The 69,269-nt window shown below is 46.5% G+C and overlaps 6 protein-coding genes and 1 long non-coding RNA gene across 13 annotated transcripts in view; 5 read left to right on the forward strand and 2 right to left on the reverse strand.

Moving 5' to 3' along the window:
* Positions 1-14,214, forward strand: part of dachc (dachshund c) — an 18,963-nt gene extending 4,749 nt beyond the window's left edge. The window contains exons 2-12 of one of the 4 annotated variants that reach the window (XM_067260277.1): positions 2,608-2,723; positions 4,489-4,614; positions 7,004-7,188; positions 7,453-7,579; positions 8,255-8,398; positions 10,770-10,921; positions 11,110-11,260; positions 11,563-11,706; positions 12,157-12,225; positions 13,496-13,572; positions 13,930-14,214. In XM_067260277.1, coding sequence (XP_067116378.1) covers positions 2,608-2,723; positions 4,489-4,614; positions 7,004-7,188; positions 7,453-7,579; positions 8,255-8,398; positions 10,770-10,921; positions 11,110-11,260; positions 11,563-11,706; positions 12,157-12,225; positions 13,496-13,533 — 1,252 coding nt within the window. In that variant the 3' untranslated portion in view covers positions 13,534-13,572; positions 13,930-14,214. Of the gene's footprint in view, positions 1-2,607; positions 2,724-4,488; positions 4,615-7,003; positions 7,189-7,452; positions 7,580-8,254; positions 8,399-10,769; positions 10,922-11,109; positions 11,261-11,562; positions 11,707-12,156; positions 12,226-13,495 lie in introns of all 4 variants that reach the window. The other 3 variants (XM_067260276.1, XM_067260278.1, XM_067260279.1) reach the window with 3 other exon arrangements.
* Positions 14,215-28,205: 13,991 nt separating this feature from the next.
* aamp (angio-associated, migratory cell protein) lies at positions 28,206-33,970 on the forward strand. 2 transcript variants are annotated; one of them, XM_067260497.1, is made up of 11 exons: positions 28,206-28,549; positions 29,631-29,768; positions 29,974-30,093; positions 30,464-30,603; positions 30,829-30,973; positions 31,186-31,269; positions 31,381-31,496; positions 31,720-31,820; positions 32,103-32,193; positions 33,467-33,621; positions 33,737-33,970. In XM_067260497.1, exons 1-11 carry the CDS (start codon positions 28,462-28,464, stop codon positions 33,810-33,812), a joined length of 1,254 nt encoding a protein of 417 aa, XP_067116598.1. In that variant the 5' UTR covers positions 28,206-28,461; the 3' UTR covers positions 33,813-33,970. The 2 variants fall into 2 exon arrangements, with proteins under 2 accessions (XP_067116598.1, XP_067116599.1); XM_067260498.1 differs by having other exon boundaries at positions 28,447-28,549; positions 29,558-29,768.
* A 7,854-nt stretch (positions 33,971-41,824) lies between these two features.
* On the forward strand, positions 41,825-42,914 carry LOC136966374 (G-protein coupled bile acid receptor 1-like). Its single transcript, XM_067260874.1, has one exon. The coding sequence runs from the start codon at positions 41,825-41,827 to the stop codon at positions 42,899-42,901; it is 1,077 nt and encodes a 358-aa protein (XP_067116975.1). The 3' UTR covers positions 42,902-42,914.
* A 2,931-nt stretch (positions 42,915-45,845) lies between these two features.
* Positions 45,846-50,514, reverse strand: LOC136966054 (intermediate filament protein ON3-like). Of its 2 annotated transcripts, none has more exons than XM_067260412.1 (9): positions 50,194-50,514; positions 49,192-49,400; positions 48,195-48,255; positions 47,995-48,090; positions 47,381-47,545; positions 46,929-47,054; positions 46,618-46,838; positions 46,420-46,445; positions 45,846-46,215 (listed from the first exon to the last, which is right to left on the reverse strand). In XM_067260412.1, the coding sequence occupies exons 1-9, from the start codon at positions 50,404-50,406 to the stop codon at positions 45,959-45,961; spliced, it is 1,374 nt and encodes a 457-aa protein (XP_067116513.1). In that variant the 5' UTR covers positions 50,407-50,514; the 3' UTR covers positions 45,846-45,958. The 2 variants fall into 2 exon arrangements, with proteins under 2 accessions (XP_067116513.1, XP_067116514.1); XM_067260413.1 differs by having other exon boundaries at positions 46,116-46,259; positions 50,194-50,504.
* A 214-nt stretch (positions 50,515-50,728) lies between these two features.
* On the forward strand, positions 50,729-54,529 carry zgc:92380 (uncharacterized protein LOC445086 homolog). 2 transcript variants are annotated; one of them, XM_067260414.1, is made up of 8 exons: positions 50,729-51,179; positions 51,403-51,485; positions 51,692-51,848; positions 51,961-52,122; positions 52,254-52,379; positions 53,104-53,336; positions 53,447-53,481; positions 54,168-54,529. In XM_067260414.1, exons 1-8 carry the CDS (start codon positions 50,817-50,819, stop codon positions 54,332-54,334), a joined length of 1,326 nt encoding a protein of 441 aa, XP_067116515.1. In that variant the 5' UTR covers positions 50,729-50,816; the 3' UTR covers positions 54,335-54,529. The 2 variants fall into 2 exon arrangements, with proteins under 2 accessions (XP_067116515.1, XP_067116516.1); XM_067260415.1 differs by lacking the exon at positions 53,447-53,481 and having other exon boundaries at positions 54,168-54,333.
* An 8,882-nt stretch (positions 54,530-63,411) lies between these two features.
* LOC136966545 (uncharacterized) lies at positions 63,412-64,474 on the forward strand. The gene is made up of 3 exons (XR_010879380.1): positions 63,412-63,441; positions 63,552-63,586; positions 64,273-64,474. It is a non-coding gene; the product is annotated as an uncharacterized lncRNA (long non-coding RNA).
* Positions 64,475-65,861: 1,387 nt separating this feature from the next.
* Positions 65,862-69,269, reverse strand: part of arpc2 (actin related protein 2/3 complex, subunit 2) — a 7,342-nt gene continuing 3,934 nt past the window's right edge. The window contains exons 6-10 of the mRNA XM_067260718.1: positions 69,013-69,106; positions 68,730-68,856; positions 68,134-68,234; positions 67,049-67,149; positions 65,862-66,026 (exon numbers count right to left, since the gene is read on the reverse strand). Coding sequence (XP_067116819.1) covers positions 66,005-66,026; positions 67,049-67,149; positions 68,134-68,234; positions 68,730-68,856; positions 69,013-69,106 — 445 coding nt within the window. The 3' untranslated portion in view covers positions 65,862-66,004. The remainder of the gene's footprint in view (positions 66,027-67,048; positions 67,150-68,133; positions 68,235-68,729; positions 68,857-69,012; positions 69,107-69,269) is intronic.

The following is a 69,269-nucleotide window of genomic DNA, read 5'->3' on the forward strand; positions in this document are numbered from 1 at the left end:
CACACAGGACATTAAGATAGTGTGTGTGCGTGTGTGTTTTCTGAGAGATGGAGTGTATATATAGCCGATTAGAAGAGAGCAGGGTTGTAATGGAAAGGATACAGTAACACACAGACAGACACGCACGTGCGCACCTACACACACAAAGACAATTTGGAAAATTTTTGCTTCTTTCCTTTTAAGCCCCCTGAACTAACTCTGGGAAAAAAGGAAGCGCACAAACACACACACACACACACACACACGCATACACACATTCACTTATACACAGTCTCACAGAGGAAGGCAATCAATTAGTGTGAGTCAATAAACAATGTGGTTGTGGAAAGGGAAGGGAAACTAACTACTGTGTTTCATCTTGAATGTGTGTGTGTGTGTGTTCCAACCCTGGTGGGTCATTTGGAACTCCGTTTCATCATCACCAGGCAGAAGTGCGGGAGGGTTTTGTAAACACTAATTAATTAAGGGGGCTGACTCCACAAGAGCCCAGCCTTTGTACTCAGTTAGAGAGGCCCAGAGAGGAGTGTATTTGTGTATGTGTGTGTGTGTACATGTGTTTGTGTGTGTGTTTATGTGTGTTACACTGTCACTGTGGTGACTACAATCCACAATCTCAGAATAGGAGAGTTGAGAACTCTTACCTCGTTGTGATAACTGATCCTGCACTCAAGTGTGTTCACACTTGGCAGGTTTGGTTAGATTAAAACAAACTAGTGCGATTGCTCTGCTAGTGCGGTTCATTTGAAAAAGTGTGAACGCTGCCATCCAAGCCTTGGTGCACACCAAACAAGTGGACCGAGACCGCCTGAGTGGGTCTCAGTCCGCTTCCAAACAAACCATAAACACTGTCCAATCAGGTTGCGATCTAATCCTTATACCTTTTGTTTAGCTTCGGTGTTAAAAATGCCAGTGTGAAAGCTAAGCAAACCAGGATTAAATGTTTCTTTTTCTTTTTTTGTCCGGACCAAGAGGACTAAGAGAACCAAGAGAACCGAACTACAAGTGTGAACATGACCTTAGAAAGCTAGCATGCTAACTCCGGTAGAACCCTTCATTGCTATACGAGAACCTTCCGTTCCAGAGAGAAGCTTTTGAGGCAACGTTCTTAGCAGAACTTATTTGGAGTCAGGTAAAGGATGCTGGACATCTACAATGGCTCTGTTTCATCTGAAAAGAGGTTCTGTGGAGAGCCAGTTTTACAGATGGTTCTTCTACAGGGGTGTAGAGCAGCATTCCTCTGCAGAGTTCTACATAGAACTCTCTGTTTGTGACAGGTCTACAACGCCTGTGCACAAGAACCTGGACGCTTGGACCCCCCATGGTAACCATGGTTACACTGAATCCAGGACACTAAAGGAGGACAGGCAGACTACAGTGTGGGGTGTTAACTGAGGTGTGTGTGTGAGGTGTGTGTGTGTCTGTCATGCGTGATGAATGTGCTGAAGGACGCTGCTATTTTTACTGCTGTGGTGTTGGCATTTGATGGACGCATTATATCAAAAGGCATCGCATGTGCACTCCTTCTCCATACTTCTTTCCCTTCCCCCTCTTCCCCCTCTTCCTCATCTCTCTATCCCCCTCACCCAGCCGTCTCCTTCCTCCTTCCACCCCTCTTTTCTCTCCCCCCCCTTTCTTTCCCTCTCCCTCACTACTTCTGTCTCTTCCTGTTTCTGCCCATCTATTTTGTTCATGTCCATCTCTGTCTAGACTATTCCTGGTAAGTTCTGGAATGTTGAGCCATTGTTGACCTTTGACCCACACACACTCAAGTAAACACACACAGACGCAAACACAGAGCAGAGAGAGTGAGGGATGTTGGACAGGATCATTAACAGTGTTAGTCAGCTATTGCTTCCTGTGAATATGTGCAACCTGATGACTGGGGCACCTTCCCCTGACCCCTCCTGGCCAGCCAGTCAGCAAGATTACACATTACCTGCTGCTCTGCTTTGCACAACATTCATGGTCTCTCTCTTTCTTTCTTTCTTCCTTTCTTTCTTTCTTTTTCCTCTCTCTTTGTCTCTCTGTCTTCCCTCTTCCCACAAGACACATGTTGTCCTCACCACCACCACTCAACCCCCCCCCCCCCCCAGATGTCCTACCAGGCATGTGATCCACTCATTGCTCACTAATTGGTACTTTTTATGCAATATGCAAATGAGAATCCATAAATCTTGTGAATGACAGCTTAATTTATGTGAGCCTTAATGACAGCAGGATTAGTTTTTAATTAAATGTCCTGAAAGGCACCCTGATGAGGAAGTGGGCTCCTGTTCTCTCTCTCTCTTTCCTGTCTCTCCTTTTCTCTCTCTGTCTATCGCTGTCTCCCGTGCCCCTGTGTCTATCTCTCTCATTCTCACTTTGTCTGAAAGATTGAGTTTTAAATTACGTTTGCTTTAACAATTTCACCAGCCAGCCAATCAGGTGACACACTGTTCTCACTCAGGTCTTAACTGAAACTTCCTGTAAGTCTGTTTCAGGACAGGAAGAGGAACAGTTTAGTCTCCACACACTTTAGGGATGAAAATTGGAATGACTGAGTGAGTGAGTGAGTGTGAGTGAATTAGTGAGTTAACACTGACGCCCTCTCCTTCTTTGACGTTTCAGCTCTCGACCAGGTCGTCCTCCCAAAAGGGCCCAGAGTGTAACATCATCAGACAGCGCCCACCTCCTGTCCCACTCTGTCAGTGGCCTCATGTCAGCAGGAATCATGCCCCCTACAGGTAGGTACAGGTACCTACCTTATACAGATCCTTATAGGCAGTTGTGAGACAATAAAATATCTCTATCTACTTTCTTATCATCCCCTCTGGTCTACTCGCCTCTCCACTATTTTGTAAAGTGGATGTTTACAGCCGTGGCCAAAAGTATTGAGAGCGACATACATTTTGTGTTTGTAAAGGTTGCTGGGCCTTGGCATAAAATGACTGCTAACATAATTTCAGTAAGTCATATGGGCTTACCACAGGGGAAAGTGTGAACTAGTTCTAGCCAGGTGAAATCACTCTATCATTCTGATTGGATTTTGAGAGCAGATTGACTGCTGTAAAAGAGGGTACTATTTGCATATATAGAAAATGTTCGCCCTGAAAAAGCTTAAAAAAATATGAAATGTGCCTTATTGTATTCCAGTATTCTATACAAAACATGTAAAAACATTTTCCTCAAATACTGAACCAGCAAACTTTGCAAAACACATCATTTGTCATTGCCGAAACTTATGGCCACCACGACTGTATACTTCATGGTTCAAAGCTGTCCTTCTCTCTCTGTTTCTTAGCTTAGTCTCCGCTAAGAAGCCATTTCTGAAAGCCCCTTCTCTGTGTTTCAAAACTGCTGTGGAGAGAGGTGTGTGTGTGTGTGTCAGGTGGGGGAGTCAGGTGGCTGAGCGGTTAGGGAATTGGGCTAGTAATCCGAAGGTTGCTGGTTCGATTCCCGGCTGTGCAAAATGACGTGTCCTTGGGCAAGGCACTTCACCCTACTTGCCTCTGGGGGAATGTCCCTGTACTTACTGTAAGTGGCTCTGGATAAGAGCGTCTGCTAAATGACTAAATGTAAATGTGTCAGACAGGGAATTGGCTCAGTTACTGAGATCTGTAGACCAGTGGAGAGGTCAAGACACCAATGTGACTTGTCTAAACAACACAAGAAGGCAGAGTGATGGAAGGGAGGGGGCGTGATGGAGAGGGGGTTGAGAAGGAGAGAGAGGTGAATGAACTCCTTTTACCCAGGAGTAAAAGGAGGCGAAAGCCTTTGGTGTGTTTCCTCGTCGTCCACCTCTCCTGTACTGTGAAACTGACCTTTAGTCAGAATAGAAGGAGGTGAGGAGGAGAATGGAGGAGAATTGAGAGAGAAAAGGGGGAGGGAATGTTGAGAGATGGACAGGCGACAGGGATGAGTGGGCGAGTTTCTAATCAGATAAACATACAGAGGTACTGCTGTATGTGTGAGTGAGTGAGTGTATGTCCGTGTGTGAGTGTATGCATGTCTGTGCGTGTGTATGTGAGTGTGTGCGCGCTTGCGTGTGTGAGCATGAGTGAATTTGTGTGTGTGTAAGTGTATGTGTGCATGTCCATGTATAAGTGAATGTTCATCTGTGTGTGTGTGTGAGTGAGTGTATGCGAGCGTGTCGGTGTGTGTGTGTGTAAGGTTTGTGTGTGTGTGTATCCATGTGTGGAGACGAGGACAGCCCTAGAAAACAATGATAGATGGCTGATGGATGTTGTTCTTATGACGACCGGCTATTACCTGTAATCTCTGGAAGGAATCGATCGGGCTCTCATTGATCCATCTGTGTCTTTCTGTTCTTCCTCGCTGTCTCCCTTCCTCCTCTCTCCGCCTTCCCTCGTCCGCCCTTCCTCATCCTCTCTCTCTACTCCCAACCCTAACTGTAACCCCCCCACCCCAACCCTAACTATACCCCCCCTTAACCCTAACTATAACCCCCCTTCATAACCCTAACTGTAACCTCCCCTCCTCTCCCCCCAGGTCTAACAGCAGCAGCATTGGCTGAGGCCATGAAGGCGAAGAAGATCAAGCTGGAGGTGATGGCAGGTTACCATGGCAACCATCAGCCTGGCCCCGACGCTGAGAACGGAGATCACACCCACCTTGGTGAGTCACACACTAACACACGGACAGTCACACACACAAGCACACACGATACAGCTGTTGACTATGGTTGGCAGCAGTCCCTCTCGAGGCCCTGATTAGCAGGAAGTGACAACATTACTGGTGTATTTAGATTTCCTCTACACGCCAAAGTAACCTTAAAGTAACCTCTAAATAATAAATCTGATGGATTTCTTTTGGTATGTATTTAGGTTTTATAGGTTTTTTGTTTCTTGAAACACAATTATACAGTTACCTACTAAACCTTACGAAATATTTACCACTACAGCGATGAAAATATGGTCTGTTGGTGTGTGGAGGAGAGAGACTTGAGAGAGAGAGAGAGAGAGAGAGAGAGAGAGAGATGTTCACCTGGCTGTCAGAGAGCAAGGTGGAGAGACATAGAGAGATAGATGGGGACATGGAGAGAGACAGGAAGGGAGAGCAAGAGAAAGAGAGGGAGATGAGAAGGTAGCATCAGATCAATAGTCCTCTCTGTAATTTACTATCTGGGATGCAAATGAGGGTGTTTGTGATCGACCCCGGGCCCCCCCACCCCCCACCTCCTCCCTCCTGTGTATCGACAGGTTAAAACCACATCAGTGTGTGTAGACAGATAAGTGGGTTTATGAAGACCTGTCTGGAATACACAACCAGCACACAGCAGAACACACACACATACACACACACACACATGATTATGTATGATTTAAACATTTATACAGTATGTGGACAGTGATACGTGCAACAGCAGAACAGCCTGTGCTATCTGCATTCAATATGATGTACAGTTAGCGGTGTATGTGCGTGTGTGTTGTGACAGTATGTGTTTGTGACTGTGTGTGTGTGTGTGTGCCCCACTGTCAGGTTTAATTGGTATAAACGATAGCGTGACCTTTCAAGAGAGAGGATCAGACATGATGTGTGGGACAGCATTACAATGGCAGTGAAGAAATGTTATCTATGATTAATGTGTGGGGTGTGGTGAATGTTTGTGTGTGTGTGTGTGGTGAATGTATGCATGTGCGTAAGTGGTCTTTTTTATTGTCTCCTGTAATCAGCAGAGGAAAAGTCATTTGTCTTGCAGCAGTGTCTCTTCCCACCTCTGCCTTCATTCTCACCCACATCTCTTAAATGGGTGTGTGTGTGTGTGTGTTCTCCTCATGTCCGTAAACCCTCACATATGTGGCCCCTCCCACCCCAGGGCGCCACCCACCATCTGTGTGCTGTTTGTTGGTGTCATTACCGTGAGGGATAAAACCGTTAAACGTTAATCACCCCTGTTAATGACAGGGTTGTAGGGTAAACACATACAGCCTTGTCTGGCTGCTTCCACACTGTCTAAATTGCTACAGTGTGTCTGACCACTACAAAGACATGCTGAGACTAAACACGCTACGCACACATGCGCACAAACACACGTGCACAACCCCCTACACACACACACACACACACACACACTTGTTCGCTCACAAAATACTTTGGCACAGCAGTTGCTACTGAGTATTTTACACCTGTGGGAGAGAACGAGAGAGAGAGAGAGAGAGAGAGTGTGAGAAGGGGAGAAAGAGAGTGGCAGAAAGAGAGAGAGGTGAAAAGCGTAAGGAGAGAGAGAAAGTTGTGTGAGGAAAATGGGGGGAGAGGGAGATAACTTCATTACTGGACTCTGTAATACATTACTCTGGGCAGCATCTGTTCATTGAGGAGGAAACCTTCTGTTTTGTCTTCTGCTCTGGCTGGTGGCCAATCAAAGGGGCTCTGGCAGAGAAAGTAAGCCAATCAGAGAGGCTCTTGGTGAAAGAATGAAGCCAATCGTAGACATTTGTCAAACTGAACAAAACACAGCCCATATGTCTCATCTAGCTAATTCAGTTACAGCTTTCTTCTTTTCACTTAATCAATTATTCTTTTATTTTCCATTCTTCCTTCTATTGTTGATCCCTCTTTTCTTTAGGGACTAGTTTGGTTTTCCAAACGTTTTATTATTTGTGACAACAGTGGAGATTTGTATTTTATTTATTTATTTTCCTTTGAGATTGCTGTTACCCAGCATGCATTTCTGGCCCCGGACCAGAATCATCATTAGTTCTGCTTTCGTCTTCCTTCCTGCTTCTTCTTCTGGTATTGTTTGGTTTTATTGAATGTTAAATATGTGTATCCTCTCCAGAGTAGAGCAGCAAAGCTGTTTAAAGCCTGCTGTGTGCTTCTGACCACGTCTTAGATCCACAACACTAACAAGCCCTGTTTATGTTTTCAGCATGTTCTGATTTGACTCTGTAACAACATACCAATCACTATGTATGGCCCTCCCTCCCACTCTCCAGTCTCTCGGAGGATGTTTAAGAATGTTTTCATGGGCTTAACTTACATTATTTCCTGTCTCCTCCTACAGGATTGGACCACCTGCCCTTCATGATGATGTCACATCCTCTGATACCAGCCAGCCTTGCCCCCGCTTCTGTCTCCATGGCCATGAGCCAGATGAACCACTTGAGCACGCTGGCGAGCATGGCGAGTTCCACCCACAACCGCACCCTTAACCATGCCGCCTCAAGGCTGGCCACCTCCGTCATCAAGGTATGCCACCCGTCATACAGGTTCTTACATCATATCCTGCCACTACCAGTTTTAGAGACTAGACTGGAGAGATTGAGAGCGGGATGGTAGAACTGAAGAGATGGAAGGATGGAGGGATTGAGAGAGATGAAGGGCTTGTCTTCATCTGGGTCTGGGGACTTTATCTGGGCTTCTGTTCAGACATGTAGCAACTGTAAGATGTTAAAATATGATAAACGGAGGGAATTTACAGTGGTGTTGTTGTTATTTGTTGATGTTTGTCAGGAGAGGGTGCGTGACAGCCCCTCCCCCTCAGCATCCCTGGATGAAGGTCGGAGGTCAGGTAGTCATATGTCCTCCAGTAGTGTGTCCAGCTCCCCCGCACACACAGAACATCCTGCAGACAGAACACGTATGTACTGTCCTCCTCCCCTCCCCTCCTCTCCTGTCTTCCTCCCTTCCCCTCCTCTCCTCTCCTGTCCTCCTCCACTCCCTTCCCCTCCTCTCCTGTCCCCCTCCCTTCCCCTCCTCTCCTCTCCTCTCCTGTCCTCCTCCACTCCCTTCCCTTCCTCTCCTGTCCCCCTCCCTTCCCCTCCTCTCCTCTCCTGTCCTCCTCCCTTCCCTTCCCCTCCTCTCCTCTCCTGTCTTCCTCCCTTCCCCTCCTCTCCTGTCCTCCTCCCCTCCCTTCCCCTCCTCTCCTCTCCTGTCTTCCTCCCTTCCCCTCCTCTCCTCTCCTGTCTTCCTCCCCTCCTCTCCTGTCCTCCTCCCCTCCCTTCCCCTCCTCTCCTCTCCTGTCTTCCTCCCCTCCTCTCCTCTCCTGTCTTCCTCCCCTCCCCTCCTCTCCTGTCTTCCTCCCCTCCCTTCCCCCTCTCCTGTCTTCCTCCCCTCCCTTCCCCTCCTCTCCTGTCTTCCTCCCCTCCCCTCTTCTCCTGTCTTCCTCCCCTCCCTTCCCCTCCTCTCCTGTCTTCCTCCCCTCCCCTCCTCTCCTGTCTTCCTCCCCTCCCCTCCTCTCCTCTCCTGTCTTCCTCCCCTCCTGTCTTCCTCCTCTTCTCTCCTCTCCTCCATTCATCTGTCCTCCTCCTTCCAGATGTGCACCAGAACGGCATGCTGTCAAGCCACGCCCTGTTAGGCCACTCCCCCAGTGCATTGCCAGGGCCGAAGGAGGCTGACGTAGCGACGATCACCACACCAACCGTAGACTCCAATGGCAAGCGGAGCCTAGGAGACAGAGGTATCAGAAATGGAGAGGGTTAGGGAAAAACTGAGAGAGAGAAAGAGATGGAAAGAAAAGGAAGAGACCGAGAGGAAAGGTGGAGAAAGAGAGAGATGAAGTGAGAGAAGGAGGTTCTAATGAGTTGATCAGAATGCAGACCCTCCCTCCTCCTTTCCTCCCTCGGCTGGAGGTCTGTGTTCGAGCGGGAACCACAGAAGAAGACAAATACTTCCCTGAACAAGTCATTAGGGTGCGGAGGCGGGAGGCAGGGTTAAATTAGTTAGTGATTTGCTGAGCATGACTTAATGAACTGGAGCTCTCTCGCCTCTCGCTCTCTCACAGCCAGGTACTCTCCATAATGACCACCTCCCAGGCTGTGTGTGTGTACTTGCGTGTGCTTGTGTGTGTGTGCGCGCTCTCTGCGTCAGTTGTTTGGTTTCCCTGTTATGAAGCTTTGCATTAGCTTAATGAGGACTCTTCAAGGACAAGCAGTCAGCATCATTTACACACCGGGATGAAGGGAGGAAGGTAGGGAGAGAGGGAGGGGGTAGGAGAGGATGGAGCGACAGAGAAAGAGAGGAGGGGGAGGGAGTGAGTGAGAAAAAAGAGAGAGGATGCAGGAGAGATCCATTGTTCCGTATTTCTAGTTCCTATTTGAATGAAAAGCACCTGTCAAGTCTGGGCTTAGCCAGACGTCAGACATTCCGCCACCGGTCTGTCATTGGACCAATCACTCAGTTGGTGTGTGTGTATGTGTACAGTATGTGTGTGTGTGTGTGTGGGTGGATGTATGTGTGTGTATCTGTGGTTTTATGTACGTGTGTGTGTATGTGGATGTTTGAATGTGTGTATGTGTTGCTGAATGTCTGTGTGTGTGAGTGTGTCTGTGGATGTCTCTGTGTGTGTGTGTGTGTGTGTGTGTTTGTTTGTGTGTGTGTGGATGTGCTTGAGTGTGGATGTGTGTGTGTGTGTGTGTGTGTGTGTATGGAAGAGAGGGAGAGCCTCAGCCGAGGATTGTAGGCTGAAAGATCAGAAGCCATCTCTGAGACTTCTATCACATTCATCCAGAGTAAGCACTATACTGTCCTTCCTTCTATCAGTCCCTTGCCCTCCCTCCCTCCCTCCCTCCCTCCCTCCCTCCCTCCCTCCCTCCCTCCCTCCCTCCCTCCCTCCCTCCCTCCCTCCCTCCCTCCCTCCCTCCCTCCCTCCCTCCCTCCCTCCCTCCCTCCCTCCCTCCCTCCACTGACTGTCAGAGGCTTCTCACAGTGAAGTTCATTAGCCTGAAGGGGCCAACAACAAGAGAAAAGAAGGGAAGAGGGTGAAAAGGATGGAATGAAAGAGAGAAACAGACGGTGACCTTGGTTGAGGGAGATGTGTAAAGGATGAAAGGAGCTGCAGACAGGCCAATCAGAGAGAGAGAAGACGTGTGTGTGTGTGTGTGATCTCACAGAGAGACGAGTAACTCAATAAAGGATCAGTCACATTCAGGGTGCAGCGAGCGCTGACTCTGCAGTTAGTGTGTGTGTGTGTGTGTGTCTATGGGCCACAGGGGGGCAGTTGGCTACCCAGCACTGACACTGCCAGCTTACTAATTACCCTCTCCTCTACGGAGATATGTGTCCAGGATGGAGAGATGAAAGAGAAGAGGAAGGAGTAAAGGATAGTAAAGAGATAGAGAGAGAGGGGGCAGTGGACAGGGAGGTGCATGTGGAGAGACAAAGAGGGGGAGAGAGAGAAACGGAGGAGAGGTTGAGGTGTGCTTTTCATCTCTGAAACACCTTGAATGTGACAGTCCTTTCACTGTCAGGCAGGGGATTGGGGTGGGTGTGAGGGGTGTGTGGGGGGGGCTTGGTGAGGGTTGCAGGCTGGAGAGAAAGTGCGCCAGTCAGCGAAGTGAAGTAAAAAAAACAAAACAGATTTGTGCGTGTGAGTGGGTGGGTGGTTGGTGTGTGATTAGTGTGCGAGTGCCACATCCTAATGGAACACTGGTTCAATCCACCCCTGTACACCTCGGCATGTTCTACATTGGATTTACCTGTAAAGCGACCCTTAAAAGTATTCATAGACACCATGAGTATTTATATATGTCCGTCTAGGGAGTCAGGTGGCTGAGCGGTTAGGGAATCAGGCTAGTAATCAGAGGGTTGCTGGTTCGATCCCTGGCTCTGCCAAATGACGTTGTGTCCTTGGGCAAGGCACTGCACCCTACTTGCCTCGTGGGAATGTCCCTGTACTTACTGTAAGTCGCTCTGGATAAGAGCGTCTGCTAAATGACTAAATGTAAATCTAATGCGAGTCTAATGAACAAACCGTGAGTTAAATTAACATTTCTTTCTGTACATATATCAGCCTTTTATCTAATGCCTCCACCTTCTTCTTCCCCATCCAGGTGAGGTGCCTCTGGTTCCCCCTGGCTCCAGGGACAGAGGGGGTTGTGACCGTGTGTCTCTCCCTGGACATAAGCTTGATTCTGGGTACCGAGGCACCTTCCTCTACCCCGAGGGTCTGTCCTCCATAGAAACCCTCCTCACCAACATACAGGTGGGGCTCAACTCCTGTTTCTACTGTGTATTCTGTTTGTCAGTTGTCCTGCGCGTGTATGAGTGGAAGGTGCCGGAATCTTTCTGTCAGTTGTCCCTGAAGGTTGTCTGTAGGCCTGGATGTTTGTCTCTCTGAGCGACCCCCGTCAGTCTGACCTCGAGGTTGGGGCGTGCTTGTGTGCCTCCAAGCAGGGCCTGCTGAAAGTTGCCATCGACAACGCACGGGCGCAGGAGAAGCAGGTGCAGCTGGAGCGCTCCGAGCTGAAGATGGAGCTGTACAGGGAGAGAGAGCTCCGAGAGACCCTGGAGAGACAGCTGGACATGGAGCAGAGGAGCAGAGGTAGGACTACATTAGCCAGTAACCATCATGGGTAGAACTACATTACCCATAATTTATCAGGGGAAAGAGTAGATGGGTATAAGCTTGATGTTGTTCTACCATTTAGTTCTTAATGCTGACATGACGTTGATGATGTTGTCATGTGTTTTCCTGTTTTCTCCTGTGGTCTTCCTATATCCTCCTGTGTTCTCCTGTGTTCCCCTGTTCTCCTGTGTTCTCATGTGGTCCTCACATGTTCTTCTATGTTCTCCTGTGGTCCTCACATGTTCTTCTATGTTCTCCTGTGGTCCTCCCTGGGTCAGTCTTGATCCAGAAGCGTCTGAAGAAGGAGAAGAAGACCAAGAGGAGGCTGCAGGAGGCCCTGGAGGTGGAGACCAAGCTGAGGGACCAGGCTGAGCAGACCCTACAGCACACTGGAGGCATAGACGGCCTCACACAGCAACATGGTACCATCCACCAGTCCACACTAACACACACACACACACACAACAACATGGTACACACATGCTGCAGTACACACATACACACAAACAACAGCTCAGTACACACACATCAGCACAGTACACACATAAACTCAACAACAACATGGTACACATAGATAAAAGTTAGTTACACACAAAAACACAAACGACAACTTGGTACACACATACACACAAACTCCAGCTGAGTGCACACATATCAGCACACACAAACACACACACACACACACACATATACTGTTCCCCAGGTTGTCTCTTTGGAGTGCTAACACCAGCATGCTTAGAGGTATGACAGCCAATCCTCTGGAAGCTTGGCTGATAATGCAGCTCGTTAAGCACCAATTAAGATTCTTAATTAATGAGTAATTAATCAGCAGACTTCCGCTCGTCCGTCATCATTATCTTCTCTACCCATAGACATGATGGGACAGGAAGACAACAGTAACCACGACAACCTCAGGACAGACACCAAGCCCACGATGCAAGGTACAGGACATCACTTTGATTGACCACTTCCTGTTTCCTGTTTGCTGACATCATGGTCTGGGAGTTCCCTCCAAACTGTGACCAGTTCTTGTCATAGGCTTGGAGACAGACAGCTATGAAGCCTGACTGTTGGTCTCCCAAATGCAGAGTGACGTTCTGACATAACATTATGTGTCCACCGTTCGTCTATGTGTGGGCTCTGAGTGAAGCTGATCTCCATCACAGCTAAGTGAGAATGGCAGCAGCCCTCACCAGCGCTGGCTGTCCATGCGGTCCTATGGGACAGTGACTGGGGCTTCCCCTGTTGACGGATCAAACGAACCCTTTAGAAGGCAGCTTTAATTGAATGTCAGTGAAGCATAGAGAGACCGTCGCCATTGTAATTAACGAGCGCCTTAATTGTCTCTGTGATGTATTTGCATGGACGTCATTTACATAATTTACATGCAGTGATCAATCTCTGCAAAGTGCTAGTGTTGAGGACAGACTCCTGGACAGTGAACCTGCAGAGGCAGGGTGACACTGTCAGAACAATAATCTGCACTGCTATATGAGACCTGCCTCCTGATATGAAGCTAACTAATGCTGTTTACACAAGAGGCAAACCTGCATATTATCTTTGTGTTCTGTTGTGGTTGTGCTGTGGGAACTGTGGAAGAAATTGGGATTTCCTGTGTGCTTACATTATTCACTAATCAATAGAACTAGTCATTGGATACTAGTTAGTACGTTCTCATGTAAGCTTGCTATTAATAAGAGTATATTGTGTCTATGTGTCAGGGTTAATAGATGTTCGGGGTCAGGAGAAAGTACTGGCTAAACGTTCCCTTGTCATGACTACAAGGAGAGCTCCAACTATGAACTCTCTAGTCTGAGAGTTGTCATGTGTTGGGAGCTGTGAATCTCTTTCTCTGAGACTGTTGAAACGTCATTACTGCCTGACTGTCACAATCTATGTTTACATTCTTGTGCCCTATAAAAGATGGTCCTCCGGCTTTCGGAGCTGAGAGAGACCTGGTTGAGACCTAAGCTTGGTGTTGTGTTGTCATTTATGGTCAGAAGACTGGTTTTCTCTCCCAATCTGCAGATTGATAAATACTTATTAAAATCCAGAACTCAACTGAACTTAGTCACTCCGTTTATGAAGAGACGGACAAAACACTTTCTTCATCAGAACACTATTAGTTGAAGGCCGGACTGTATCTCCTTAGCTAATGGTGTATTTATGTGTCTGTGTATTATGTGTGTGTGTGTTCTACCTGTTCCACAGATGGTCGTCTCTTCCTGAAGACCACGGTCATGTACTGACACATCTCCATGGAGACTGGTGTGGAGACGGTCTTGCAGGTGATCCCAGACTCCGGCTGCTGATTGGACGTCTGACCCCGAACTGTCACACAGGGAGATGGCCACCAAACCAGTGTCAAATACAATTTGCAAATATGGAATCAAATACTTGATTTGTGTAATCCCACTGTAATGATAGCCCACCCTCCCCTCCAGTCACTCTTAAATGAATTATGAACGTATTTGAAATCATTTGAAAATACTATTTTAACCATGTCTGTGATTGGTTTGAGCCCCGGGGGTAGCACAGTGACAGGTCTGGTGGCTCTCTAGATTCGGGCACCAGACTGCTATCTCACCGGGAGACAGACACACCAAAGCAACGATTCACACTCCCTCTCTGTCCCCATATGTCAGTGTCAAACAGTACAAGACAGGAAGTCACATGGACCAAATATTGGTGACACCAACCCTGCAAGTCCAGAATTGTTTTCTCCAACTTCAGTTTCTCCAACTGTGTGATGATGATGATTATTACTGTTATTACTACAATTGTTATTATTCCTATTAAATATTATTGTTGTGTTCCTTTGAAGGGTAACTATGTAAATCCAGGGCAGAGGAATGTGGTGGCCAGGGTTACAGTGTGTGTACATAACGTCTTGTGTATTATTGGATGGAGTAGATCTGCTAGATCAAACAATACAAACGTTTTCTATCTCCTCACGCCTCCCAAGTCGTTCTGTTCGCTCTTTCCCGGATAAAAGATGTCACGACGCTGATGATGCATGTGTTGCAAGAACAGGCTGTGTCTTTCTCTGTGTTAATGTCACAAGGGTCATCTCATCTCTCATCTTCTGGCTTTAGAACGTCTCGGAACGTTCCGTGGATGGTTTTAGCTGTGAGGATCTAGAAGATTTGTATGAATCCAGCCGACTGGATAGATTAGACAGGGGTGGACAGTGTTTTGCATTCTCATCAGCGAGAGAGTCAGGGCTTTGTGCTTGCTGCGTGAGCAAGCGGAGTGAAGGGATTGGTGCAAGGATCAGACCATTGATTGGTTCCTGGTTTCTCAAACACAGCACGTATGGAGATATTGATGAGGAGGCAGGAGTGGCAGCGACCACTAAGCTGTCCTCTGTAGAATATGTTGACAAGGCAGAAGCTCGCTTGTTTTCTCTCATCTTCTTTCAGAAGCTTTAGCGTTCTGTTTGAGACCTTCTCCCCTGTCCTCTCCTCACTTCTCTTCCACTCTCTTTTCGCCCGCCTCTTCTCCTCCTCTGACAAGTGATTCGGTGGTGTGTTTCAAACTACCATTGTTGGAAACTCTGGACAAATACGCTCACAAACACACACCCACACACTCCCTCTTTCCATCACACACAGACTTATCCATCTCAGCATTGTGCCAAGGAAAGGATAATGGAAGGATAAAGTAGGAGTGACAAGCAAAGATAAAGTGTGTGTGTGTGCTCGTGTGTGTAAAGAAAAGCAGACCAGCAGCCATCTGCTCATCTTGTCTTAATGAACAAAGCAAACAGCAGGAGTCAGGGCTGACTCCCTTTTATTAGAAACACACAGACACCATTTTTCTTTTTGAAATTCTGTGTTCCTCTCACCCACATACACACATACACACATACACACACACACACACAAAGACACTCATCTGGTAAACTTTGAATGACAGTAGGACCTCTTTATCAGATTTCCTCAATTTTCCTCAGTCTGGTCTGGTCTAGTGTTGGTGCCCCCTAGTGGAGAGAGTGGAGTCCCACTGTTTCAGTTACAGTACCCAATATTATTGGTGTTCAACATCCCCTCCTTGGTGGCTACTTGTGATGATGGCATGTATGAACCACTCAATCAGCCTGCGGTGACAGCAGGAAACATCTCCTTGATTTTAATGGCGACTGACTTTGGCACACACAAACACACACTCATAGGCCGCAACAGTGACTGTTTGTGGAAAGAAACTTGTAGCCAACTATACAGAATTTTGACTTGTGGGCCATTCAGAATTCATTTTGAACATGAAATCAGGGGTTTTCGTGGTGGGATGGTCTTGGCGGAGAAAAGGTCCACTAATATGGAGTTAAATTTGGATAGAAGCCTACATAGTGGCAATGGTAAGTACAGCAGATTAGTTGTTCGGAGGAGAAAAGGACAACAGGCCAAAAACCATGACAACTTCCTGGACTTCACCAGGATGGTCTCTATCTCAGCTGTGGGCAGGATGTTATCTGTACTCATAGTAGCACTCTGACACATATAAAGTCCTTATGGTGTATTCAAATATCAACAAATTCCATACAAACCCCTTAGAGGCCAATAAAATAACCAAACAACATCCAGCTGCAGTCATATGCTGCCCTCTGGTGGACATGTTGTCGCTGGGGAGGCAGAACAACAGCTAGAAAGTGACAAGAACTTGTGTTTGACTCATCTAGTTTATCTATGACTATTATTGCATTCTTAATTTAAGATAGAGGTTTGCTACCTGTTATTTTATCAAATATGTGTCTTTATAGATCACCCTCTCTCTCTTTTTATGTATTTTGTTTATTTCCTAGAGGACTCTCTAGCTGAACAAGTCTTAAGTTTCATTTCCTCAACATTTTCCATAGTGGTCCCACCCTCTGTGGTATAAAAAGATCAAACTTGGATGGATGATTCATAGCTGGACAATTCTCATTCTACATCTCATATATTCACAAAGACCAACAAGAGAAGGCAGGATTGGTTGTGTAGTATTGTACCGATCACCAGAAGAGAATAATTATATCCAAAACGACAACATCAAGGTATGGAAATTTGAGTCACTGAATTATGTACTGTAGCACTAGTATGATTACTGTACATCTTATTTTGTGTTAATTGTTTGTGTTCTTTCAATGGAGAACCTGCAGTGGGAGCTGGCCCTATACACCAGCCTGTCATAAAAACTGCTGGTACAATGTTTAGTGGGCCATACCCCAAATCTTCTTTTGATTAGTTTGAATGTCAATGCCTTTGATACCAATCACTTATCGAGTTACACACAAGACAAATTATAAATGCAAATAGTTTCATTTAATATAGGCTACTGTATATCGTCTATTAGTTTTTATAGGGTAAAATGTGTTGATTACAGTTTGTTATCAAGAGCAATGATCAAATACATGTTGCTATCCACTACTAGGTCAAAGTCAATGGTAAGGTAAACTCTATTGTCTTGCAAGAAAAGTTGTCTTGGGTTCCAAGCCACTGCATGACAACATATCCCTGTGCACACAAATACATAGATCATACATAATCTGCTCTTTGTCTCTCTCTCTCTTTAGGAGGAACAATGATTCAAACTCTAAACAACATGCCAGAGCTGAAGCAGTCTGGGTTTGGCCGTCCCTCACCCCGTCATGGGCTGCACCTGCTCTACTGGTTTGCTAAAGAATACATCAAGTTTAACAGCAATGAGATTGTAGTCAAGGACCATCCCAAGAATGGATTCTTTGGCTTCCATTACTTCCTGAACAGGCAGGAGTGTGATAACAAAATCTGCATCAAGCTGCTACCTGAAGAGAATTACAAATACTTTGAGGTGGGCAACCTGCAGCTTCCAGAATCCCACACTCTGCCTCGCTACGTCAGGAAGAACTACGGTCATTACCAGGATGGCAACAACAAGGATCGCATAATCATAAGCATGCAACCAGGCCTGCAGGTGCATAAAATCTATGTGACGGAGCATGAAGACCAAAAGAGGTTTGATCCTGACCACACCTATTGCATCAACAGAGATCTGCTCATGGCTATTCGTAACTTATCACTAGATGACTTCCTGAAACAAGCTGGTTATATTACTGAAAACAGTACATTTGTTTACAACCTTCAGAGCAGTAATCCCAATCCCCCTCAAAGTCAAGGGTTTTGGGACTACTGTACTATACTGTAGGCCAAGGAGCATGTAAGCATCTACAAGATGAAGATACTGACATGCTATTGGTTGAGGCTGGGCAGGCATATCTAAAGGCATAACTCAAAGAGTGATTTTACATTTTCTTAACACTTTAGTTCTTTTCTTAAGATGTCCTATATTGTTGTATCAGCTTTAAATTAATCTCTTATAATGTTATTTTTGAATTATTATTTAATATTGTCCTTTGGTGTTATAATTATCTTATAAGATATATATATATATACCCTGAACAATCACAAGCTGTTTCAATTTAGCTCACACAATTACATTATTCGTTTGCCCTTAAAAGACATACTAGAATCTCATAGCTGTGTTAGTCAGTTTATGTTACATAAATTCAGTTTTATTCCCACAAATTCATTTCACATAAAAATTCAATTGTTGGAAATGTCTAGATTTGTTGGGAAAGGAAATGTACGAATGTAAAAAACCTTTATGTTGATATGGCTGGTTATAGAAATGTGAAAGTGTGTTCTCCAATTAATGCTCTGCAATAAAAAAATTAAACGTACACATTTTTAACTCTGATATTTAAAAATTGCTATTTGTCATTGCATAAACAAATTGGATTTACGTTTTTTGATGTTTTACTGTGCATTTCCTCACTGTATGTATCCCTATTGAGAAATTGAGGTGTTTAAGCAGGCAAGATTAAAATACAGTAAAAAAAAAAAAAATATTGAACACAGGGTTGTACCGGATGTTCAAGTTCAAGTCCAAGTTCAAGTCTTTTATTGTCAGATGCACAGAACAACACAGGGTCAGACTGGGCACTGAAATTCTTAGGACAAGACAACGCAAAGCAACCTGGCATAACATAACATATAAGTACATGGGGTATGTGGGGTAATACACAGGTTAATTCAAGGAGTAATACACAGGGAATGTGCAAGACAATAGCAACACAGGTGACACACCAGGGGGGTACTCCAGAAAGCAGGTTATGCGACATAGCCGGGTAAGTTAACTCCTCATCTGACAGCCAGCGTTGTAGCAACATTGCCAGTAGGTTGCTGCAACATTGTGTGTCAGCTGGAGAGTTAACTTACCCGCTTACCCATACATCCTCCTGTAACTGGTGTTCCAGTACATCTTTTTCAAGATTAGCCTTTATTCTTCTACCCTAAGTAGGCTTACACCATCTCTTGGTCAGTTTTTGGCACTTTCTTCATGAGGTGCAGTTTGTACAACTCATTTACTTGTAACTGGGAATACATGAGATTTTTGCGTTACATTTCACAGTTCCACATGCAGAATTCACCTGCCATTAAATGAACATCTCACTGTATACTGCATCCATGCTCTGTTCAACAGGATCAGAATGTGCAAATCGTTTTTTATATTAATTATTCTCATAATGTCAGTGTAACTGACAATTCCACACAAGCCTGTAAATAAAAGTACATGGGGAGAGAATTACCAGGAGCTACCATACATAATTCTCTGCATCCATTTCTGCGGCAGCAGTCAATGTCTCTTCATCATCTTAATCATCATCATCATCCTTTGATGAAAAGCATACTGTTGGGGGAAACTGCTACAACAAGTTGAAATAGGCACCAATTGATATTGACTTTGTATCACGTCGAATATGATTAAAACCAAGGTGACGTCGAGGCTACAATTACAAGCGTATAGCCTAAGCAAAATATGTCTTACCTATTCGTAGTATGTTTTTATATTTAATATAACATTGAACATGCTATTTTATTAAGTCCACCACTTTTTCTCCTGTAATATTAACGGACAGTGGGGTTAAATGTTCAATGTATGGACTGGCTATTACATTCAAATGTATGCATTGACTTGGCAGTTTGTCTCCCACGCCAATTGTATTGCTACAGCCGTGTTGCTTTTTTCCGGAATATGTGCTCAGATTGACCATAAACACTAAATAAAACATATCTTTAGTGTGGTGAAGTAGGACAACATTTTTTGTCGCAGGGTGCCATGGTGCATCCTAGTATCGGAGCTCCATTGATGTTGGGTTTTAATAGCCTAGTTCTCATGCCCGCGCTTAACTCAGAGTTGACGTACTCCGAGTTGAGTTAACAAATTTAAATCAGCTTTTCTGGAACCGAGTTTTCGGAGTTTCCCATTTTAGAGTAACTCAACTCAGAGTTCAGGGTTAGGCTCAGAGTTTGTTAAACCCGCTACCTGGAATACCCCCCTGTTGTCTTTTGTCTCTATCATCTCCTGATGGTAAATGTGGGTATGCACATTTGTCTTTTGAGTGACCTGTTGGCTATAGCAGTGTGCTTAACCACAATACAACACACAGATAAGTATATCAGAATCACCTTTTGTTATCTAAGACAATGTGCAATTCACTGTGTTGGCTAAACTATGAATGGTTACCAACACAAAAAACATCAAGCAAAACTTCATGTGAATTAATGTTTCACATGTAGTCAATTATTAATTGGGGACCTCTACCCTTCAACTGCAATTCAATTGTTTATTCAGAACAATTAGCAGACACAGTAGAGTGAGGTCATAGATAGCCTTTATACTTCTGGACGATAGTGAATCTCTGCTGATCTTCTCATGATAACTAGTCCAGCGAGTTCCAGCCAGGCGAGAAAGTCCTAGTCCTTAATCCTACTGCTGAAAGTAAATTTCTGGCTCCTTGGCAAGAGTCCTTACATGGTGTTTGAGAAAGTGGGCCCGGCGAACTACAGGGTAGAACAACTGGGACGCAGGAAAACAAACATACCACATAAGCCTCCCAAAGAAGTCCTGACGGCCAAACCCAGCAAACCTAAGGAACCTGCCTGAGATGTGGTGAAGATTGGCCCAGACCTGAGGCCAAGGAATGTTCAACAGGTGAGAGAGCTCATAGATACATTTTTAGATATGTTCTTCTCATCAATTCCTGGCAGGACAACCGTAGTTCAGCATGATATTCGGACTCTGCAGAGAGCCGTGGTGAACGTTGGGCCTTACCATGTACCTGAGAAAAGATGAGCTGCCGTTGAGGTGGAAAGACAGTAGAATTGGGGGTTAATTGAAGAATCTCCAGTCCAATTGCAATGTCCCATTTTATTTTCACATTGGACTTAACAAAAATGACTAAAAATGACTAAATGTAACAAAAGGCTACTGGCAAGTCCTTTTAACCCCCTCTGTCAAGAAAAAGACTGTCGTTTTCGACCCCTTATTCATATGTTGAACGCTTCCCTTCAGCCTCAGAGCAACAACCACCGTCCAAAGGCTTATAGACAAAGACCAGATCTGGACAGTCCTGGGCTGCCTTACTGAAGCGGGCCTGATAGCCAATTCTAGGAAATGCTGTGTGGTCAAAGTGAGGTTCAATACCTGGCCTGCTCAGCAGGGAGGAAGAACTGGCCTTGCCCCACAACAAAGTCTAAAGGTCAAAGTTTCTCAGGTTTGGCCAGTTATTACAGGGTTCATCGAAACAAGCTAGCTACAAAGTCTAGCTACACAGGCTTCATCAAAGGTTTATCCCTTTGTTTTCTTCTGTAGCGGCTCTGTTGATGAACCTCACCAAACAGGGAGGCTGGAGAAAGTGGTGTGGTCAGAGCTTCCAGTCTTGAGGCAACCTTGTGCTCAGACACACCAGACCTCCAATGCTGGTTTTAGCCCAGAAAGATGCCTCTGAGACTGGATTCAGAGAGGTCTTGTCCCAGTGGATTGGCCCCAAGGAGCACTTATCATCTGCTTGAGCTGGAAACTCAAACCAAGGGAAGGAAAGTATGCAGCAGTGGAAATTGAAGCTACGGCTGATCTCACTCTACTTTGAAAATATTAGATGGCTATCCTACTGTCCTGGGCTGCGTTTCCCGATAACGATGGATCGTAGCAACGATCGAGCAAAAAACGAAACCATCGATATTTCTTACGTGCGTTTCCCAAACATGCTCATAAGGAGTAGGTTAATCTATGCGTTTTCAAGAGACACTTTAACTACGATGTCTTTGGGAACGGCCTGTAAAACTAAGATTCGTCCTATGATGTATTCTACGATCAACTTAGGCTTACGACGCTTTCGGGAAACGCAGCCTTGGCGGTTCCAGACCACTTGAATGTCTTAACGATGGACTTTGTGGTATCATGAGAGGCTAGACCACGGTGCGGGGTGTAGGGCAGTGCGTCACAACCGAACAGAGCAGGCAAAAGCCTGTTCAAACAAAGAAACCAGTTTATTCACCAACAAAAAACGTAGTTCTGGAAGCAAAACATAAATTACTTTGAAGCAAAACAAAGGCTTCATAAAGTTGATCCTCGCATTGGATCCTACCAATGGTATCCTCAAATCAAAGTACCTCTGGCATCAATCTCTCTTTGTGCCAGGTACGATCTTCTTCGCTTGGTGTGTGTCCACCTTTTTGTCCCCTTTCCTTCCCCCACCTGAGCTCCCACCTCAATCATACCCCTTTTCCACCAACGCATTTTGGGTGCCGGTTTGGATCCTGTGCTTAACCGCGAACCAGTTATTTCTCTTTCGACAGACTGAGAACCGGAAAAGTGGTTCTTATGTGGTTCGTACGTGGTTCGCAAATAGCACCACTTCGGAGCTGGACTTGATTGTGAAAGTAAGTAAGAACCGCTTGGGGCGGGGTTACCGTGGGGTTACCGTGACCAACCGTGGGGTTACCATGACCAACAAGACCAACAGAATCCTTTGACCGCCATTGCTCTTAGTTTTTACAATTCATATTTCAGCTAAACAGTACTTGTAAATCAGCATTTGAATTAAAATGTAACGAGAAGTGGGCAGTGTAGTTGCTGAAAATGTGCTTATTTTATTGATGAAACTGCTAATTTGTAAATTTGCTCCGACTTTTCGATAACCTAGCTAGCATCGCAGTGCAGTGCAGACACTTGCTGCATTTTATCATAATCCTATCAGATGAGTGAAATGGCAAACCTTAATGTTATGAGCTATTGAGCCTAAATTTAACACAAATGTAATACACAAGCACTATACAGCAAAAGTTTATAAAATGTTAATAATATAATAATAATGATAATGCCAGTGTTGTCATACTGCTGCGAGTCCAGAGTATTGTGCAATAGCCAAGAAAACACGCATCTCAACCTTGCGTTCTTTGGATTGATAAACAGCCTTTAGACGGGCTCTGCTTTGTGTTTGGACTGAGGCATTTGCACCTTTCGGTGTGGTGCATTCTGGGAGGCGTAGTTCTCCCGTCAGCCATCTTGTGGCATGGTAGCCACTCCAAGAGAGAAACATACCGCCCCTCTACCACACATCCTCTCGTGATGCCACAACTTGCGGAGTGCACGGAACATCCTTACATGGAGAGGACGTCTACAGGGCTCCTGGTTGGTCTCGGTTTTCAGACACTTCCTGGTTGGCTGGTGAACTACACTCAACCCCTGTGACAAGAGAACACTTTAGAGATAAGTGAATTGGAAGTTAGAAATTAGTAGGACAAAACTAGCCAAATCTGAAGGATCACTTTGTAATTCATTAAGGATGACAACCAGTGGTCATCGCTCACCAGGTGGGATGTGAGAGCTGGTGGGCAGCTCCTCCTGGGCTGAGGGCTTCTTGGGCTCTGTCTTTCTCTTCAGAAACTGCAGGAGAAAACACAAAACATGCTGGAATCTATGGTAAGTATATGACGCCTTTCAATCCACCAAAGCATCAGGATAAAGAACAAAACTGTCTTTTCACTCAGGGCCTCATGTAATAACGCTTTTGCGCCCACTTCAGGCGTACTTGTTTCGCAACGTGCGCGTAAAAGCATGGCGAGGTACGTACGATCATGCCGCACTGAGGTAAAAGCGCAGACTGCTTGTCGCGGGAATTGAAAATGGCAAATTGCGAATTTCGGTGTCATGCATATGCATTCACGGGAGGGTCAGGGGGAAACTGGGAGTTTCCCATAAAGAGATGGGAGGGGATGTGTAAAGTTCACCTAATTATGTATTCCGCGGTATGTACAAAACCGCCCGTGAAAGCGCACCTCTATTTTGAGGTGAAAATTCAGGTGAAATGGCAGCAGTAATCCGGGCAACACGAATACATAGGCCAAGGACACGAGCTGAAAGCATTTTTGCCACAAGGATCATATTTTTTCAGTTGAGTGAACACGAAATAATTAGGCGTTACAGATTAAGCAGCCATGCAATATTACAGTTTTTGTGTCGGTGTGGAATTCTGGCCTTGTATATTTTTTTTATTCGCTGTTACCTCATGAACAAGCACATCAACTTCATTATCACTAAATCTTTGTTTTCGCTGTTTTTAATTTTGTGGCTGATCCATGATAGAAACAGAGAAGGAGGCCCATTCAATTGCACGTTTAAATGCTCGCAATGTACGGTATAGTGGGCGGAGAAAAGCGCTGATTACCCGATGAACTGCAGGGTTGGTAAATACGACGTAAACTGAAGTATCACAGCGTGCGCTGTCTGCGGGTTCGCCATGGCGCAGATAACGCTACGTTTGCAAATATACATACATGGCCTCAGTCTCAACTCACTTCCCCTCCTTCATTCTGTTCTTGATAAGAGCTCTATTACATAAATAACCAACCTTGGTCAATCAGTCTGTACTTATATGATATGATATCCTATACTATAAGGAAAATTACAAAAATGTTGCATGTGTAGCATGCAGACAGACACAGAGACAGACACACAGACAGACATACACACACAAAAACACACAGACACACACACAGACAGACCGACACATATACACACAAACAAACAACATGGCAGAGCTGAAGCAGTATGGGTTTGGCCGTCCCTCACCCCATCATGGGCTGCAGCTGCTCTACTGGTTTGCTACACACTACATTAGGTTTAAAAACAACGAGATTGGGGTCAAGGTTCATCCCAAGGATGGAGACTTTGGCTTCCATTACTTCCTGAACAGGCAGGAGTGTGATGACAACAAATGTATCAAATCTGTGTCTTTATAGATCACCTGTTATTTTATCAAATCTGTGTCTTTATAGATCACCCTCTCTCTCTCTTTTTATGTATTTTGTTTATTTCCTAGAGGACTCTCTAGCTGAACAAGTCTTAAGTTTCATTTCCTCAACATTTTCCATAGTGGTCCCACCCTCTGTGGTATAAAAAGATAAAACTTGGATGGATGATTCATAGCTGGACAATTCTCATTCTACATCTCATATATTCACAAAGACCAACAAGAGAAGGCAGGATTGGTTGTGTAGTATTGTACCGATCACCAGAAGAGAATAATTGTATCCAAAACGACAACATTAAGGTATGGAAATTTGAGACACTGAATTGTGTACTGTAGCACTAGTATGATTACTGTACATCTTATTTTGTGTTAATTGTTTGTGTTCTTTCAATGGAGAACCTGCAGTGGGAGCTGGCCCTATACACCAGCCTGTCATAAAAACTGCTGGTACAATGTTTAGTGGGTCATACCCCAAATCTTCTTTTGATTAGTTGAATGTCAATGCCTTTGATACCAATCACTTATCGAGTTACACACAAGACATTTACAAAACATAAAAAAAATTGTATAAATGCAAATAGTTTCATTTAATATAGGCTACTGTATATCGTCTATTAGTTTTTATAGGGTAAAATGTGTTGATTACAGTTTGTTATCAAGAGCAATGATCAAATACATGTTGCTATCCACTACTAGGTCAAAGTCAATGGTAAGGTAAACTCTATTGTCTTGCAAGAAAAGTTGTCTTGGGTTCGAAGCCACTGCATGACAACATATCCCTGTGCACACAAATACATAGATCATACATAATCTGCTCTTTGTCTCTCTCTCTCTTTAGGAGGAACAATGATTCAAACTCTAAACAACATGCCAGAGCTGAAGCAGTCTGGGTTTGGCCGTCCCTCACCCCGTCATGGGCTGCACCTGCTCTACTGGTTTGCTAAAGAATACATCAAGTTTAACAGCAATGAGATTGTAGTCAAGGACCATCCCAAGAATGGAGTCTTTGGCTTCCATTACTTCCTGAACAGGCAGGAGTGTGATAACAACATCTGCATCAAGCTGCTACCTGAAGAGAATTACAAATACTTTGAGGTGGGCAACCTGCAGCTTCCAGAATCCCACACTCTGCCTCACTACGTCAGGAAGAACTACGGTCATTACCAGGATGGCAACAACAAGGATCGCATAATCATAAGCATGCAACCAGGCCTGCAGGTGCATAAAATCTATGTGACGGAGCATGAAGACCATGAAGAGAGGTTTGATCCTGACCACACCTATCGCATCAACAGAGATCTGCTCATGGCTATTCGTAACTTATCTCTGGATGACTTCCTGAAACAAGCTGGTTATTTTACTGAAACTAAAGGGTTATGGGACTACTGTACTATTTTGTAGGCCACTAATGCCACAAGATGAAGATACTGACATGCTATTGGTCTAGGCTGGGCAGGCATATGTAAAGGCATAACATAAAGAGTGATTTAAATCCAAAAATATTAAACGCTTAGTTCTCTCCCTTTCTTAAGACGTATCTTTGTATCAGTTTTTAAATGTATCGCTATTTTTTGAATTATTTTTGAATTATTATTAAATATATCACAAGCTGTTTCAATTTAGCTCACACAATTACATTATTCGTTTGCCCTTAAAATACATACCAGAATCTCGTAGTGGTGTTATTCAGTTTCTGTTACATAAATTCAATGTATTCCCTCTAATTCATTTCACATGTGTTGGAAATGTCTTTATTTATTTTTTAAGAAATGTAGAAATGTACAAAATCTTTACGTGGATAAGGCCGGTTATAAAATCTTTTAAGATTCTGTTTCAAAGTTCTGATGTGTGTTCTCCAATCAATTTGCTGCAACAATAAATAAAACGTACACATTTTTAACTCTTGCTATTTGGCATAAACAAATTGGATTTAAGTTTTTTTATGTTTTACTGTGCATTTCCTCACTGTATGTGTCCCCTTTGAGAAATGGAGGTGTTTTAGCAGGCAAGTTGAAATAAAACAGTAAAAAGAAAGACGTTAGGATTGAACATTAAAGTGTATAATCAGATCCTCTTCCGATGTAAGGCTAAGCGAATTACATTTTGTTCGAGATCGGTCGGCTGAACAAGGAAAGCACACCCCAAAGTGGGAGGGGATAGGTAATGCAGTTTGTTATTAAAAACCTGTTAGCGAGCATGTTAGGTTCACGGAGTACAAGTACCCGCAAGTAACCTACCTCATGAAACAACAATCCCGCTCTTGGTTAACCATCCATGACAAATCCAGCTAATTTAAAGTAACGACTATTGGGCCTATTGAGTCTTCTGTGAAGGAATCTTTATTTGTGTGTGTTTTTTCAGATTTTCATTAAAATTTTATTCTAATTATTAAACTTTGATTCTTTTAATTTGTATGACTAGTCTTTGTAGCACTCGGAGATTGCTTTACATATAGAGTGCAATACAAAAACAATGTATTATTATTATTATTAATGAATACTTTTAGCGTGGGTTTAAATGTTGTTTTTTGTTTTTGATGTTTCCCAGATGTGGGTTTAGGGGCAGGAATATATACTCTGGATTGCTTTCAGTTTCATTTCTTCGCCACTGTCCATTTCAGTCCCGCCTTCTTAGGTTTCACTGAGATCAAAGTAGGAAGAACAAATTACAGCTGGTAAAAAAGATAAAGCAGACTTGGTATTACACACTATCATAAGACTCCAGGTAATATTTTGTTATTAGGGGTGTGCGATACTGCAACATTTGGTATTGATCTGATACCAAGTAAAACAATGCTCCATCTGAAAATATACAGTGCCACATTCTCAGGAGGAACATCAACATCTGAGTTGCTCAACATAATTCATGACATGAAGCTTGAGAGCATTTATGGTGACATTTGTATTGCTCTGAGGATATTCTGCGCTTTACCTTACCGAGTGGCACAGTGTAAAAATCCGCACACAATAGCAGAGAGGAATTAATACTTCCCTGTTCTATAGGCATGGTTTCAACTATGCTTCATGACACTGCAGCCTCTGTCCAACAACACCATCGGCAGGTGCATTTATGACATGTCAAAGGAAATAGACGAGCAGCTTAACGATAAGGCTTTTCTCTGCAGATGGATGAAGCTACTGACAGTAACAAAGACTGTTTATTGATAACTTATGTTCGATTCATAGATGAAGATGACATGAGGGAGGAATTGCTTTTCTACAAACAAGTTACTGGCAGAGCCACAGCAGAACTGTTTAAAATCATTGACTCTTAACAATTAGGTCACAAGTGTTACAAGTTCCTAAACAAGTTGCTAAACAAAGATGATGTGATTTGACTGGTGTCATCATCCAACAAATACAAATTATCTGCCCGAGGGATATTAGAGACAATGGGTTTTTATGCCTCAAATGGGAAGACATGACATGATGGCTACCCATCACGGCCCTTATCAGATTCAAGACCCTGGTACTGACCTTCCGAGCGGTGAACGGGACTGAATCTGACTACATCCATTCTCTCCTCCAGCCTTACACCCCCACCCGCCACCTTGGAAGTCGCTTTGGATAAAAGCGTCTGCTAAATGAATACATGTAAATGTAATGTAAATCAGTGATTGAGGTATGTGGGTTTCCCCATAGATATAGCTCTCGATAAAAACTTTCTACAGTCTGTGGCGCCACCTACAGGCGACAATGTGAAACTAACAGCGACCTGAAGAATACGAGCGCTTTTTTGACCAATCATCTGCGAACTTCTTACGTAAACGTCATCTCGAAGCGTCTGAATTCTCCCACACATGTGCCAAGTAGGAAAACATGGGGACACCAGAAAGTAAACTTTGACATTTTGGAATTCGTACACCAGCTTTAAACTGCAGTCTTTTTAATGTATACTATTACGCAGAAAAATATCTTAGAGCTACAATAACTACCAAGGACCACAAAAATCAAGTTAGCTTACAAGGGCTAAGGTATCATAGGTGATTATTGCTAGCTAGCTGGCAGACTAGCTAAGCATTAGTAGATCTTTGTTACAAGAGTTATTTTTGGCATATATCATAATGGACAACGAGGACAGTTTAATACAGCTTCACGGAGACGAAGAGATCATTGAAGTCATCGAGCTGAACGAAACGGAGCAAAATCCCGGTAAGCTGCTATGGTTGTACCTGCTAACATGAGCTGTAAAATTACAATGTAGCGCTATAGCTACTGTATTGGTTCAAGCACTAATGTAAGGTCGTTTTAGCTAACAGTTATATGCGGAGGTGACATGTATATTGCTCCTATGTTACAGTTTATAAGATGCTAAAGCACTAAACCAGATTCTCTGAACCAAATGCTCAGTGGTCTAAACCTCTCGAACAAATGTGTTCGCACACAAGTTCAGGTAGTTAAGACACCATTCGTAAATCTCATGTAGGGCCTTTTGCAAAACTCTAACACACTCACTAACACACATTGTGCGCTGATGCACTGGTAAACGCGTTTAAATTGTAAACACGGGCAGTCAAAAGTTACACACTACTCAAAGTTGTTCCCATTTATTGTAGTATATCAGGAGAGCGTTCAAATACCCCTCTGTAGAAGTCTGTCTATCAATTATAAAACTACTTATTTAGCTATTTTAGAGGATAGTGTTTGAATTGGATTCCATGGAAAGGCCACATGAATACATTATTGTAGATGAAGCAGTGTTCAATGTTGACTGTTAAAAACGTTGCCTGTGATGGGGACTAAGTCCTCTTATCTGGCCCAGCACAAAGACATGATGCTGAGGCAGAATTAATCTTTTACTGACTTTGATTTTGCAGTTACGCAATATTTGAGTGCATAGACAATACTTTTTATTTCGAGTTTTCTTTGGGCTACATGAAGGTGCTGAACATACAGACAAATACTGTGTTACTTGTGCACAGTATACAATATATTAATTGTGCTAAGTTGTGATTTTAATAGTTTTTTTTTACTGCAAAATGTTTTCACTAAATACAGTAAACATTGTTTTGTTGTATTTACATGACCTATACGCGTTAAATTAGTTGTAGTTTCTACTAAATGCCGTTTGTCTATTGACTGGCTGTGTGTATGATGTGAAGTAGTGTGAGGTTTTGTGAACATCATTTGAAGATTTGGTTCCGCATCGAAAGTTTTGAGAAAACAAGCGAAAGGTTTCAAGAAACGCGTCCAAAATGCTTGACCTCACCCCCGTCCTCCGCAACCCACGCAGACGACCTGGCCGAAGAGCTTGAAGATGTGGACTTCGGAGAAGCGGGGAGCGGCGACGCCGACGACGAAGGGTGGGAGACCGAGGACGAGATGGAGTCGGAGCGAGACGACAGCGAGCTCACCTTCTCCAAACACACAGGTGCCTTCCTCGCTTTCCGTTTACCGTCCAGGAACTCTCCTCTGTGTCGACGAGCGAGTCGACGGCCTGTTCATCTAAACACAAAGAGGACCGGTCGGCTCCCTCAACTCACCTCGACAGGACTCAACAAGCCAAACAAACAAACAAACAAATGAAAGGGAACTAAATGCCAGTTAAATGTTACTCAGCTGGCTGTGTCTTCCAGGCTCCGTGTTCTGTGTGAGCCTGGACCCGGTCACCAACAGCCTGGCCGTGACGGGAGGAGAGGACGACCAGGCGTACGTATGGAGGCTCAGCGATGGGGAGGTGCTCTTCCAATGCACAGGTGAGATGCTCCAGGTGAACCGCCATCAGACACATTAACTTTCTGGATCCAGGAATATATAAATAGGTTGTCTCATGATTCAGCATACAACCCTCAATGTTCTTGTTGACATCTGAAAATGTCGACTAGGCGTGTTAAGCATCTCTGTGCTGTTTTTCCCCTGGCAACACTCTGCCAATGCATGTTGACAGAGATTGACACAAGTTTGACCAATGTCACAAATATTTTTTTCCAAAACATTGTTCTAATAATAATTTAAATGATTACAGTCAGTATTCCTTCCAGTACTGTTGTAATAGTTATTGGTAGTGTGTTGTTGTTCGGGTTAGGTGTTGACTGAAGGTGGCTTCTCTGGTGTGCTCTGCCCCAGGCCACAAGGACTCGGTGACGTGCGCCACGTTCAGCCACGACTCGTCCCTGGTTGCCACGGGAGACATGAGCGGCATGATCAAGGTGTGGAAGGTGGAGAGCCAGCAGGAGGTCTGGTCCTTTGAGGTGGGAGATCTGGAGGTGAGGAACACTGTAGGGGTGGGTGGGTGGGTGGGTGTAAAAGAGAGAGAGTGTGTGTTTGTGTGATTGAGTGTTCAAAGTTGGGAGTGTGCCCTTGTCTGTCAAATCCAGTGTGTGTGTGTGTGTGTGTAAGAGAGACAGTGTGACTGGGTGTGTATCTGTGAGCGTGTCTTTACGTCTTGTGTGATAGTCATACCCAGTGCGTGTCCTTGTCTCCCCCCTCAGTGGCTGGAGTGGCACCCGTGCGCCCCCGTGCTGCTGGCGGGGACGGCTGACGGCAACGTGTGGATGTGGAAGATACCGGGAGGAGACTGTAAGACCTTCCAGGGGCCCGGCTGCCAGGCCACCTGTGGAAAGGTGCTACCGGACGGTGAGAGCGAGGGAGGGAGGGTAGGGAGGGAGGGAAAGTATGAGGGGAGGAAAGAAAGGAGTGAGGGATGGATGGGGGGGGAAGATAGAGCTGGGAAGGGGAGGTTGAGAGACCTCATAAAGAGGTATATTATAAAAATGTGATTATGAAGAGAGTTCTGAATGAAACGTGTGTGTGTGTGTGTGTGTGTGTGTGTGCGCGCGCATGCCCAGGTAAGAGAGCAGTGGTGGGCTATGAGGATGGGATGGTGCGTCTGTGGGACCTGAAGCAGGGAAGCGCCAGCCACGTCATCAAAGGTACGTCTGGGGTTGGTTCGGGTTCCTCACACGCACACGGTCACACAGCGCTACATCATAACATGTTCTATTTGCTATATTATAATCCTCCTCTCTTCTCTCCTGCTGTAGGCCAGGATGGCCACAAGGGGGCTCTGACGTGTCTGACTGTCAACAGGGACGGCTCCCTGGTGCTGACAGGCTCTGTGGACGGCTGTGCCAAGCTCATCAACACGGCCACGGGCAAGGTGGGTGCCAGCGATACCCCCAGGAAACACCTCCTTCCTAAACCTAACCTCAACTTTGAACCTGTCATCAATTAGTCACGTCTAATTTGCGTCGTATCGAATTATTTTCTCTCTTGTATTTCTCCATGGGCTTTCTGGGAGTTGTATTTTGAAGCCTCCACAGTTTATCACCTATTCTGGTCTTCTATCGCTGTGTCTCTCTGTGACCCTGTCCTGACCACAGGTGGTGGGGGTGTTCTCTGTGGAGGGCTCCCAGGCCAAAGCAGCCAGAGATGGGGAGGAGGACGAGAGCAACTCTGTGGAGTCAGTGGGCTTCTGTCACGTGTGAGTGGAGGAGAACAGACGGCATGATAACCCCCCCCCCCCCCCCCCCCCCAATCCTATATGCAGTGAAGGTTACTTGTGCAGATAATAGACACGTAATAAGTGGTTTTAAGTTTAACATAAGCTGTGTGTTACAGCACAACTTTTGGTGGGTCTCCCCCAGGAATTTTCAATGTAATGCCCCCCACAAAGTTGATATCAGATATTCGCCTCTGACCGTCAGCGGGATGATGCCTCGGAACAGGACTGTGGATCTCACCGCCATGTTTTGTGTGTGTTCAGGTTGCCCCTGGTAGCTGTGGCGTATCTGGATGGAACTCTGGCCGTATATGACCTCTCTACACAGACCCTGAGACACAAATGCCAACACGAGGTAAAAAAAAAAAGACAGTGTGTTCATTTAAGTGTACAGGCTTACACCTGTGCTAGAGAGTGTGTGTATTTTGTCTGTTTACTCGAGTGTATGAGCTTCATTGTGTGTGTGTGTGTGTACGTGTTTTGACACCACAAGAGGCTGGGTGCTAGATGGAAGATGTGTTCCCCTCAAGTGGCTGAGACAAATCACAATGGTGGCCACTGACAAATACATTTCCTAAGATGGTGTGCATTAGCACACCTGGGTAGAATTAAGAGGGATTGCCACACAGGAGAGCTAGGTAGGCTTCACAGAGCGGACAAGGAGAAGCCGGCAGCGAGAGGAGTGGAACTATGGCCTGATTAAAGCCCTGTGGGAAAAGTAAACAATTTAAGCCTTTTTGCCTATTTTCTGTTGTTTAATTAAAAAAAGAAATTGTTACAATCTTTAACCTAAGAGTTCAGAGTTGCACCTTTTTGTGGCAAGCATGGAAATCAAAGTTCCCATGACATGAACATTTCACTTTAGGTTATTTAACATTAATGTGAGTTCCCCTAGCCTGCCTTTGGTCCCCCAGTGGCTAGAATTTTTGATAGGTGTAAACGAAGCCCTGGGTATTCTTCTCCGCCTTTGAGAAAATGAAAGCTAAAATGCTGGTTTTATGACGTCATAAAACCGAAGGTTACCTCCCCTCTCTCTGCTTTGCCTGCTTAGAGAATCTGGTACGCCCATGAAAAACTGAGCTACTACGACCGTGCGACGGCGATATCGGTTTTTACTCGAGACATCATGGCTTGCAAACAAACTAAGTACACGAAAGGTTGCTCAGTGTTTGGATGTACAAATGAAAACCAAAATAGTTTTTTAGTTCCTTCGTCTGAGCCTCTGAAGACCCAGTGTCTTAATGTTATTTTCTCTGGAAATGTGCATCTCTCCTCCTGATTAGAATTTAAAGATACAGACACAGAAACGGCACGTCCTGAGGAAAGCTCATTGTGGGACTGCTCGTAGTGGCTGTAATCCTGCACCAAGGCTGAATTTCGGGAAAGAGACTTCAGATACAGTATTAGAGGACCACTAAGGCCTATATAAAAGCATCCAAAAACAGCATGTCATGGGACCTTTGAAAAGTTTTTTGTCTTTTTGAAACCCTGCTTTGTGTTCTCCTTGGCAACGAAATGCACTACTAAGGTCAGACATACCGAAGAGCAGCCGCATGGTGTTAGTGTCTAACTTACTGTGTGTCATGTCTGTGTGTTTTCCACCCCTCACGTATGTGTGTGTTCCTCAGGCCGGCATCGTGCACCTGCACTGGGAGGAGTCTTCGTCAGTGGTGTCGACCTGCTGTCTGGATGGCGTGGTGCGTCTCTGGGACGGTCGCTCCGGCAGCCTGGTGTCAGAGTACCGCGGCCACACGGGAGAGATCCTCGACTTCACACTCAACAGGTACACACACACACACTGTCCTAAAGTGCACGTTCAGTAACGTGTGTGTGAAATCTATGGCTCTGTGTCTCACCGCTCTCTCCCTCCCTCTCCCTCTACCCGTCTCTCCGTTCAGGGAGGCCTCGATGGCAGTCACAGCCTCAGGAGATCATCATGCCAAAGTATTCTGTCTTCAGCGACCTGACCGGTAGAGAGAAGGAGTGAGAGAAGAAGAGAGGAGGAGAGGTGGAGGATGGTCATCCACCCTCCTATCTCTCCATCTCAGTCAGAAGTTTAAACCTTCAAACAGACTTCCTCTGTGTTCTCTAATCTGGAGATGGATGGAGAATCCCCTCCCTCCCTCCCTCCCTCCCTCTCCCTCCCTCCCTCCCTCCCTCCCTCCCTCCCTCCCTCCCTCCCTCCCTCCCTCCCTCCCTCCCTCCCTCCCTCCCTCCCTCCCTCCCTCCCTCCCTCCCTCCCTCCGGTCTTTAAAATGCCCTTGTGTGGTATTGTTCCAGTCATAGCAGAACGTCCTCAATCTCAGATGTTCCTTGGTTCCACCTTAGAACCCAAAGAGAACTCACATCTCCAGGCATGACCGTCATGTGTGACACACATTCACTGTTATATTTATGCCTTTTCAAAGTGTTAAATTGAATACAAATTGGTTTAAAAATCCTCTTGACATGAATTTGTTTTCTTTCCCATGAGGAAGTTATGTTAACTTTGTTGAAAAGCAACAATGGCCTCAAACTCAACTCAATGTAAATATCCGTTTGTTTCTGTATTTCAGAAACATCCAATAAAATGATTTAAAACCAAGTTTCTCTTCAGAACTCCCAGCTTTTTCCTTTTTTCAAACACACCACCTAGATACATCTCAGTTGTTACTTATTACACATACAAATATATTCCTCCCCTACAGCAAAATTGAATGTGAGTGATGGCACTTGAGAGGTGGGTTGATGACATGAGAATGATAATACCATTATGAACTGGAATAAAAAATCACAAAAGCAAACTGGAAATTCTAGTGACGAATATAAACATCCAGCTGTGTGCAACAATTCTGTTTGTGCTTGTCTTTGTGAAACAACATACAGGCTCATATCCTGTGATCTCTGACCCTTTTATAAATGTCATCTGTGGTTTGTGATCTTTTAGATAGCAACTGTGCTTATAAAAAAAAACAGTTCCGTGAGAAATTAGTCCTTGGACTCTTTTAGGATGTAATGGTCTGCTAACAGAACTCCTGAGAAGTTAGATGAGACTCATCCCTCTGACAAGTGATGAGTCACAGACTCAGACTCATGTTGATTTTAGTTGTGGTTTTAGTGAACCAGGTCTGGCTTAAAGACAACTTGAAATGATATGTTCATGGGTGTGGATCGGTGACTGGTCTACATCTAACAATGTTTATTTAGCAGACTTTTTTTTATCAAAAGAGACATACAAGGGGATACTATCTTCTAACATCTGCAGTCAATTGCTCTACCACTGAGCATTACCCATCCCCACGCTCTACCACTGAGCATTACCCATCCCCACGCTCTACCACTGAGCATTACCCATCCCCATGCTCTACCACTGAGCATTATCCATCCCCACGCTCTACCACTGAGCATTACCCATCCCCACGCTCTACCACTGAGCATTACCCATCCCCACGCTCTACCACTGAGCATTACCCATCCCCACGCTCTACCACTGAGCATTACCTATCCCCACGCTCTACCACTGAGCATTACCCATCCCCACGCTCTACCACTGAGCATTACCCATCCCCATGCTCTACCACTGAGCATTACCCATCCCCATGCTCTACCACTGAGCTATACCCATCCCCACGCTCTACCACTGAGCTATACCCATCCCCATGCTCTACATCTGAGCATTACCCATCCCCACGCTCTACCATTGAGCTATACCCATGCTCTACCACTGAGCATTACCCATCCCCATGCTCTACCAATGAGCATTACCCATCCCCACGCTCTACCACTGAGCATTACCCATCCCCATGCTCTACCACTGAACTATAAACACTTACTGGCATAATTGTTTCTGTAGTGAAACATTCTTCTGTTTTGTTGGCTCTGTGGTCAGTGATTCAACTGGAAAGATAAAGCTAAATGACAGACAAGAACAATTAAGAGAAGGATAACATCTTAAAGGTTGTCAGTAAGCCTGGAGTCTGTATTTAGCAGTCTGTATACGAGAGGAAAAACAGCTATCACATGAATGGGATGGGTTTAATCTATCATCTTCATAAAAATCCTGTTGTGAACACTGGGTAAGATCAAACAGTCAGGCCAAAGAGTTCCATAGTTCCACTAATTCTATGTCTGTAAATGCCTATCTTTACCACACGCACCCTCCAACGTAGTCAACTGAACTGGTCCCAGCGGAGTCTCAGGAGGGTGAAGGTACGCAGGGTTTGCGGAGGTCATCCGAGGTCACCGTACTCTGGGTCAGACCAGAGTGACGTGCGTCCCCCCGGGGTGGGTGACAGGCCGCGTCCGCCCTCCACCAGGGCCCTCATCAGCAGACGCTAATGCTCTGTGAGGAAGTCGCAATGTTGCCGTTTTTATTACCGTGGCCTACATATATGTAGCCATCAGGAAGCACATTAGCTAACCAGGATCCACATCTCGTTGCTATGAATACGCTTGTGAGGGGTGTCAGTGTGGTGAGGGTGAAATGGCAAGAGTGTGTGGTGTGTGGGAGAAGGGCAAAGAGAAAGTGTGTGTTGGGGAGTGTGTTTGCGCTCGTCTGTGGTGATAGAGAGAGAGAGAGAGAGAGAGGTTGAGAGAGCGCATGTGAGATCTGTGAAGACTGGAAGAGTAAAAGCTACTGTAAAATAAAGACAGCAGCATTATCCTTTTATAGGCTTGTTGAGTGGCACTTTATAGGCTCCCAGTCACGATTGTAGCGACAGTCATCACCCATCACACAGGGATTACACAGTTGATTAATGCTGCTGTGCTCTCTGTTGTGGTTGGTTGCTAGGACAAGACGAGACGTTGGGATTGGTCATAGGTATAGTGACGGGCTGTGGAGCCATCTCCGGCCATCTGCACAGGAAGGAGGTGCCCTGACACAGGATGTGATTTACGGTATAGCCTCCTTTCTTCCATCCCCTTCCTCCTCATCCTTTCATCCCTCCCTGCTATTGCAATGGCAATTGCTATTCAATTCACCCATCCCTCCATCCTACCCTTCGTCCTCTGCCTCTTCTTTCTCATCCTCATCAGCGCCACCCTCGTGCTGCCTTCGGGTCACATGACCCAAAGGTTCATAACGAACCATCGTTGTGTTTACCCAATTTTACCCAATAGAAAAACAAATAAAAATCATTTTCTTTTAACCTTTGCAATGTGGGGGGTCTGAGACAGCCCAACGGTTAAAAGAAAATGCTTCACAATACGACGGTGGGTCACAATGACTGATGGGTCAGAATGACCCGAAGATAACACAAGGGTTAAGTCATCTCTCCATTCTATCTGATCATCCTTCCGTTGCTCAGTTTTCCCCTTTTCCTACCATATCTACAGCTTCATCTTTCTCTCTTCCCCTCATCTCCCTCCATTGTTTCCATCTTCCGCCCTTCTAACCATCACGTTGAGGACAAGCAGAGGTCTTGCAGTGTCCCTGTGCCCAAGTGCTGCTTTCCTGCATCTGGTTTCCTCCTGTGTGTTTGTGTGTGTGCCAGGGTAACACCTGTGATGTGTATGATTAACCGCTGCAAGGATGTTTTGGTCATCCATCAGAGGACTGCCACCGCTGGCCTCAAAGATGAATGTATGTGTGATTATTGGTATGAGTGTGTCTGTGTATTTGTGTGTGTGTGTGTGAGAGAGAGAGAGAGCGAGAGAGAGAGAGAGAGAGAGAGAGAGAGAGAGAGAGAGAGAGAGAGAGAGAGAGAGAGAGAGAGAGAGAGAGAGAGAGAGAGAGAGAGAGAGAGAGAGAGAGAGAGAGAGAGAGAGAGAGAGAGAGAGAGAGAGAGAGAGAGAGAGAGAGAGAAAAGTAACAAAGGACAGATCCTGTCAGGATCACCATCTGTCTGGAAAGTGAAATTCAATAGTGTGGATAATTGAGACAGTGTATTGTAACAAGCCAGCAGTTAGCAAACAGTTCCAGCTGCTCTATAAGCTGTGAGGCTGAATGACTACGTGAATGAATGAATGAATGACCCTTTTATTGGCTTACATTTAGTTTTTGTAACTTTTGTGAAATTCAAAAGTTCATTTATAGAGACATTCAAGGCTTGCAAACAGTCACCCAGATCGCTGAAGGTTCATTCAACCCATTTTTAAATGGATATTTACTCAGTGAGTATGAGCGGTGCGTGGGTGTGTATTCTTGCTTGTTCTGTTTTTGTGTGCGTACATATCTGCTTAATGTCTCCCTAGAAAACAGACAATGGAGGGTTTGCATGGTTGACCTTCTTATCACTTCCCCTTCCCACACACACTCTCACCAGACACCCACCCCCCCCTTCTCCCCACACATGCACACATGTAACAGCAGCCTCAACCCCCCCATACACACACCACTATGCTCCCCCCATACACCATCACAGTTCCCCCCCTCCCTTCCCACCCCCCACCTCTCCACCAGTCCTGGACACCACCCGAGCCATCCTTCTCCCCGTCACGTCTGTCTAAACTATCGCCGAGAGCGTCCGCCGTGTTTACCTAACGCCACAGGCCCCTCGCCCGGCAACGGCCGTCCATCTGACCGCCTGTTCAAAAGCGAGGCATGTTTGACCGCTTGGGGGAATTTATACATACACAGATCAGGATGTAAATGTTTGGAGAGGACAGAGATATGTATGGTGGGGACGATGCTTCTGGCTGGGCCACATACACAATGCGAGGAGGACCACGTGTTATCTATTAGGACACGTCTATGTTTTATCTGTTAATGCGTCTGGCCATGGTTTCACTGCTTACAAACGCCCAGCAATAAGTCTGGAGCAAAATGAGCTGTTCGAAATGTAAAGGTTAACAAATCATACACATAAACGTCATTAGCACGCTAGTTACTGGCTATGCATCGGTCAGACCCTTTGGGTGAGACAGAAACACACACACAAGCCAGGCCTGCACACACACATGCACACAGGCATACACAAACTCACACTTCCCCTGTTGTGGCGTAAGCTTCCCCTTTAAGAGATAGCATCTGATAGGTCTCTTTCTCTCTCTCTCTCTGTCCCTCTCTCTCTTTCCCTCTCTCTCGTCTCTCACTGTCTCAGTCTCACCAAACGAGCGTCTGATCTGTGGTTGAACCGATATTCCTGTCAGCAGTGTGTCTGATACACCAATGGAGAGATATAGACTGGGCCTGATCAGCGTGAGTGAGAGACAGCATCTGTCACGCTGACGAGCGTGAGAGGGAGAGAGTGTGTGTGTGCAGGAAGACCAACCAAGAGAGATGTTCAACTTCAGACTCTGCTAGGGGTCTACATGTGTAGCAGTACCCAGCTGACACCTGGCCTGGTTCTGTTTCCCAGAAAGAGCTGAGGTTCTGGGTGAATCTCTCCCTCCCTGGCAGAAGCAGTTTGGAGATTGAGGAGGAGTTGTTCTGTTTGGACAGTAGATTACGACTAGGGATCTACTGAGGACAGGGTCTAGCATGGGTCACTGGCTCTCTGGATCCTCTTTCCTGAAGAGGTGAGTGGGTCTCTATCCGACTTTGGGATTTATTATATATGCCGGTATCTTTTTATTCAAGTTTTATTAGACCATGAGTTATGTTGGTCCTTCACTACACCACTTTGTCACAAATAAACTTAAATAATAATAAACTCCCTCATTATGTAATATCTATCTTTACAGACATAGATCTACACGCACATACATATACATATATATGTGCTACTTAAATATGACTGCTTTAGTTTTGTACCAAATTATATTATTGGACTGAACATCTTGTCAATGTGCAAAAGTAGAGAAACCCTAAACTACTGATCATGTTTGAGTTATTACGTTGTCTTCCTCCTATCTCACCACATGTAGTAGACTGAAGCAACCTCAACTGAAACATGATTTAATCGGTGTGTGACGCACATAATGTCACTGGGGCTGTCTGTTAGCCGAACATAGTCCCCAGAAAGACATGCATTATCCATGTCCTTTCAGAAAGGACAGTATGTCTGTGTGTGTGAGTGTGTTTGTACATGTACATGTGTGTGCGTGTGCTTGTTTGTGTGCACCAGGTGAATCCTTTGCTTGTGTGAGAATCTCTCCTGAACACACTCATCAAAAGACATGAACCCACTTCTGTATCTTTATCACTGAATAGCATTTTCACTGAATAGCATTTTCGATTTACAACCAGAGAAGATTCCTCCTTGGCTCACCCTTATGTGACATGTTTGACGTGCGTGTGTAGGTGTGTCTATCTACGTGTGTGTGGAGGGGTATAGGTGTGTGTGCTTGTATCTACTTAATGTGCGCGTCTTTGCATTTGTGTCAGGGGAAGTGTGAGTGTTTATGCAGGTGAGTGTGTAAGCCTTCATTTATACGTGTGTATATATCTGTGTTTGTGGTGTGTGTGTGTGTGTGTGTCTATCTGTGTGTCTGTCTATGTGTGTGTGTGTGTGTGTGTGTGTGTGTTTGTGTGAGGGAAAACGAGGATCTGACACACCAGTTTACTACATAAATAAGTTACAAGTCTCAGTTCAGCTCACAGACTTATGAAACCTGCTTAAACCTAAATGAAACACATTAACACGCAAGCTAAATGCATACACATGATTACCGGTAAGCAACTTCAGCCTTACAGCCTTAAAGGAAAGTGTTATAATGAGAGATGATGGTGTGATATCTTTTTGTGGTGTCATTTCATTTCAGCCTGTGCTGAGAGCATTTGTTGAACTCAGCAAACAGGCACCCCAAAATACAGAGAGCACAATGAGAGACAGAACCAAAGAGTCTGCACTCATCAATTATTGACTGGTGGTGGCCTGTTGTGACTGGTCCAGCTCCCCCTCAAGCTGTTTGGGGAGCCATGTTTGATATCACATTTCCTTTGTGATGAGTTTGTGTGCATTGTGGACAACAGAAAGAGATTGTTTTTCCTTTCTTTTCTTTTTCTCTTTTTCTCACCCCTCTCTCTTTTTCTTTCACTAGTCTTGGTCTTTTTTTCTTTCTTGCTCTCTATCTATACCCCCTTTACTCTCTCTTTCATTCTTGTTCCTTCTCTTTCCCTCTCACTTCTTTTTCTCTCACTACTTCTCTCTTTCTTTCTGTGTCTATTTGTGTATCCCTTTCCTTCTCTAGCTCTTTCTTACACACACACACACACACACAAACACACACACATACAGACACATACATGGGCACAAACACAACACACGCACATTGATTCATGTGTGTCCCTGAAAGAGATCAGATCAAATCAGGACACTCAGTCCAGTCCCCTGAGGGGCACATCAATCATAAATCAGTATATTATCAGTCAACCCATCCCAAATCAGTTTACTAACAGCCTGACCAAACATAAACCAGTTTATGTCACTAAGAGATAGAGGATTTACAACCCCCAAGCAAGGCATACAAATTGGGTGATTGAGAATCAGTATTTCAGGACCATTGTGTCACAAGTCAAAACCTATAAAACTGTTGAAAGCAGAAGTGATATCTATAGGGTGTGGGTCAAGCATGAGGAACAAGGGGACACATCTAAATGGTAAACAGGTATTTGTTCCATATGTAACCAATCTAACCAATGAATCAACTTGGATCAAATCATGTGTGCTTGTATAGACTTTTTGCTAGTGCTAATTTCACACCAGGAGTATTCATGTTTCTCATTGAGTGTTTATATAGGTCCACTCTCAGGTGCCCTTACTTATGATATGTTACAGTTACAGTAAATGATTACTTCCGGTTTACTGTGAATACATTTCACATAGGGCTTTACAATAAAAGATGGTTCCTCTGGCCATACTTGTTGTTGGCAAGCTGCAGTATCATATTTTTCTGTATCTATCTAGCTTTTGATCTATCTGCATCTACATCTATCTGGTATTTGATCTATCTACATCCATCTGAAGTATGATCTATCTGTATCTATATCTGTCTGGAGTCTGATCTGTGTCTTTTATCTCCTCAGGACTTTATGATGGGACCAGAGGAGGAGGAGGAAGTAACTGAGGCGGTTTGACCATCATCACAACAAAACCAGCACAACCATTGACGTTGCCGTGACGATGGACCACAACACCTCCTCCTCCCGCCTGCTCTCGGAGGCCCGCCTCATCTACGCCATCACCATCCCCCTCTCCACCACCATCATCCTCGCCAACCTGCTCATCATCGTAGGCATTGGCTCCAACCGCCAGCTCCACAACACGCCCAACTACTTCTTCCTGAGCCTGCTGGTGGCGGACTTGTGTACTGGCGTGGCCTTGCCCTTCATCCCCTGGATGGGTCTGAACCGCCCCCTCAGCTTCACTTCCTGTCTCCTCGTCCACATCTTCCCCAACTTCCTGTTTCTGGCCTTCCTGTTCAACCTGGTCATGGTTCACTACGAGCGCTACATGTGCATCGTGAGTCCGCTGCACTACAGCAGCTTCTGGGTCCACCGCCAGTTCCCCCTGGCTCTCCTCGCCGTTTGGACGCCGCCGTTGCTCTATGCTTCGCTGCCGGCGTTCGGCTGGAACAACCGGGCTGGCCCGGACTGGAATGGCTGCTGCCCCGTCAACAGCTCAGGGACCCCGGCGCCGGAGAACTGCTCGACGAGCGCGGAGGCGGAGGGGACAGAGTGTTGCTCGTACCGCCGTGTGTTCCCCAACGCCTTCATCTACCTGGAGGTGTACGGGCTCCTGGTGCCCGCCATCTTGTCCATCGCCGCCATGACGGGCCGCGTCCTGTGGATCACACGCGGCCAGCTGAGGGACATCTGCCGGCAGCACCGCTCGCTGGAGCAGGGGGGGGGGCGCCGGAGGAGGGGGGCGGCGGGGGGTCAGGCCTCCGACCAGGAGCAGCGCTTGAACCTGCGGTACGCGCGTTGCGTGGCGGCGGTGTCGCTGACCTTCCTGGCATGCTGGGTGCCCTACATCATCTACACGCACGTGTGCGTGGCGTTCCTCCTCAGGGAGGAGGCCGTGGGGAACCCCACCACACACATCGTGCTGTCCTGCACCGGGATCGGTTCCATGGCTGTGGTCCCTCTGGTGCTGGGCCTGGCTAACAGGCAGTACACTGACCCAGCCAGGAAGCTCATACATAAACTGAGAGACCGGTGGAGGACAAGGACTCAGGACCCAGAGGATATGGCTCTCTGAGAGGACTGGGGGATATGGGGAGAGATGGATGGGTGGATGAAGGGATGAACTGTGAGATTGAGTGATAGGAGGGATGGAGAATAGAAAATGGGTTGAAAGATACATGAATGGGTGTCTAGGTAACAAACACACTCCAATCAGTCTTGACAAAACGATGGTTTGATCCATCGTTTTGATCCAATATTCTCCCCAACTCATACTGTCTCACCTGTTTTTTTCTGTCTGGCTGCCAGTCTGTCCATCTGTTTGAGTGTCTATCCAGTGTCTGTAGTGTGTCTGGCAGCGGAAATAATTATCTTGCTGCTCTAACACACGGGAAATCTTGTCACCAATCTTTGGCCCTTTTCCACTACACATTTCAGCTCGACTCAAATTTCGTTTTTTCATCTGGTGAGTCCGGCACCTGGTATCCTGAGTTTTTTGGGGATAGAACCTCCATCTTGGGTCCAGGAGGCTAGGCGATGTTCAAAAGGTAACAGGAAACACTGCAGACTACTGATTGGTCAGAAATTATCGCCACAATGTTTAAATAGCCAAGTTACTTCACAGGAGTCGCTGTCTATGATAGTGGCCGTCATTTTCTTTTCCAGTGGACTAGTCGATTAGACCTAAATGTCAATTTTCGTTGTTTATTGAGGTGCAGTTACGCTATGTGTTACCGACAAAAGGGTCCAGCAAGTGAGTGTTGCGTTGAAGTAGACATCAGAGCGAGGGGGTCAGGTAGGAGTAGTGCAGAGGAAACCAAGTACTACTGCGTATTGAGATGAGTTGTGTCCAGCCAGAGCAGTACTTGGAGTAGTGGAAAAGCGGCTTTATATCCATCTAAGCCTGTTGATGTGCTATGCTACGCTACCCTAGTTCATTTAGTGTGACCCAAAGCATTTGTGCCAGTAGTTAAAAAAATAAAGAGTTGTACAAATGTTTCTCGTTTGGGTTAATAAAGCTGCATGTTTTTTGCTATATTTGGAAGAACGGCAGTGATTTTGTGAGATAAGGAGTTTGTGTGACACAGATGTAGACTCAGTGGAAGTCTGCTAAATGGGTCATAAATTCGCTCCATCAATCACTGCAGCCAGAAACGTCTCCCTGGTCCTCCCATTCTCCATCTCTGACACTAGCTAGAGAGGATGTGGGGGAGAGAACGAGGGGGAGGATGAGAGAGGAAGGAAAGGCCAGAGCGAGAGGGGGAAAGGGAAAGAGGTGGGACTGGGGAGAGAGAGGAGGGGAGGGGGAGGGCCACATATGCCTGAGAGGTGGAGGAGCGAGAAGGAAAAGATTAGGTGTTGGTTGCTGGTATGTGCAGGACCGGCCGACCCAATAAACAAACGGAACATTTGTTTAGGCCCCCACGATCCAGTTTTTTAACCCTTGTGTTTTCAGTCATTGTGACCCACCGTCGTATTGCGACAAATTTACCTCATACAAAAACAAAGTGAAGCATTTTCTTTTAACTGTCGGGCTGTCTCAGACCCCCCACATTGGAATGGTTAAAAGAAAATTATTTTTATTTGTTTTTGTATTGGGTAAAATTGGGTAAACACAACGCTGGTTCGTTATGAACCTTTGGGTCATGTGACCCGAAGGCAGCACGAGGGTTAAAAGAAGGACACAAGGTTCCACGTCCATTCCTATGCATGTAGAATGGGGAGCAGATCCACTGTGTTCACGCTCATGAGAGGACAACGCTGCAGTAACACTCCAGCTACTTTGCAGTAACTCCACAGTAACACGTGAAACACTCCACTAACACTATCTCTCCAGCGTCCGGGACAAGAGATGAACCATAGACCTGGGTCAAGTACAAAAATGTGCTGTACCCGTTTTGTCGACTGAACCAGATCAAGTATGTCCCGTGTATTTGACTGTATTAGCTCATAGTCGCGTTCCTGTCTGCCTCCCTACAGCTGCACAGCATGTCTTTGTGTTTGACTTTTCATAGCGGTCTTCTAAACAACATTTGTCAACATAGCGTGAGAGGTTGCTCTATGAATCAGGGGGAGAAACAGGCTGTGTCGCAAACTAACAGGCCTCTGCGAGGGCAGAATATTTATATGACGTTGAGGATGAAGAATTATTAACACAGGGGGAGGGGGGGGGGAGTTGTTCCCTAAGAGTGTGTGTGTGAGACAGAGAGCGAGAGAGACTAGAAAGCATAGAGCAAGACTTGAGACAGAGCGAATGAATGTGTGCATGTTGACCGTTCATTAGATGTGTTTGAGCCAAAGCCACGAGTGTGCGCCTGTGTGTGTGAGCTCTTGACAAGAGACAGACACGAGATTCAGTCAGAGATGAAAGGCCCACCTGTCTCTCCCTTCAGCAGCCCTGCCTGCACACCTCTTTTCTTTCATCTCAGTCCTTCTCTTCATCACAGGTCCGCATTCCCAGAATCCTCCTTACTCTCTCTTTCCCTCCTTCCTGCCCGGCCGGCCCGGGCAGACAGAACACGCTCCAGGGGGAATGTCCCTGTAGCGTGGGAGTCCCTGTACTAAATGACAAAAATAAATCAATAAAAAACACACAGCACACGGAACAGCATGTTCTCTTTCAGTAAACAGCTGAATGGAGCACAACGTCAGTCCACATGGCATCAGATATGTCCGTCGGCCATGTTTTGGCGTTCTGCGATCAGACGGCAGGAGAAGCATGTGTCTCGTGTCTGAACTGAGCTGGCCTGAGAGAGCTGGCCTGAGACAAACAGGAGGAACTGCTGTTTGTACCAGATATATATACACACACGCACACACATACACCCCTTAAACGTGCAAAACTCAAACGAGAAGTTTGATGACTCGATTTTATTTTTAGACATGATGAAGAGACACAAGAAAGTACTTCTCTCACACCACAGAACCATACTGGTTTGGAACGTTTGGAACTAGAGAAACATGTCTTGGAGAGAAAGTAAGTGCTGCTGGTGCTGAAGGAAGGAGAAATAGGACTCGGCCAATCTTTACATTGACTTTTATTCACCAACACAGACTTCAATCAATTCGCTGAGGTAAATAATTAAACTTCCTAAACTGTTTTCACCAGACAATTCATGGGCTACATCAACCATTAATACAAAACACAAACACAGTGGGTATATTGCAATGCGGTGCTACCACAGGGACAGAATTTGATAGACAGTCGGTTGAGGTAGTCATCGTAGTGTGAGCTCTCGGATATGACCCGCCCCTCATCCACCTCGACTTTGATCAGCAAACGCTTCTTGGGGGCGTGGTTAGCTGTGGCGATGGGGCTGGTTGCTTGGGTGACGGGTTCAGATAGGAGGGGCTTGGAGATGTTGTGAAGCTTCGCCAGTGTCTCGTGGTCTGCGTGCAAGCAAGGACTGGATTGGTTGGTATGTTTTAGAAATCTGAGCAAAAGAGACAGGGTGGAGTTTAGAAGGAACCTATGTGTTCACACACACACACACACAAACACACAAATACACAACAAAGACAACCTGTACGTGGATGGGGCATCTAGGCTCGCGTCTGGTAAAAGGGAACTAGAGGAGATGCGGAACATCTCACCTGACTGGCGCATGTGATTGTTCATCCTACCGAGGAAGCACAGAAGGGTTTAATACTCAATCAGTCTCTCTCTCTCTTTTACACACACACACACACACACACACACACACACACACACACACACACACACACACACACACACCTTACCCCCCCCCACACACACACACTCCTCTATCCACCTCCCCTCCTCTTCCTCACCTCTTCTCCTCCCCTTCCAGCAGCTTGCGGTAGGTGGCGATCTCGATGTCCAGGGCCAGCTTGAGGTTCATCAGCTCCTGGTACTCCCGGACCTGCAGGGCCATGTCCTGCTTGGCGCGTCGGAGTGCCTCCTCCAGCTGGAGCTTGTTCTCCCGGGCCTGGCCCATGTCCTTCAAACCTGCCACCTCCGCATCCTCGATGTCCTTCTCCAGAGATTCTTTCTGTAAGGAGAGGAGGAGCAGTGTCAGTGACTGCTGCGAGTGTGAGTGTGTGAGTGTGTGTCAGTGTGTCAGTGTGTGTGTACGTCTCACTCTCTTCCTGAGGGCATCCAGGTCTGCGTTGAGTCTCTGTATGACGCGCAGCATGTCAGCGATCTCCTTCTTAATGTCCCTCACATCCTGGTCGTATTTTCCTGCCTTCAGAACCATGTCATCCATCTGAGGAGGAGAGGAGAGGGGAGAGAGGGATGTAGAGGAGAGAGGGGTGGAGAGGAGAGAGTGGGGAGGGATGGAGTGGAAATGAAAGGGAGAGAGAGATTAAAAACACAATCATTGTTAACCGTAATTCTGTAAGTGCGTGTGAATGTGTACATGTGTTTGTGTATGTTATGTGTCTGCATGGGTATGTGTATATGTCTGTGCGTGTGTATGCGTGCGTGTGCATGTGTACTGTATGTCTGTGTGTATAAGTGTATGAGTAGATGCGTATGTATGTATGTCTGTATATTCTTGTGTATGCATGTGTGTGTGTGTGTATGTCCTACCTTCTTCTGATTCCATAGCTCGGCCTCCTCTCTGGTCCTGGCAGCCATCTCGCTGTACTGGGCCTTGACGTTGTCCACTATCTCGTCCATGTCCAGAGCACGCCTGTTATCTTGAGTCAATTTGACTGTCTCGTTCTGAATCTGGGACTGCAGCTCCTTAATTTCCTATACACACACACACACACACACGTTTGTTTTTCTATCCTTATGGAGCCGGCGATTCAGTCCCATTCAGAATTGGGTTATCCCTAACCTTAACCCTAACCCTTAAAGTAATTCTAACACTAAAACACCTTAAACCTCCTGATCAAAGCATTTAAAGTTCTGGGGCCCAGCAAAAGACCCCCACAAGGTCACGTTTTTCATCTTTACTTGTGAGGACATTTGGCTCCCATTTAAGGGTGGCTAAACAAAACCACAAACACACACACATTCACACACTACAACGTCATCTATTGTAAAGGAGAACAAATCAACAGCGCCCTCTGCCCTCCACCAGGTATAGTGCATCCGTATCACATACCTGACTGAGGGGGCGGGAATTAGGAACACGGAACCGATCCCTTGTGTGACCTAAATGGGATTGGCCAGTGAGGCCTGTCAGTCAGTCCTACCTCATCAAAGCCCTGCTTCAGGAAGTCCAGCTCTCCCATCAGGTCTTCCAGCTCCAGAGCCAGGTTCACTGTAGCCAGGTGTCCCTCATCCACGTCCTGAACACACACACACACACACACACATGGAGATATAGATGTCACACAGGAGAGGAATATATGGATGGAGGAAGAATGGGAGGGGGTGGAGGAAACCTTGTCACCTTCTTGTTGATGACAAACTCGTTCTCCAGCTCAGTCTTCTTCTGGTACTCATCCTCGTAGCTGCACAACACGTACACATAGGATGATTCAGGACATGGATGAGGATACATACACACACACACAGTGCACTATCACATCCTAACGGATCGTCAACACCCAATCACACATAGTCGTAGTTTTCCTCTCTCGTGCAAACAGACAGTCAGACTGACAAATAGACCTCCTGTGGCACTGGGCTGAGATGAGCTAGACCAGACCCAAAACCAGAACCAGACCTAGTGAATGGATGGCCCAGACATAGCCCCACAGCCCACACAGCCTGGCTCCCTGCCCTGATTCTCCCCAGACTCTAAGCTCCTTCTCTGGGTACTGCAAGGCACTTGGGCCCCCGTTAGGGGGTGGGCTGGAGGGGAGTGGGAGGTGTGCTCTATCCCTCCTCACTAAGGAGGCTTACAGATCCTTGCTTATGTAAAGGTGGGATTTGGGGTGGTGGGGTCATGAGAGGGTTTGGTGGCTTTGAATGCAGTAGCAGGAAGGTCTTGGAGTGACAAGCAGCAGCATGTCTGAATGATTTGATGGGAAGTCTCTTGTTTGCTCCATCTCAGTGTGTGTGTGTGTGTGTGTGTGTGTGTGTGTGTGTGAGCGTGTGCGTGTGTGTGAGAACTGGTGGATCCCCAAAAAACTAAACCTCCCCCAATCTCCCCATGCTAAAATAAAGACATGTTTTACATTATAGTACATTTCATTCAAAAATATGAATATAATAATACATAATACTATAATATTATTATTGGCACTATTTAAACTACAACGTTGTAATAATTGAAGGTGGCATCAGGTCACACTGTCCCTCCATGCCTCCATGCAACCCTGCAACTACCTCCTGTCCCCCCCCCCCCCCCCCCCCTTGCCACCCCAGGTGAAAAATGTCTGGATCCTCCCCTGTGTGCGTGGACTAGACTGGTGCAGCGAGGACAACAGAAGCCAGCCTCTCACCTCTGGCGAGTGTGATCCACTTCTTTCTGGTTCTTGAGCAGTTCTGCCTCCAGCTTGTGCCGGTCCTGGTCCAACCCGTCTATCTGGCGCTGCAGGTCAGCTTGCTGCTGTCTGACGATGTCCTCGACTTTGCCCTTGTAGCCCTCCTGATCCAGAAGAATCCTCAGCCTTGTCTCCAGCTTCTTGTTCTCCTGCTCCAGGTGCTGGACCTGGAGGTGAATGGGGGGAGGGGAGGCATTATTGATATATTTCATACGTCTATCACAAATACATTATATGACAAATATTATTAAAGTATGTACTTATATCATGACATGGAAATAAATAAATTGCTTTCCCTTGTTGCCAACGTTTGTGTCTGTAATGCCTGGGGTCAAAACTAGACTATGCTCTTGGAGAGAGTATATTTAGCCATAGCTAAGGTTAACTGTGTGCAGTCTGTGCATGAATTCACTGTGTGTGCATGTGTGTCTGTGCGTGTGTGTGTGAGTGAGAGAGAGAGACAAACATGACCAATTGCCGACAGGACACTTTTAATTGGTAGTGAGGAATTACTTTCTAACGTAACTGCACATCTCTACCTGGCCACTGGGTGCCGAGACTGAGGCGGCAGACAGTTAACCCCCGGGTAGTTTCCTACAGTGCATAGAGTACAGTGTGTCTCGGATTGGTTGCAGTAAACTCTAGCATGCCCGGAGCCTAAAGCAGGCTACGCTCAATACTTTGCCTAGCCCGGAGCACGGAAACAGAGTAGTACATTTTCCCGCAGGTAACATGCTTTGACCGTGACCGTGCATTGTGTAAACACTTTTTGTAAACTAGTGTCAAACTATTTGATTGTTTTTATGATCTTAAAAAAAACTAAAAACTTTTTAAGCCCAATGTGAGTAAACAAGAAAAGTAAAAGGATAAAAACGTCATTGATTTTATATTTATGCAAATTGCATCAATATTCTGGTAGGTTACAGTGAGACAGAAAACAAGTTTTGCTTTAAAGCCTACCTTGTCGATGAAAGCTACGAATTTATCGTTCAACCCGACCATCTGGTCCTTCTCCTTGGTCTTGGCCGACTGGTCTTTTGGATCCATACTGGATGCCATAGGGCTCATTAGGTCGGCCTTGGCAGAGGATATTGTCGGGTAGCTTTTGAGCACGCCCGCTTTACCGGCGGCTGGTGTCGAGGATTGGCTGCTGAATCCACCGGGCTTCGACATCCTTGCAGAGTACCGTTACTGGTTGACAATCAGATGACAACAGAGTCACTAGGAGGACAAGAGTGCGTAAGACACCTTGACTCAGAAAAACACCTGCATTTAAAGGGGGCTATGACCTCCCCTTCCCTGCAGGTATTTGCCTATGTCCAATCAAATGAAGCCAAGTTCAAATTATGACATTCAAACAGAAGAAATCGAGGTGAAATTCTGGAATTACAACTCCAAACCTGTTTCCCAGACATGTGATGGTCGCAACAGAGCCAATAGGATCCATGGGGCCGGTTTTAGGTGTCAAACGTCGGTATAAAAACAATTCCCTGCATATCCCCATCACCTGAACAGCTAAACCTGGCTCCGTTGCTCTACTACTCTGTAAACTTGTACGCACTGTCCGTCCGACTATCACTAATATGGCTAGGAACAGCGCAGGTAGCATGTTCGGTGGGGCTGGCGGACGAGGCTCTCGAGTGTCAGTGGCGAGTTTGGAGGGTCTCAGGAACGTGATGCGCGCAGACCCGGAAAAGAAGCCAGCGACCAACGGTCCAATCTCCTCTGCCAACGGTCCGGTGGTCACCGCTGCCGCACCGGACGACAAGAAGACGATGCGCGGTCTGAATGATCGTCTGAACGACTACCTGGGCAGGGTGCGTCAGCTGGAGAGCGCCAACACAAATCTGGAGGAGCAGATCAAAGACATCCTGGCCAAGCGGGCTGTGCCGGTAGGCCGCGACTGGGAAGAAATCGAGAAACCGGTGGCTGACCTCAGGAAAAAGGTTTATATTTTCAATATTTTCTTTCATCTTTTGTAGTCTTTGGTTTAAATGTAAGTCAATTCCAACTGCATTGCTTTAAAGTAAATGTATATATAAGCCTATACAATGTATATACAATTGTATATACACAATATACATATACCGTTATAACAGTAAATTTATAGGCTGTTTTTAATTCGTTTTGATTGTCAGATTTATTGCTTGCTTTCATTATTTTGCGCAGCTGCGGGACAAGACCCTTGATAACGCACGCCTGCTGCTCCAGATTGATAACACCAAACTGGCCAATGAAGACTTTAAGAACAAGTATGTAAGATATATAGACTAAACTATAAAAATAATACTTTTTTGTTTTGTTAAAGTGGTATTTCTTGCAATAACCTACTGCACAACATGCTATATTTTCAGACAGACCTATATTAATAATGTTGATAATATATTTAAGATGTTGGCTTATAAATCAGGAAAGTAGTGGTGGGCGTGACCTAAACTCCCATTCCCCCCTCTGATAGGCTGGAGTCTGAGAAGCAGGCCAAGAAGGTCGTGGAGCACGATCTGGTTGGTCTGAAGAAGGTCATCGATGACACCCTGCTGAACAAAGCCCAGCTGGAGAGTCAAATAGAGTCTATAAAGCAGGAACTGGCGTTCCTCAAGAAGGACCACAGTGATGTAAGGACAACACACACACAAACACACACCACAAGCATGCGTGCACACAATTAAACGCAGCTTTAATGACATCATTTTGCATCTCCTCTCCTCCCCCTCTCTCCTATTACAGGAGGTTATGGCCCTGCGCAAGAAGGTTAAGGACTCTGAGGTGATTGTCGAGATTGACTCCAACAACTCCAACCTGGGCGATGTTCTGGACAAGATGCGCAAGCAGTACGATAAGCTAGCCAAGAAGAACCTAAGGGACACTGATGACTGGTACCAGAGCAAGGTGTGCTGGTGCTTCATTTATGGACCAGGAATCCTGCACCCTTCTTCCCCTCCATTGATCTCTCTCATTCCCTCTGTTCCCTCCCTCCCCACCTCCTTCTCTCCCTCCCTGCTTTTCTCTCTTCCCTCCAGTTTGACAACATCAAGGTGGAGGTGGCCCAGAACACAGAGGCTTTGCAATCTGGCAAGCAGGAGCTCAACGACCTCCGCCGCCAGAGACAGCTTCTGGAGATCGACACCCAGGCCATGCTTAACATGGTGACACACGCACACACACTCGCTCACACACTCATACAGTCGCTAGACATGTCTTGAGGCGCATTGCGATGGCAATAGGCTCCGCTGAGCAAACATAACAGCAACAGCTGTACAGACACGATGACAGATGATGTGTAAAGTATGTCTTGACTTAATCTCTCTGCAGTCAAAGACAAAACCCATGCGCACACACACGCTCCTGAGAGGGGAGTAAGAAAGGCCTTTGTGGGAGTAACCGAGCGTACACATTCCCAAGTCAGCGTACCCTGTCATTTCATCTAGCATTGTGATTAACAAGTAGTCTCTCTTCTCGCTTTGATCTTTTGATCCTCACACAAAACCACTGGAATTCAAATAGTACAAAAGAACGGAAAACAAATTTCTTGTCTGAAGTTTATTTGTTTAAAGTGATTTGCATTTTAACAAACATGAGTCTTTCCAAAGGGTATTCAAAAGCAGGGAGTGTTCTCCATCAGGAAATGTTTTTCCACAGACAACCAATAATCCACCAATCAGATCTCAACCTAAAATCACGATCCAAACACTGTTTGGTGTCCAAACCAACCTCCTATCTCTCTCTACCCCTCTCCTCTCATCTCTTTTCCCTTCCCTTCCCCTTCCCTCTCTTCTCCTCCTCTACCCTTCCCTCTACTCTCCATCTCTCTCCTCTCCTGTCAACTCCTCCCCTCCCCTCTAATCTCCTCATTTCTCCTCCCTCCCCCAGATACGCTCCCTGGAGGACACCCTGTCTGACACAGAGAGGCGCTACAACAATGAGATTTCCCGCATCAACAAGATCCTGCTTCAGCTGGAGGCTGACCTGACAAAGGTTCGCTCCCAGGTGGAGCGCCAGGTGGAGGACTACCAAGACCTGCTGCACGTTAAGATGAAGCTGGAGGCTGAGATCGAGAACTACCACCGCCTCATCCTCGGCATCAGCGATGACAAGGAGGCCAGGTAAGACCTAGGGTGGGTGCTTCTGGAGACACACAGACGCACAGGCACAGTCACGCGATACTACAACAGCGATATGCTGTCTCTCTCTCTCTCTCTGTTCCTCTCCACAGCTTGGAGTTCTCTCTAGAGAACGCTCTGAACAGCGGTGAGTTCTAGAAGCCTCTTTCTGACACCGGTGGTTGCAGATGTCGAGGAGATGCGGCGCGTGGGGGTCCCCTCCGATGAACTGATACTGTGTGTCTTGCATGTTTTCCATTTCAGTTCAGTCAGTCTTCGCTGTGTTTATATCACATATCCTGGCTCCTACACACTTTCACAATCCTCTAGTAGGCTTTAGGGTTGGGGCTAGGGAGCTTTCACGACTTTCATGGTTGTGGATTCTGTTTTGCTGTGTTCACTAGGAGTAGGTTAGACGCTTCGCTTAGCTGTCACCCCACTGTAAAAATACTGCATGCTCTAATCTCACTGTGTGCCCCTCAATATACAGTAACAGCATGCGCAACAGGATATCATTAAAAGGTTGATCTCATTGCGATTTAAAATGCACATTTGTGTTATAAGATTGTGTGTAAAAGACTTGATGAATGCCTGATCGTAGCGTTAAACCTATTTCAATACTTCGGAAATGCAAACCTCCTTGATCTAACATGACAGAATGGGCAACAGCTGTTGAAAGGAACACATGCTTCTTCCATCTTAGTCACGTTATATCAGAGATTACCTCCGAAAAACAAGGAAGACTGGATAAAAAATGAAATTCTGGAGTATAAAAGGGACCAGACTGGTTATGTTGATCACGCTTGTGAAACTGAAACCTACTTCCTCTTTCAGCGCCACTCAAGTCGAGTAAGAAGGAGGAGAAGGAGAAGGAGGAGGAGAAGATGACGGTGAAGGTGGTGGTCACAGCTCCTGAGCCGAGCGTCCCTGCCACCGAGCCCCCCCCCGCCAAGGTGGAGGCCCCCACTACTCAGAAGGAGGGCAAGAAAGGGAAGAAGTAGGAACGTTCTACCCAGGCGGTCAAGAAAACCACCCCACCTCCCACCCCACCAGTCCACTTCCACCAGCAACCCTTCTTCTCCCCTAAGAAATGGATGCCCAACATTACAATTACTGATGTTGTGTTGAAGTAGCTTTGTTGTTCATCCAGTGCATTCTTTCTCAGCAAATTCTATAGGTTAAATAAATATTGCACCATCTTACTCTTGGCTGTTGTCGTCGTTTCTCATGTGGTTTCAAGCAAAACAATCATATTCTTGGGTTAATTACTGTACCAAGCATTGTGCAATGGGAGTAGACTTTGCAGTTGATAATATAATACAATACAAAGCCAGAGGGCTTTGATTGGTTTAGTGATACCGTTTTTTTCGTGAACACTCAAACACAGACTAACAGAACAGTCTAAAATGACAGTACTTTTTTCTTCTTCTATTTAGCAGACATTAGTTCTACAGTATTTAGCTGGTCAGTCAAGGGGCAGTCTGTATTTACTAGCCACGTTGCAAAGCAACCACATCTCAGATAACAGGCGAGGTGAACAATCAAAGGATACTACAGTGCAACAATAACATCTCATTGCTGAAGTGCAGCAACAACATCTACATTAGATAGGTGATCAAAGTATGGGGAACAAAAATGACACGACTACAATGCAATAATAACTAGTCTTACAATGTCGATTACTATATGGCCGAGTACAGTGCAACAGAAATGACAACATATCTAAAGTGCAACATCAACTACAGTAGTTTCTTGCCAGACAGTGTAACAACAGGATCTCAAACAGGCCTTCACTTATACATGGTGCAGGGGAGAGACAGGGAGGGACAAGTCACAGGCATCCCAAAAAACGCCATCTAAGTGGTTCTTTCGGTGCCACAATGCTGCAGAAGTTAGTCAACGTGACTCTTGAAGGGGAGCGTCTTTAGACCATGGGCTTGGAAACGGGCGTAGCTGAACAGGGAGGTTAGTCCACCACCGTGGAGCATGGAGGGTTTGTTTTTTTAGGCAGGGGTGACATGGGAGGCTGTATTCTGCAGAGGGGGTGTGGCCAAGCTAGGTTTACGGGTCCAGTAATCAAGATAGGAGAGTACAGAGGAATGGGTGTAATTCTGTTAGCACAAAGGATCCTCTTTACGGTATGTTGCATAAAGAATAGTGGTGTCATACCAAATTTGGTGATCTAAAACTGTGACCAGGGGTCGCTGTGCAGCAAATGTTAGGTTTTCGAACCTTTGCTCAAAGTCAAATCCCACTCATCACGGAGAACTCATCCCACCATGCCCTGAGGTCTCACTCCCTTTGTTACATGTCAACATGAAAGCTTGTTTGCGAGGTGTTTGTCAGGCGGAACTCAGACCGTCTTTCCCTTTCTCCGAGCTCCATGGAACTGGCAGGCAGGAGAGCTCACTTCAACAGAACTGAGATGTATTGTTAAGATCTGATGATAGCTCTGTGGGACAACGTTATTTTTGTTTCTATTCTATTTTAGCTTATCATAGATGTAATCTATGTTCTTAGTACTTATATGTTATGCCAGGTTGTTTGCGTTGTCTTGTCCCAAAACTTTCAGTGCCCAGTCTGACCTTGTGTTGTTCTGCGCACCTGACAATAAAGAAACTTGAAACTGATGACACGACAGGAATGCTTTTTGTAAGACGGTTTATTGTATCGAATGACAATGGTACAGACAACATGAAAGCATTGATAGAGAGATGGGGTGGGGGTGAGGGGGGAATTCTATTGTATCTAACCAACTGTCTGTATCTAACCAACTGGTTAGATGTCAGTTTCCTCAAGGATCACAATGACTCTTGCTTAGAGACTTGTTGCTCTTGTGGTTAGTGGTAATTGTTTTAAAATTTTTGTTCTCGATCATTAGGACACGGTTTGATCCTGGAAGCTATGTTGTCGGGGGCTTTATGCCCCTGGTAGGGTCACCCAAGGCAAAAAGGTTCCAGGCGAAGGATCAGACAAAGCGTGGCTCAAAAAACTACCATGAAGAAAACTAACAATGGTTCTCAGTTGCCCCTGCCCGGAAGCGGGTCACCGGGGCCCCCCCCTGGAGCCAGGCCCGGGGGTGGGGCTCGATGGCGAGCGCCTGGTGGCCGGGCCTTTTCCCATGGGGCCCGGTCGGGCACAGCCCGAAGAGACAACGTGGGACCCCCTTCCAGTGGGCTCACCATCCGCAGGAGGGGTCATGGGGGTCGGGTGCAGTGCGAGACGGGCGGCGGCCGAAGGCGGGGGCCTTGGCGGTCCGATCCTCGGCTGCAGAAGCTAGCTCTAGGGACGTGGAACGTCACCTCGCTGGCGGGAAAGGAGCCGGAGCTGGTTCTGGAGCGCACAGCATCGGCTCCGGAACCAGTCTCCTTGAGAGGGGCTGGACTCTCTTCCACTCTGGAGTTGCCCTCGGTGAGAGGCGTCGAGCTGGGGTGGGAATACTTGTTTCCCCTCGGTTCGGTGCCTGTACGTTGGGGTTCACCCCGGTGGACGAGAGGGTAGCCTCCCTCCGCCTCCGGGTGGGGGGACGGGTCCTCACTGTTGTTTGTGCTTATGCACCAAATGGCAGTGCAGAGTACCCACCCTTTTTGGAGTCTCTGGGAGGGGTGCTGGAAAGCGCTCCTCCCGGAGATTCCCTCGTCCTCCTGGGGGACTTCAATGCTCATGTGGGCAATGACAGTGAGACCTGGAGGGGCGTGATTGGGAGGAACGGACCCCCCAATCTGAACCCGAGCGGTGTTTTGTTGTTGGACTTCTGTGCTAGACACGGTTTGTCCATAACGAACACCATGTTCAAGCATAAGGGTGTCCATATGTGCACTTGGCACCAGGACACCCGAGGTCTCAGTTCGATGATAGACTTTGTAGTCGTGTCGTCGGATCTGAGGCCGAATGTCTTGGACACTCGGGTGAGGAGAGGGGCGGAGCTGTCAACTGATCACCACCTGGTGGTGAGTTGGCTACGATGGTGGGGGAAGACGCCGGTCAGGCCTGGCAGGCCCAAACGTAATGTGAGGGTCTGCTGGGAACGGCTGGCAGAATCCCCTGTCAGAAGGAGCTTCAACTCCCACCTCCGGGAGAGCTTCGACCATGTCTCGGGGGAGGCCGGGGACATTGAGTCCGAATGGGCCATGTTCCGGGCCTCCATTGTTGAGGCGGCTGACCGGAGCTGCGGACGCAAGGCGGTCGGTGCATGTCGCGGCGGTAACCCTCGGACTTGGTGGTGGACGCCGGAGGTGAGGGAAGCCGTCAAGCTGAAGAAGGAGGCCTATCGGACTTTGTTGGCTGGTAGGACTCCAGAGGCAGCTGATGTGTACCGGCAGGCCAAGCGGAATGCGGCTTTGGCGGTCGCAGAGGCAAAAACCCGGGCGTGGGAGGAGTTCGTCGAGGCCATGGAGAATGACTTCCGAACGGCTTCGAAAAGGATCTGGACCACCATCCGGCGACTCAGGAGGGGGAAGCAGTGCACTGTCAACGCTGTATATGGTTGGGATGGTGTGCTGCTGACCTCGATGGGGGACGTCCTGGATCGGTGGAAGGAATACTTTGAAGACCTCCTTAATCCCACCAACACGCGTTCCGACGTGGAGGCAGAGTCTGGGGACATTGGGGGGGGCCCTTCTATCTCTGGGGCTGAGGTCGCCGAGGTGGTTGAAAAGCACCGCGGTGGCAAGGCCCCTGGGGTGGATGAGGTCCGCCCGGAGTTCCTTAAGGCTCTGGATGTTGTAGGGCTGTCTTGGTTGGCACGACTCTGCAACATCGCGTGGACATCAGGGACAGTGCCTCTGGACTGGCAGACCGGGGTGGTGGTTCCCCTCTTTAAAAAGGGGGACCGGAGGGTGTGCTCCAACTTTAGGGGGATCACACTCCTCAGCCTCCCTGGGAAAGTCTATTCAGGGGTGCTGGAGAGGAGGGTCCGTCGGATTGTCGAACCTTGGATTCAGGAGGAGCAATGTGGTTTTCGTCCTGGCCGTGGAACTGTGGACCAGCTCTATACCCTCGGCAGGGTTCTGGAGGGTGCATGGGAGTTCGCCCAACCAGTCTACACATGTTTTGTGGATTTGGAAAAGGCGTTCGACCGTGTCCCTCGGGGGCTCATGTGGGGGGTGCTCCGGGAGTACGGGGTACCGGACTCCCTGATCGGGGCTGTTCGGTCCCTGTACAACCGGTGCCAGAGTTTGGTCCGCATTGCCGGTAGTAAGTCGAACTTGTTCCCGGTGAGGGTTGGACTCCGCCAGGGCTGCCCTTTGTCACCGATTCTGTTCATAACTTATATGGACAGAATTTCTAGGCGCAGCCAGGGCGTTGAGGGGGTCCGGTTTGGGGACCTCAGGATCGGGTCGCTGCTTTTTGCGGATGATGTGGTCCTGTTGGCTTCATCGGGCCGTGACCTCCAGCTCTCACTGGAGCGGTTCGCAACCGAATGCGAAGCGGCTGGGATGGGAATCAGCACCTCCAAATCTGAGGCCATGGTTATCGACCGGAAAAAGGTGGAGTGCAATCTCCGGGTCGGGGAGGAGATCTTGTCCCAAGCGGAGGAGTTCAAGTATCTCGGGGTCTTGTTCACGAGTGAGGGAAGGATGGAGCGCGAGATCGACAGGCGGATCGGTGCGGCATCCGCAGTGATGCGGGCTCTGCATCGGTCCGTTGTGGTGAAGAAGGAGCTGAGTCGAAAGGCGAAGCTCTCTATTTACCAGTCGATCTACGTTCCTACCCTCACCTATGGTCACGAACTGTGGGTAGTGACCGAAAGAACGAGATCGCGAATACAAGCGGCCGAAATGAGTTTTCTCCGCAGGGTGTCTGGGCTCTCCCTTAGAGATAGGGTGAGAAGCTCGGTCATCCGGGAGGGGCTCAGAGTAGAACCGCTGCTCCTCCGCGTCGAGAGGGGCCAGTTGAGGTGGCTCGGGCATCTGATAAGGATGCCTCCTGGACGCCTCCCTGGTGAGGTGTTCTGGGCACGTCCCACTGGGAAGAGGCCCCGGGGAAGACCCAGGACACGCTGGAGGGGTCCCCATGTCTCTCGGCTGGCCTGGGAACGCCTCGGGGTCCCCCAGGAAGAGCTGGTGGAAGTGGCCGGGGAGAGGAAAGTCTGGGCCTCCCTGCTTAGGTTGCTGCCCCCGCGACCCGACCCCCGGACAAGCGGAAGATGATGGATGGATGGTTCTCGCTGTGATATATTGTTTTTATTACTGTTGCTTGCTTTTTTCCACAGGTACACTTGCACTTATAGCGGTTCATGTTGTTTAATTGTAACTTGTTAAATACATGCTCTTATGGTTCTTCCCTTTGGCACTTACTTTGGTTGTTCACAATGTGTGCTTCATGTTTTGGCTACTCGCTATGTTTTTTGGCTATCTTGTTGTTATGATCAGTGACCTATGCACTTTGTAAAGCTCTCTCTTGGAAGTCGCTTTGGATAAAAGCGTCTGCTAAATGAATAAATGTAAATGTAATGTAAATGTAAATTCTGTAGTCATTGAATGCATGGTCACCATGAGGAAAAGGGGGGAGAGAGAGAGAGCAAGGCAAGAGTACCAAATGGAGTAAAAGATATCGTATCAAAATTACGTTAAGATGAAGCTGGAGGCTGAGATCGAGAACTACCACCGCCTCATCCTCGGCATCAGCGATGACAAGGAGGCCAGGTAAGACCTAGGGTGGGTGCTTCTGGAGACACACAGACGCACAGGCACAGTCACGCGATACTACAACAGCGATATGCTGTCTCTCTCTCTCTCTCTCTGTTCCTCTCCACAGCTTGGAGTTCTCTCTAGAGAACGCTCTGAACAGCGGTGAGTTCTAGAAGCCTCTTTCTGACACCGGTGGTTGCAGATGTCAAGGAGATGCGGCGCGTGGGGGTCCCCTCCGATGAACTGATACTGTGTGTCTTGCATGTTTTCCATTTCAGTTCAGTCAGTCTTCGCTGTGTTTATATCACATATCCTGGCTCCTACACACTTTCACAATCCTCTAGTAGGCTTTAGGGTTGGGGCTAGGGAGCTTTCACAACTTTCATGGTTGTGGATTCTGTTTTGCTGTGTTCACTAGGAGTAGGTTAGACGCTTCGCTTAGCTGTCACCCCACTGTAAAAATACTGCATGCTCTAATCTCACTGTGTGCCCCTCAATATACAGTAACAGCATGCGCAACAGGATATCATTAAAAGGTTGATCTCATTGCGATTTAAAATGCACATTTGTGTTATAAGATTGTGTGTAAAAGACTTGATGAATGCCTGATCGTAGCGTTAAACCTATTTCAATACTTCGGAAATGCAAACCTCCTTGATCTAACATGACAGGATGGGCAACAGCTGTTGAAAGGAACACATGCTTCTTCCATCTTAGTCACGTTATATCAGAGATTACCTCTGAAAAACGAGGAAGACTGGATAAAAAATGAAATTCTGGAGTATAAAAGGGACCAGACTGGTTATGTTGATCACGCTTGTGAAACTGAAACCTACTTCCTCTTTCAGCGCCACTCAAGTCGAGTAAGAAGGAGGAGAAGGAGAAGGAGGAGGAGAAGATGACGGTGAAGGTGGTGGTCACAGCTCCTGAGCCGAGCGTCCCTGCCACCGAGCCCCCCCCCCCCCCGCCAAGGTGGAGGCCCCCCCTACTCAGAAGGAGGGCAAGAAAGGGAAGAAGTAGGAACGTTCTACCCAGGCGGTCAAGAAAACCACCCCACCTCCCACCAGCCCACTTCCACCAGCAACCCTTCTTCTCCCCTAAGAAATGGATGCCCGACATTACAATTACTGATGTTGTGTTGAAGTAGCTTTGTTGTTCATCCAGTGCATTCTTTCTCAGCAAATTCTATTGGTTAAATAAATATTGCACCATCTTACTCTTGGCTGTTGTCGTCGTTTCTCATGTGGTTTCAAGAAAAACAATCATATTCTTGGGTTAATTACTGTACCAAGCATTGTGCAATGGGAGTACACTTTGCAGTTGATAATATAATACAATACAAAGCCAGAGGGCTTTGATTGGTTTAGTGATACCGTTTTTTTCGTGAACACTCAAACACAGACTAACAGAACAGTCTAAAATGACAGTACTTTTTTCTTCTTCTATTTAGCAGACATTAGTTCTACAGTATTTAGCTGGTCAGTCAAGGGGCAGTCTGTATTTACTAGCCACGTTGCAAAGCAACCACATCTCAGGTAACAGGCGAGGTGAACAATCAAAGGATACTACAGTGCAACAATAACATCTCATTGCTTAAGTGCAGCAACAACATCTACATTAGATAGGTGATCAAAGTATGGGGAACAAAAATGACACGACTACAATGCAATAATAACTAGTCTTACAATGTCGATTACTATATGGCCGAGTACAGTGCAACAGAAATGACAACATATCTAAAGTGCAACATCAACTACAGTAGTTTCTTGCCAGACAGTGTAAAACAGGATCTCAAACAGGCCTTCACTCATACATGGTGCAGGGGAGAGACAGGGAGGGACAAGTCACAGGCATCCCAAAAAACGCCATCTAAGTGGTTCTTTCGGTGCCACAATGCTGCAGAAGTTAGTCAACGTGACTCTTGAAGGGGAGCGTCTTTAGACCATGGGCTTGGAAACGTGCGTAGCTGAACAGGGAGGTTAGGCCACCACCGTGGGGCATGGAGGGTTTGTTTCTTTAGGCAGGGGTGACATGGGAGGCTGTATTCTGCAGAGGGGGTGTGGCCAAGCTAGGTTTACGGGTCCAGTAATCAAGATAGGAGAGTACAGAGGAATGGGTGTAATTCTGTTAGCACAAAGGATCCTCGCCTGTCTAACTTTCTCTCTCAGAACAACCTGCTTGACCCCAACCAATCGGGCTTCAAGACTGGCCACTGCACAGAGACTGCCCTCCTTTCAGTCACCACTGCCCTCCAGTCTGCCAGAGCGGCTTCCAGGTCATCCGTCATCATTCTGCTGGACCTTTCTGCAGCGTTTGATACGGTTAACCACCAGATCCTGCTCGCCAGACTTTCTGAGATGGGCATCACTGGCACTGCACTCCAGTGGATCTCATCCTACCTGTCGGGAAGATCCTACCAGGTTTCCTGGGGAGGCAAACTGTCAGGACCTCGCCAGCTCTCCACTGGTGTCCCACAGGGCTCCGTCCTTGGACCCCTCCTCTTCTCTCTGTACACCACCTCACTTGGACCAATCATCACCTCCCATCACACCACTCCTCATCTCTCTCCACTGGCTACCTATCATGGCCCGTATCAGATTCAAGAGCCTGGTATTGACCTTCTGAGCAGTGAACGGGACTGCACCCGTCTACATCAAGTCTCTCCTGCAGCCTTACACCGCCACCTGTCACCTACGGTCTTCTTCAGACAACCGCCTGGTGGTCCCACCGCTCAAGACCGCCTGGTCCCAACACAAGCTCTTCTCCTGTCTGGCCCCCCAGTGGTGGAATCAACTCCCCACCTCCATCAGAGATACTGACTGTCTCTCCACCTTCAAGAAAAGGCTCAAGACGCACTTGTTCCGGGAGTACAACGGTACTTAGGAATGGTTCGCTTGACCCAATGTCAGTTTCCTCAAGGATCACAATGACTCTTGCTTAGAGACTTGTTGTTCTTGAGGTTAATGGTAATTGTTTTAAATTTTTTGTTCTCGCTGTGATATATTGTTTTTATTACTGTTGCTTGCTTTTTTCCACAGGTACACTTGCACTTATAGCGGTTCATGTTGTTTAATTGTAACTTGTTTAACTACATGCTCTTATGTTTCTTCCCTTTGGCACTTACTTTGGTTGTTCACAATGTGTGCTTCATGTTTTGGCTACTCGCGATGTTTTTTGGCTATCTTGTTGTTATGATCAGTGACCTATGCACTTTGTAAAGCTCTCTCTTGGAAGTCGCTTTGGATAAAAGCGTCTGCTAAATGAATAAATGTAAATGTAATGTAAATTTAAATTCTGTAGTCATTGAATGCATGGTCACCATGAGGAAAAGGGGGGAGAGAGAGAGAGAGAGCAAGGCAAGAGTACCAAATGGAGTAAAAGATATCGTATCAAAATTACGTTAAGATGAAGCTGGAGGCTGAGATCGAGAACTACCACTGCCTCATCCTCGGCATCAGCGATGACAAGGAGGCCAGGTAAGACCTAGGGTGGGTGCTTCTGGAGACACACAGACGCACAGGCACAGTCACGCGATACTACAACAGCGATATGCTGTCTCTCTCTCTCTCTCTGTTCCTCTCCACAGCTTGGAGTTCTCTCTAGAGAACGCTCTGAACAGCGGTGAGTTCTAGAAGCCTCTTTCTGACACCGGTGGTTGCAGATGTCAAGGAGATGCGGCGCGTGGGGGTCCCCTCCGATGAACTGATACTGTGTGTCTTGCATGTTTTCCATTTCAGTTCAGTCAGTCTTCGCTGTGTTTATATCACATATCCTGGCTCCTACACACTTTCACAATCCTCTAGTAGGCTTTAGGGTTGGGGCTAGGGAGCTTTCACAACTTTCATGGTTGTGGATTCTGTTTTGCTGTGTTCACTAGGAGTAGGTTAGACGCTTCGCTTAGCTGTCACCCCACTGTAAAAATACTGCATGCTCTAATCTCACTGTGTGCCCCTCAATATACAGTAACAGCATGCGCAACAGGATATCATTAAAAGGTTGATCTCATTGCGATTTAAAATGCACATTTGTGTTATAAGATTGTGTGTAAAAGACTTGATGAATGCCTGATCGTAGCGTTAAACCTATTTCAATACTTCGGAAATGCAAACCTCCTTGATCTAACATGACAGAATGGGCAACAGCTGTTGAAAGGAACACATGCTTCTTCCATCTTAGTCACGTTATATCAGAGATTACCTCCGAAAAACGAGGAAGACTGGATAAAAAATGAAATTCTGGAGTATAAAAGGGACCAGACTGGTTATGTTGATCACGCTTGTGAAACTGAAACCTACTTCCTCTTTCAGCGCCACTCAAGTCGAGTAAGAAGGAGGAGAAGGAGAAGGAGGAGGAGAAGATGACGGTGAAGGTGGTGGTCACAGCTCCTGAGCCGAGCGTCCCTGCCACCGAGCCCCCCCCGCCAAGGTGGAGGCCCCCACTACTCAGAAGGAGGGCAAGAAAGGGAAGAAGTAGGAACGTTCTACCCAGGGGGTCAAGAAAACCACCCCACCTCCCACCCCACCAGCCCACTTCCACCAGCATACTTTGATAGGTGATCAAAGTATGGGGAACAAAACGACTACAATGCAATAATAACTAGTCTTACAATGTCGATTACTACATGGCCGAGTACAGTGCAACAGAAATGACAACATATCTAAAGTGCAACATCAAATACAGTAGTTTCTTGCCAGACAGTGTAACAACAGGATCTCAAACAGGCCTTCACTCATACATGGTGCAGGGGAGAGACAGGGAGGGACAAGTCACAGGCATCCCAAAAAACGCCATCTAAGTGGTTCTTTCGGTGCCACAATGCTGCAGAAGTTAGTCAACGTGACTCTTGAAGGGGAGCGTCTTTAGACCATGGGCTTGGAAACGTGCTTAGCTGAACAGGGAGGTTAGGCCACCACCGTGGGGCATGGAGGGTTTGTTTCTTTAGGCAGGGGTGACATGGGAGGCTGTATTCTGCAGAGGGGGTGTGGCCAAGCTAGGTTTACGGGTCCAGTAATCAAGATAGGAGAGTACAGAGGAATGGGTGGAATTCTGTTAGCACAAAGGATCCTCTTTACGGTATGTTGCATAAAGAATAGTGGTGTCATACCAAATTTGGTGATCTAAAACTGTGACCAGGGGTCGCTGTGCAGCAAATGTTAGGTTTTCGAACCTTTGCTCAAAGTCAAATCCCACTCATCACGGAGAACTCATCCCACCATGCCCTGATGTCTCACTCCCTTTGTTACATGTCAACATGAAAGCTTGTTTGCGAGGTGTTTGTCAGGCGGAACTCAGACCGTCTTTCCCTTTCTCCGAGTTCCATGGAACTGGCAGGCAGGAGAGCTCACTTCAACAGAACTGAGATGTATTGTTAAGATCTGATGATAGCTCTGTGGGACAGCGTTATTTTTTGTTTCTATTCTATTTGAGCTTATCATAGATGTAATCTATGTTCTTAGTACTTATATGTTATGCCAGGTTGTTTGCGTTGTCTTGTCCCAAAACTTTCAGTGCCCAGTCTGACCTTGTGTTGTTCTGCGCACCTGACAATAAAGAAACTTGAAACTGATGACACGACAGGAATGCTTTTTGTAAGACGGTTTATTGTATCGAATGACAATGGTACAGACAACATGAAAGCATTGATAGAGAGATGGGGTGGGGGTGAGGGGGGAATTCTGTAGTCATTGAATGCATGGTCACCATGAGGAAAAGGGGGGAGAGAGAAAGAGAGAGCAAGGCAAGAGTACCAAATGGAGTAAAAGATATCGTATCAAAAATTTCTTTTTTTTTTCTCATATATATATTTATATAGGACTAATAATTATCTAAGTATGCAAAGCAAGGAATGCCCTTTTTATACTTTTATGCCTCGATTTTCCTAAGAGACAACTTTATTTTGAAGGAGCCAACTTTATTATTACAACAAAAAAGTCTGGACACTCGCAATCAGGCTGGGGGGGTGGGGGGGGGGAGAAGGTCCTGTCCAATGTGGCGTGACTGGGCGTGTCCTGGGAGTCAGTGCACGTATGGAGACCAGCCTCAGCGGGTAAACGTTTTGCCCCTGTGAACACACACACACAAAGTTACAATCCACAACTAACAAAGCTCTTACTCAGGTACAACACCCTCACACATGCAGACAGTCTCCAGGAGGATTGTAAAACACTTACCAACAGGCACATTATGTACAGCATGCATAATACTATCCTAATGCATCTTCCAGCAAATGCCTCGGTGCAGAAACCAGCCTGTGGACTATAACACACACACCCAAACTATCTATCTACACAGATAGCTGATCCTTCAGTTAGCAAGTATAGGGTTAACTGATCCAATACCTACACCTACACGCACAGCCATCGTATGGTTCATGAGAAGTTGCTACACACACCCACTACTCTAATAGTATTTAACAGTGGGTGAAACTGTTTGTTTTGCTTTAAAAGGTCGAGTCCGGTGCTCCTAGGTATGACAGTATTTGCCAACGGTAACCCTGCCCCACAAACACTCACCTGCAGTATAGTATGTGCATTACACATTAACCGAGTGACAAGGGCTGTTCTGTCTGGGGCGACCACACGACACCCAGCGTGAGCTAACAGGGGGAGGACAGTGTTTGTGTAGTGGGGATGGGGGCTTGTTAGAATCCTGATCGCGGCTGTGTTCAAATATTGCTAGCAGTGTCAAAGATGACCGCCTAGGCTAGTGAACGGTAGCCACACGAACACACACACAGGCCTTTCCAGGAGGAAGAACATTACAGCATATCAGGAACAGACATGCCAAACCGCAAAATGTTTGTAATGCTGAGTTGGTATTCAATTAAGTGTGGAATGAAATGCTGGGCGAGAGATAGCGATCACAGAAACTGCAGATCTCTCTTTCGGTTTGCCACCAGTCAGAAGGATGAGATCCATGGTGAGATTGCGAGTGGACGGATTCAGATAACGTGTCTGTCCGGAAAAATGCGAGAAGAGTAGAGCTAAACCATCCCCATGCACCCATATGGAGGAGGGGAGGAGGAGAGGGGAGGAGACCCCAGCTGTGCGAAGGAGCAGCGAGGGGTCCAGCAGCACAACTTACGAGATGGTCTTCATCTCCTTCTTCTCAGCGTCGGGACGGGCCCTGTTCAGCACCTTCAGGAAGTCCGAGGTCTTGGCCCGCATGCGTGTGTGGATGTAAGCCTGCAGAGGAGACCAGAGGGTTAGAGAAGCAGACTGACAGAGAGACAGGCGTACTGACAGTCAGACAGACAGGACACCAAACCGACAGCCAATTAAGATACAAATCGAACTGACACTAATATTTATGAGCTCTAATTAAGATGTGCCTGCCAGACCGACAGACTCCTGTCACACACAAAAGCAGTCTCACACACTGAATGCATAGCCACACACACTGTTTTGGCCTAGAGCAAGGGGGTATCAGACATACAATCTCACACACAGACACACACACACACACACACACACACACACACACACACTTAACAGTATGACAACAACAAAACCACCTTGATGTCTCTGCCGTGTTGACTTTACAGTAATAGCGAGTCTTTGATTCCGGTCTGTCCGGTCAGCCAGGAGTGAAGCCTGGGACACACTCTTTCACAACCTCAGACATCCAAGGAAGCTGTGTAATTATACCCAGAGTGTTGGTCGGTTCCAGACCCTACCGTACACTAGGGATGGAACAATTTGTTTTTCACAATTCTCACAGTTTGATTATTTTCGGTTTGATTATTTTTGGTGTAATTTCTTTTGTACATACACCACAATAAATCGAAATTTGATTCTTTGTCCCATCCCTACTGTCCACTGTACATCTCTTGGTGAGCACCCTTTGGGCTGGTTAGCTAACGTGAGGAATTGGTCCTCGGGCTTAAAGTGTAGCCAAGCCAGAAGCACAAGTTGATACCTGGAAAGGTATGTAGGCCATTGCTGAGGGCTAGTTGCAAACTAAGGGTTTTATGGGATACTGACCTTGAAGTACTTTGTAGGGAAAAAGGTAACTTTGTATGATAGTGCATGTGTGGTGTAGCAGTTAGGATACCAACTAGTACAGACCTTGGGACACTATGTGGCAGTGCAGGTGCGGTGTACTAGTTAGTACGAACCTTGGAGCACTTTATCTGGTAGTGCAGGTGCGGTGTACTAGTTAGTACGAACCTTGGAGCACTTTATGTGGTAGTGCAGGTAGTCCCTGAAGGTGTGGATGAGGTTGATGGTGTTGTCTCTGGCGTTGGCGTTGGTGTGGCGCGGGAACAAAACTGGAGGAAATTGAAACCCAAAACGGCGTCAGGTTGGTCACTTCTTCAAGTCACAAAGGAACAGCCTGATGCATCCGGGTTACGGCTCACCAGACTTTCCACAACACAGGACTGCAGGGACATAGCAACTTCTTGGGGACCACGACTGGAGACCGGTTATCTAGGGGCTGGGTTAACCAGGATCCTATTATGGTTCTCAGATCTGGTCCAAGGACAACACTGGAGACCAGTTATCTAGGGGCTGGGTTAACCAGGATCCTATTATGGTTCTCAGATCTGGTCCAAGGACAACACTGGAGACCAGTTATCTAGGGGCTGGGTTAACCAGGATCCTATTATGGTTCTCAGATCTGGTCCAAGGACAACACTGGAGACCAGTTATCTAGGGGCTGGGTTAACCAGGATCCTATTATGGTTCTCAGATCTGGTCCAAGGACAACACTGGAGACCAGTTATCTAGGGGAACCCACCCCCCAAGCTAGTGTTGGCTCATACCGAAGGTGATGTATCCAATGTTGTCTCCCACAGCAGCATCCGTGTCCTTCAGCTCCAGGGGCGGCTCCCGGTGGCTGAACAGAACCTGGGGGGCCGTGTGACTGGCCCGCCGGCCCTCCTTGAACTCCTACACACACACACCCAGCCAATCAGATCCGCAGTGCAGGGGTTGACAGCGCAGAGAGCCAATTGGACAGTCCAGATGCGGACGTATGTGTAATTGCTTAGATTGGCAAAAAACGTGATTCCCGGCTCTCATGAGAGCTGTCGAGGTGTGGCCTACCTGCATGAAGACCTTCCCGATGATGACGTCATCGTCGTCTTTGAAGACGGTGCTGAACACCACAGTCACCCTGTCCTTCTTGGCTTCCAGGTACCTGAGGAGAGGGGGTGCGTTTGGTTTAGTTGACTGAGGACAATATGACCCAAGGAGCAATAGGCAAAGACTAAACTCAAAACACAAACACAAATCAAACATCTGTCGCAAATGCTTTAAAAAAAAATATCTGCAACTGTATATGTCTCTGTGAAGAAGTCACC

This window comes from Osmerus mordax, chromosome 22 (genome assembly GCF_038355195.1).
Source record: "Osmerus mordax isolate fOsmMor3 chromosome 22, fOsmMor3.pri, whole genome shotgun sequence".
In the NCBI taxonomy this organism is placed as follows: Eukaryota; Metazoa; Chordata; class Actinopteri; order Osmeriformes; family Osmeridae; genus Osmerus; species Osmerus mordax.

Coding starts and splice junctions, on each gene's coding strand:
- aamp (XM_067260497.1), top strand. CDS start 28,462: ATGGACAACGAGGACAGTTTAATACAGCTTCACGGAGACGAAGAGATC. Junction 31,270..31,380: donor CGCCAGCCACGTCATCAAAG/GTACGTCTGGGG, acceptor CTCCTGCTGTAG/GCCAGGATGGCCACAAGGGG. Junction 31,821..32,102: donor TCAGTGGGCTTCTGTCACGT/GTGAGTGGAGGA, acceptor GTGTGTGTTCAG/GTTGCCCCTGGTAGCTGTGG.
- LOC136966374 (XM_067260874.1), top strand. CDS start 41,825: ATGGACCACAACACCTCCTCCTCCCGCCTGCTCTCGGAGGCCCGCCTC.
- LOC136966054 (XM_067260412.1), bottom strand. CDS start 50,406: ATGTCGAAGCCCGGTGGATTCAGCAGCCAATCCTCGACACCAGCCGCC. Junction 46,839..46,928: donor TGGATGCCCTCAGGAAGAGA/GTGAGACGTACA, acceptor CTCTCCTTACAG/AAAGAATCTCTGGAGAAGGA. Junction 46,216..46,419: donor CAATCACATGCGCCAGTCAG/GTGAGATGTTCC, acceptor GCTTGCACGCAG/ACCACGAGACACTGGCGAAG.
- zgc:92380 (XM_067260414.1), top strand. CDS start 50,817: ATGGCTAGGAACAGCGCAGGTAGCATGTTCGGTGGGGCTGGCGGACGA. Junction 51,486..51,691: donor AATGAAGACTTTAAGAACAA/GTATGTAAGATA, acceptor CCCCTCTGATAG/GCTGGAGTCTGAGAAGCAGG. Junction 53,482..54,167: donor AGAGAACGCTCTGAACAGCG/GTGAGTTCTAGA, acceptor TTCCTCTTTCAG/CGCCACTCAAGTCGAGTAAG.